This window comes from Coffea arabica, chromosome 11e (assembly GCF_036785885.1).
Source record: "Coffea arabica cultivar ET-39 chromosome 11e, Coffea Arabica ET-39 HiFi, whole genome shotgun sequence".
Taxonomy (NCBI): domain Eukaryota; kingdom Viridiplantae; phylum Streptophyta; class Magnoliopsida; order Gentianales; family Rubiaceae; genus Coffea; species Coffea arabica.
Genome location: NC_092331.1, coordinates 58035664 through 58106794, shown reverse-complemented (window position 1 = coordinate 58106794; position 71131 = coordinate 58035664). Strand labels below are relative to the sequence as shown.

The following is a 71131-nucleotide window of genomic DNA, read 5'->3' as shown; positions in this document are numbered from 1 at the left end:
TTCACAAATCATACCTCAAACTGTCTAATCATCATTTTTCTTCCAAAAATCTATAAAAAGAAATATAGATTTGCATCATTAACCTTAAATACTCAAAGTTTAATCTATAAAGATTAAATATTTTTGAATATATTATTATTAGGAAGAGGCACAAAAGTAGCATTATGGCCTTTTTCTTTTAGGGCTTCAAAAGTAGCTAGTGATGATGCCCTTTTTGCGCCAATATTTGCTAAGTGATTGTTGATAAGTTCATCATCTTCACAGATACACTCATCAACAATTTCCTCTTGTTCGATAAGATGTCCAAGTCCCTTCTCTCTCTTCCTGTCAACATACTAGTAAATCTCTTCAGTTACTATGGTTCTACTTAACCCATCAAAAAGGATCATCAAGAAATCACCCACGTTGTGCACCATGGATTTGGCAGGGGTCCGGTTCGTGTTAGACCAAGGAGTCAAAGGTTTGCAGACATTCAGAATTGAGTTTGGATATTGTAAAAGAGTGGTGCCATATTTAGGAAAAAATTTGACATTAGGTGATAAAATGAGTTTGCGTTGAGTATTAAAATGGGCCCGAAAAAGGACTTGTAAATTTGGGTTTATTGTAGAGGTTACTCATGAATGGTGAAATTTGTTAGTTTGTGAGTAAAGGGTTATTTCCCACATTGGTTCCAGAAATAGAGAAAAAGCGGCAAATATATAAATAAGAGTCCGAAACTTAATATTTTAAACTTTTGGATCAGAATTGGATTCTTGAATTACATATTGGATTTTTTAGTAGACTCTTGCGAGACGTTTCCCCCTATAATACACAATGGTAATTCCTTTGCCAATAATCAACATCTCTCTAACCATAAATTAATCACAAGAGTAGTTTTACCACTATAAGTCAGACATTGCAAGATATAATCATATAAATACGTTGCAGCATGCTAGGACTGATCCACATCTATGCCATTTTCAAGCGATGGAAGATTTGCTGAACCAGATCATCCACATGCCAGAGAACTCATTGTTTATGATATGCCTACACTGGTATGCTATTAGAAAAAACAATGAAAGAACAAGTAACTCTGAGAATCTTCTAACAGATGATCCACCATTATACGTTGAAGCAAAAATTCTGCGCAAACATAAATATGAGGATATTTTATAGCATTTTTTGATGTAGTTTCATTTTTTAAACTATCATCTATGCCAAGGATTAACAACAGACCCATAAAAATTAATTGAACAATTAGAGTAGTGATTAGTCACAACCAATTATGTTTGTATTCTGAAAATTACCGAATCCAAGGGTAAAGAAATATCCATGTAGTTAAAAGAGATTTTCTTCTTACTTGAAACTAAGAAATGTTGATTTTGCCAAATATTAGATCCGGATGCAATTTTTTCACATTTATTGGCAATTAAAGGGTAAAAAATCTTTTTAACTTTCGACAGCATTAATCCAAAACCATGCATAAGTTTTGTTGTCTCAGTAAATAAATATTTTCAAATCTAGGCTAATAAACAATAAAAAATTAAAAATTGATTACATTTCAAGATACAACATCAGCCCCAAGAGCACTTTAACAGATCTTTCACAAATCATACCTCAGACTATCTAATCATCATTTTTCTTCCAATAATCTATAAAAAGAAATATAGATTTGCAACATTAATCTTAAATACTCTAAGTTTAATCTATAAAGATTAAATCTTTTTTAATATATTATTATTAGGAGGAGGCAGAAAAGTAACGTTATTGTCTTTTTGTTTTAGGGCTTCAAAAGCAGCCAGTGATGATGCCCTTTTTGAACCAATTTTTGCTAAGTGGTTGTTGATAAGTTCATCATCTTCACAGATTCACTCATCAACAATTTCCTCTTGTTCGATGAGATGTCCATGTCCCTTCTCTCTCTTCCTATCAACATACCAGCAAATCTCTTCAGTTACTTTGGTTCCAATTAACTCACCCAAAAGGATCATCAAGAAATCAACCACGTTGTGCGCCATAGATTTGGCAAGGGTCCGGTTGATTTTAAACTAAGGAGTCAAAGGTTGGCAGACGTCCAGAATGCAGTTTCGATGTTGCGAAAGAGTTGGGCCATATTTGGGAAAAAAATGTGACCTTAGGTGATGAAATGAGTTTGCGTTAAGTATTAAAATGGGTCCGAAAAAGGCCTTTTAAATTTAGATCTAATGTAGAGATTGCTCATGATGGGGGAGATTTATTAGATTTGTGAGTAAAAGGTTATTTCCAACGTTGGTCCGAGAGATAGATAAAAAACGGTTAATATGTAAGTAAGGGTCTGAAACCTAATAGTTTAAATATTTGGATCGTAATTGATTTCTTGAATTACATATTGGATTTTTTAGTAGACTCTTTCGTGACGTTTCCCCTATTATACACAATGGTAATTCCTTTGTCAATAATCAACATCTCCCTAACCATAAATTAATTACAAGAGTAGCTTTACCACTATGTGTCAGACATTGCAAGATATAATCATATAAATATGTATGCAGCATGCTGGGACTGATCCACATCTATACCATTTTTAAGCAATGGAAGATTTGCTGAACTAGATCATCCGTATGCCAGAGAACTCATTGTTTACGATATACCTATACTAGTATGCTACTAGAAAAAATAATGAAAAGAACAAGTAACTCTGGGAATCTTCTAACAGATGATCCATCATTATCCGTTGATGCAAAAATTCTGCGCAAACATAAATATGAGGACATTTGATAGCATTTTTTGATGTAGTTTCATTTTTTAAACTATCATCTATGCCAGGGATTAACAACTGACCCATCAAAACTAATTAAACAATTAGAACAGTGATTAGTCATAACCAATTATGTTCGTATTCTGAAAATTACCGAATCCAAGGGTGAAAAAATATCCATTTAGTTAAAAGAAACTTTCTTCTTACCTGAAATTGAGAAATGTTGATTTTGACAAATATTAGATCCGGATGCAATTTTTTCACATTTATTAGCAGTTAAAGGGGAAAAAAATCTTTTTAACTTTTGACAGCATTAATCAAAAAGCATGCATAAGTTTTGTTGTATCAATATTTAAACATTTTCAAATCTAGGCTAATAAACAAAAAGAAATTAAAAATTGATTACATTTCAAGATACAACATCAGCCCCAAGAGCAATTTAACAGATCTTTCATAAATCATAACTCAAACTGTCTAATCATCATTTTTCTTCCAATAATCTATAAAAAGAAATATAGATTTGCATCATTAACCTTAAATACTCTAAGTTTAATCTATAAAGATCAAATCTTTTTGAATATATTATCATTAGGAGGAGGCAGAAAAGTAGCATTATTGCCTTTTTCTTTTAGGGGTTCATAAGCAGACAGTGATGATGCCCTTTTTGAACCAATATTTGCTAAGTGATTGTTGATAAGTTCATCATTTTCACATATTCACTCATCAACAATTTACTCTTGTTCGATAAGATGTCCAAGTCCCTTCTCTCTCTTCCTATCAACATACCAGCAAATCTCTTCAGTTACGATGATTCCACTTAACCCACCAAAATGGTTCATCAAGAAATCAACCTTGTTGTGCGCCATGGATTTGGCAGGGGTCCAGTTGGTGTTAAATCACGAAATCAAAGGTTGGCAGACGTCGAGAATGCAGTTTAGATGTTGTAAAAAAGTGTGTCCATATTTGAGAAAAAATGTGACATTAGGTGATAAAATGAGTTTGCGTTGAATTTTAAAATGGGTCCGAAAAAGGACTTGTAAATTTGGGTTTAATGTGGAGGTTACTCATGAAAGAAAAAATTTGTTAGATTTGTGAGTAAAGGGTTATTTCCCACATTGGTTCCAGAGATAGAGAAAAAACGGCTAATATGTAACTAAGAATCCGAAACTTAGTAGTTTAAACTTTTGGATCTGAATTCGATTCTTAAATTACATCTTGCGTTTTTTAGTAGACTTTTTCGAGACGTTCCCCCATATCATACACAATAATAATTCCTTTGCCAATAATCAACATCTCCCTAACCATAAATTAATCACAAGAGTAGCTTTACCACTATAAGTCAGACATTGCAAGATATAATCATATAAATATATATGCAGCATGCTGGGACTAATCCACATCTATGTCATTTTCAAGCAATGGAAGATTTGCTGAATCAGATCATCCATATGCCAGAGAACTCATTGTTTATGATATCCCTACACTGGTATGCTATTATAAAAAACAATGAAAGAACAAGTAACTTTGAGAATCTTCTAACAGATGATCACCATTATCCGTTGATCCAAAAAATCTGCGCAAACATAAATACGAGGATATTTGATAGCATTTTTCGATGTAGTTTCATTTTTTAAACTATCATCTATGCCAAGGATTAACAACTGACCCATCAAAACTAATTGAAAAATTAGAGCAGTGATTAGTCATAACCAATTATGTTCGTAGTCTGAAAATTACCGAATCCAAGGGTGAAAAAATATCCATTTAGTTAAAAGAGACTTCTTCTTACCTGAAACTAAGAAATGTTGATTTTGCCAAATATTAGATCCGGATGCAATTTTTTCACATTTATTGGCAGTTAAAGGGGGAAAAAATTTTTTAACTTTTGACAGCATTAATCCAAAAGCATGCATAAGTTTTGCTGTCTCAATAAATAAACATTTTCAAATCTAGGCTAATGAACAAAAAAAATTAAAAATTGATTACATTTCGAGATACAACATCAGCCCCAAGAACACTTTAACAGATTTTTCACAAATCATACCTCAAACTGTCTAATCATCATTTTTCTTCCAATAATCTATAAAAAGAAATATAGATTAGCATCATTAACCTTAAATACTCTGAGTTTAATCTATAAATTTTAAATCATTTTGAATATATTATTATTAGGAGTAGGCACAAAAGTAGCATTATTGCCTTTTTCTTTCAGGGCTTCAAAAGCAGCCAGTGATGATGCCCTTTTTGAACCAATATTTGCTAAGTGATTGTTGATAAGTTCATCATTTTCACAGATTCACTCATCAACAATTTCCTCTTGTTCGATAAGATGTCCAAGTCCCTTCTATCTCTTCCTATCAACATACCAGCAAATCTCTTCAGTTACGATGGTTCTACTTAACCCACCAAAAAGGATCATCAAGAAATCAACCATGTTGTGCGCCATGGATTTGGCAGGGGTCCGGTTGGTGTTAGACCACGAAATCAAAGGTTGGCAGACGTCCAGAATGCAGTTTAGATGTTGTAAAAAATGGGTCCATATTTGAGAAAAAATGTGACATTAGGTGATAAAATGAGTTTGCGTTGAGTATTAAAATGGGTCCGAAAAAGGACTTGTAAATTTGGGTTAATTTAGAGGTTATTCATGAATGGAAAAATTTGTTAGGTCTGTGAGTAAAGAGTTATTTCCCACATTGGTTTTTGAGATAGAGAAAAAGCGGTTAATCTATAAGTAAGGGTCCGAAACCTAATAGTTTAAACTTTTGGATCGGAATTGGATTCTTGAATTACATATTGAATTTTTTAGTAGACTCTTACGATACGTTTCCCCCTATCATATACAATAGTAATTCCTTTGCCAATAATCAATATCTCCCTAACCATAAATTAATCACAAGTGTAGCTTTACCACTATAAGTCAGACATTGCAAGATATAATCATATAAATATGTATATAGCATGCTGGGACTGATTCACATCTATGCCATTTTCAAGCAATGGAAGATTTGCTGAACCAGATCATCCATATGCCAGAGAACTCATTGTTTATGATATGTCTACACTGGTATGCTATTAGAAAAAAAAATTGAAAAGAATAAGTAACTCTGAGAATTTTCTAACAGATGATCCACCTTAATCCGTTGATGTAAAAATTATCCACAAACCTAAATATGAGGACATTTGATAGCATTTTTGGATATAGTTTCATTTTTTAAACTATCATCTATGCCAGGGATTAACAACTGACCCATCCAAACTAATTGAACAATTAGAGCAATGATTAGTCACAACCAATTATGTTCGTATTATGAAAATTATCGAATCCATGGGTGAAGAAATATCCATGTAGTTGAAAGAGACTTTCTTCTTACTCGAAACTAAGAAATGTTGATTTCGCCAAATATTAGATTCGGATACGATTTTTCGACATTTATTGGCAATTAAAGGGGAAAACATCTAACTTAACTTTTGACAACATTAATCCAAAAGCATGCATAAGTTTTGTTGTCTCAATAAATAAACACTTTTAAATCTAGGCAAATAAAAAAAAGTAAAAATTTATTACATTTCAAGAAACAATTTCAACCCCAAGAGCACTTTAGCAGATCTATCACAAATCATATCTCAAATTGTCTAATCATCATTTTTCCTCCAAAAATCTATAAAAAGAAATATAGATTTGCATCATTAACCTTAAATACTCTAAATTTAATCTATAAAGATTAAATCTTTTTTAATATATTATTATCAGGAGGAGGCACAAAAGTAGCATTATGGCCTTTTTTTTTAAGGCTTCAAAAGCAGCCAGTGAAGATGCCCTTTTTGCGCCAATATTTGCTAAGTTATTGTTGATAAGTTCATCATCTTCACAGATTCACTAATCAACAATTTTCTTTTGTTCGATAAGATGTTCAAGTCCCTTCTCTCTCTTCCTATCAACATACCAGCAAATCTCTTCAGTTACTATAGTTCCACTTAACCCACCAAATAGGATCATCAAGAAATCAACCCTGTTGTGCGTCATAGATTTGGCAGGGATCCGGTTGATTTAGACCAAGGAGTCAATGGTTAGCAGACGTCCAAAATGCAGTTTGGATGTTGAAAAATAGTGGATCCATATTTGGGAGAAAATGTGACAATAGCTGATAAATTGAGTTGGCGTTGAGTATTAAAATAGTTCCGAAATAGGACTTGTAAATTTGGATTTAATGTGGAGGTTACTCATGAAGAGGGAAATTTGTTAGCTTTGTGCGTAAAGGGTTATTTCCCACATTGGTTCCAGAGAAAGAGAAAATGCGGTTAATATTTAAGTAAGGGTTCGAAACCTAATTGTTTAAACTTTTGGATCGCAATTGGATTCTTGAATTACATATTGGGTTTTTTAGTAGACTCTTTCGAGACGTTTCCCCCTATCATACACAATGGTAATTCCTTTGCCAATAATCAAAATCTCCCTAACCATAAATTAATCACAAGAGTAGCTTTACCACTATAAGTCAAACATTGCAAGATATAATCATATAAATATGTATGCAACATGCTGGGACTGATCCACATCTATACCATTTTCAAGCAATGGAAGATTTGCTGAACCAGATCATCCGTATGCCAGAGAACTCATTGTTTATGGTATGCCTACACTAGTATGCTATTAGAAAAAACAATGAAAAGAACAAGTAACTCTGAGAATCTTCTAACAGATGATCCACCATTATCCGTTGATGCAAAAATTCTGCGCAAACATAAATATGAGGACATTTGATAGTATTTTTGAATGTAGTTTCATTTTTTAAACTATCATCTATGCCAGGGATTAACAACTAACCCATCAAAACTAATTGAGTAATTAGAGCAATGATTAGTCACAACCAATTATGTTCGTATTCTGAAAATTATCGAATCAAAGGGTGAAGAAATATCCATGACTTTCTTCTTACCTGAAACTAAGAAATGTTGATTTTGCCAAATATTAGATCCGGATGCAATTTTTCAACATTTATTGGCAGTTAAAGGGGAAAAAATCTTTTTAGCTTTTGACAGCATTAATCCAAAAGCATGCATAAGTTTTGTTGTCTCAATAAATAAACACTTTCAAATCTAGGCTAATAAACAAAAAAAAAATTAAAAATTGAATACATTTCAAGGTACAACATCAGCCCCATGAGCACTTTAACAGATCTATCACAAATCATACCTCAAACTGTCTAATCATCATTTTTCTTCCAAAAATCTATAAAAAGAAATATAGATTTGCATCATTAACCTTAAATACTCTAAGTTTAATCTATAAAGATTAAATATTTTTGAATATATTATTATCAGGAGGAGGCACAAAAGTAGCATTATGGCCTTTTTTCTTTTAGGGTTTCAAAAGCAGCCAGTGATGATGCCTTTTTTGCGTCAACAATTTCCTCTTATTCGATAAGATGTCCAAGTCCCTTTTCTCTCTTCCTATCAACATACCAGCAAATCTCTTCAGTTACTATGGTTCCACTTAACCCACCAAGAAGGATTATCAAGAAATCAACCATGTTGTTGTTGTTGCTGCTGCCATTCTTGTGGGCATTTCCCCTCTTAACTACTGAGGCCGTGGAGGAAAAGAATGTTCAGGAATGAGTTCTCATAATTGTGTGTATTATGCGTGAAGAGGAAATGAGGCTGACGGTGAGCTTTAATGGAAAAGTAGCAGACGGGATCCTCTTTCCATTATGTTTGTTTACTTTTATGTTCAATGCAAAACTACGTAATTCCACTTACTAACACTGCTTATATGGCACATAATAAAACTTCAGACATTTGGCTGACATACGCTTCTTCTTCTTCTTCTTTGTTTTTTTTTTTTCCAAAAACACTATTTAACTTAGGTTACTACAATGACAGTTTTCTATTTTTATCCCAATCCTTGTAAAAGTTGTCTCACCATCTGTTTGATATTATGTCTCTAAGAAATTCTCATAACTTGCCTTATTCTTTTCCATGAAGTTTTTTTTTTCTGAACATACTCATAAAGAAATGTTCAATCTCAAGACAAAATAAAGACAATTGATATATTATCAAATCTTAGTTTATAACTCATAATATAACAACTAGTTTGACGAGTTAGGTTGAATATGAACATTTGTTTAAGTGGTTATTATAAACAATAAAAAGAAAAATATTTAAGGGATAAGAAGCAATTGTATAGATGAACATTATTTTTTCTTACCATCGACAAAAGAAGTCGCAAATCTTCTTGACACTCAAGTCTCTTGCTTAATAATAACGTTCCCAAAATTGTTTGGTTTCACTTACACTAGAAAGAAAAATAATTATTTTGTTGAAGAACTTCCTTCATCTTCTAGGCTGAAAACGATAGCAAAAGGTTTTGGAAATTGTAACGGTAGCAATAGAGTTTTGAAAATTGTAACTAAGTTGTGTAAATAGAGAAAACCAAAAAAAATGAAGAAGAAGCATAAAGCAGCCAAACGTTTATGTGCCACATCAACAATATTAAGAAGTGGAATAATGTAGTTTTGCATTGGACAGGAAAGTGGATAGACATAATGGATAGAGGATCTGTCTACTGTCCCATTGCTAATTGAAGTAGTGAAAAGCAAAAAATTTGTTACATCGTTTGAACTTAGATCACAGAACAAATCACCAATCAAGGAACTTCCTATATTCTGTGATTCAGTTTGCTCTATCATTGTTTCAAGAACTCAACAAGAAGAAATAATAAAATATTAAAATATGAGGAAATAATAAAAAGTTAAGATATGGAGAAACAAGTAAGAAGGATCATTGCTCTAATATCATGTCAAAAAGTGGCATTTTATTTTTTTGATTCCCGAGTGTCATGTACAATAGGGAATATATACAAAGGCAAATTACAGACTTCTAGTCTAACGTACTAGAATATATACAAAGGCAAATTACAGACTTTTAGCCTAACGTACTAGAATACTATGTTAATTCTATTTTTACCATACAACTAACTAGTTCTATCTTTGAATACAAAAACTAATTCTATCCTAATCATACAGCAGTTACAGGAGATAACAAAACAATAGGAGAGACATAGATGATAAAAGTAATATACGCTAACAAGTTCCATTCATAAGAATGCAGAACACGATTAGCAATTTTTATATTTTACAAATAACTATGTCATAAATCATCCGTTTCTTAAACAAAATAGTGCAGCTGACGCACCAGCTATGCTGGTCACGACAATCTTAGATGTTGATCAACTAGCCACAAGCTGTAACAAAACTAAATTAATTACAATAAGTATTTCTACACTAAACTGAACTACAGTTAATAATTTTGTAAAAAATGAGGAAGGAGAAAGCAAAAAGAGGAAAGTGGAAGTATCAAATGTGTGACGCCCGAAAGAAGAAGAAAAGGAAAAAATTCTAGTGAACAGTGATTTTTGGAGAATCAGGCCGGACACCTGGCCGGATTGGCTTGAGGTTTTGAAAAAAATTGGATTTTGCCACTGCCTTGAATCCGGCTAGATTTTGGCTGGATTGTGACGTGGCACCTCAGCAGCCAGGTTTGACCGGTTGTTTTCCAACACTCTTATCTTGCTTTTGGCAGATATTTTCCCTCATTTCCTTCCTTGGCTTGGCCGACTGTTTTGAGAGAGAAAACAAGAGAGACTTTTTCATTTTTTCTAGCTTCCAATCTTGATCAAATCTTGAGATTTCACCAATGGTCTTGCAAAATACTCCATAGAAGTTGTTGTCTAAGGAAGTTGGAAGGAGTTGGTGGAGTGATTTTGGAAGGGCAAGCTCTAAGCTACCATTTTCTTGAGGTTTCAAGGTAATCTTTGCTAGAAATCCCTCTCTACTAGTAATACTAGCATATTTGTGATTTAGAGTTGTAAATAGGTAGCTTTATTAGAATATTTCAGGGGTTGAAGTAGTTCTATGATGAATTTCAATTTTATGATGAAATTTCTGCTCTCATGTGACGTTTTGAGGATTGTCCATGTTTTGATAGTTTTATTATGAGAAATATTCAAGGTTGATAGGCTAGCATATTTTGCCTAAAGAGATTCCAGCTTTTGTGCATCAATTTCAGTTCTAGGGTTTCCAATTTGGGGCTTAAATGTGATTAGTTTTGGAGCTATCAACTGGCTCAAATTGAAGGGGTATTGTGGCCTAATTAGATGTGTGGTATATCTTATGATTCGTATGTGTAATTGTGGTTATTTGCAAAGGTTAGTTAGAAGTGTAATTTCAGTTTTACCTTGTTCTTGGACTCAACTTGGACTACAAAATTCTCCATGTTTTAGACTGAACCAGCTGTTGGACAAAACATGAAAGTTGTAGATATGTGAGTTATCTATCTACCTGCAAAATTTCAGATCGATTGGAGTACTGTATCTTGTAAAATGACCGAAATACCCCTGACTGCCCTTAAGCCCTGTTTCACGGACAGTTTCCATTTTTCTCTAAGATTTTGATTTTTGACTAGAAAATGTATGATTTGGCTTTGGAGGTCTTCATAAGAAATGTTGGTATATGTCTTAGCTTCGTAACGCCATAAGATTCGTTTCAATTGGATAAGTGTAGCTTCAATTGTGATTAAAATGGCAAAAGGTGATAGGAACTTGATGCTTTTAGAATTGCTTTTGTTTGACATGATATTTGTAATCTAGGGCTTGGATTTAATCAAGGCAATGATCTATGATGGATGGATCATGAGCTGTGGTTGGTGAGTGATCCCCAAACTATTTCCAAAGTTACTTATGAACTGTTTCTTGCACTGTTTACTCACTTGCATATCATGAGTGCTTGTATGTGGACCATGACATTTTGGCTCAAATGAGTACTTGGAATTCGTGTGCTAAGAACCAACGTCTCCACCACTGTTTACCAGAAGCATTGATGACTCCCTATTACTATTTGATTGTTCATTGATCTGTTTGAGTGTTGGAGTTCGAAGTACGAGAATTTCACTGGCTCACAAGAGCAATAAACTTTCATTTGATCACTGAGTCATGCCATCATCTAAATGCATTGCTGTGAAATATACTTGATTCTTGATTTTTACTGGTCACTCGCTGAGTTTCTAACTCATCCCAAAAATAATTTTCTCCCCACAGGGCTCGAGGCAAAAGGAAGTACTGGTGTTATGTTATTCGTGTGATTGGATGGAATATCTCTTGTACAGTTTGAATTTAGTTGTTCTTGTGTAATAGTTGGGATTGTTTGAATGTTTGGAATTGAACGAATGTATGTGTATATTCTACATTTGAAAATTAGTATTTGCTTCATTATGATATGTAAATTCATGGAGATTTTGATGTAATATTTGAGATGTGCATTGTAATTTAATTAAGGACTGTAGTAAGTGAGTGAGTCCTGACGAGAGTTGGGCAGGCGGTCCGCCGAACCTTTGGTTCGCCTTAGGGGGAGGTGAGACTGTTACAAAATGTGCTAAGACAATGCTAAGGTCATCTTTGTCCTAGATAAGTACTGGCTTATTTACTAAACTGCAAGCTCCATAGTCCATATTATACCATCCAAAGCAACTAGGTGGCATGGAATGTCATCTTGAGCATAATTCTACTACTACTCAAGAGTATTTTTGCTGACGGTGTAAATGGAGAGATGTAAACTAGATGAAGCTATGGGTGTCAAATTGGAGTTGAGGCTGACTGTGTCAAGTTGAGGAAGGATAAGTGGGTCAAGCGACAACAAGAGGAGTAGTGAATGGCGAAAATATAAGGATTTAGGGTTCCCTCGTAGTACCTCCTTTTTCATTTAAAGGTCAGTTAAAATGTTTTTAAAAAAATGGAAAAAACGGTTATAACCGATTTTGCATTGACAATTTAAAGCGGTTTTCTGACTGGGTTTGAAAGATATATTTGAACAAAAAAAAAAAGAATTCTCACCGGTTTAACACAGTTTTTTATGGAGTTGACCAAGATTGAATTAGTAAGTTTTTTAAGGAAAATCAGACCGAATACCTAATTGGTTCTGGATTCAATGGTCGAACCTGCCAGAATTGAAAAAACTACTTGTTCCCTGAACTTTTGGTGCACTTCAAAAATAAAAATAATAAGGTTTTGAGAAAATTAAATATTTTAGATGAATATCCAGTCATTTCCACTTCTTTTACAAAACCATACCTTTTATTTATTGACATCCTATACATATATTAAAAGCACTTTGCAGCTGACTTTTAGGAAAACTTCATCTGACGTCTAGAGAGGTAAATATGCAAGAAGAAAAGTGTAATGCAAATGGTTAAGCACAAAGTACAACATGGTCATGCATGCTTCAATATGTTGTTACGATAGTGCTCTTTTAAATGTGGGTGTGGTAGATTGTTGGAAATTTGTCGGAAGAGAGTGTAATTAGTGCAAATAGAAATATGTCATCAATTAAAATCAATGATTGAGACATGTTTGAGACGGTACTAATATGTGAGAACTTTCAAGTATTATTATCTTATGGAACTTGCTCCATTGTCCATAAAGTTGCCATTTCAAAAGGTCAATTTCTATGGTATTTCACGCTAATTAAGCATGTAGGAATAGTTAAGACACCTTTTGTTTTGCTTTCTTCCACTGTCTTCTTAGAAATTTGTTAATTGCTACCTCAATAACTCTTTCACCACACAGGTACTAACTTCACAGGTATTAAGAGTGTGCGGGATCTCCCCTAGTTATAAGAAACAAAAAAAGGAAATCAGCTACTACTGCTTTTTTATGAGTTTATCTACTATTTGATGATTTCATCTGTATTTCCTTACACATTAACAACCAAAAATAATGTAGAAATGCAATAATACATCGCTCTACAACTAAAAATTTCTAAATTTAGAAATGCAATTTAGAAGTACAACCAAAATTTTAGAAATGTTCAACTATGAATAAAATATCGATCGCTCTACTACTAACGCCAATTGATTTATTTATTTTTTCTTTTTTTGGGGACAATTGAACAGCCAACATAACAATAAAACATTCATCTCTGCAGCCGAGTGTCCCAAGATGGCAATGCAATTGAATTACATTCCTAGAGCCGCCAATTTTTTCATCATAATTGGTGGGAACTCAAATTATCAACACAACTAACTGGATCGAGAGCTACTCAAAAAATTCAAAATTCCCCACTCAGTAAGCTAGGAAATCATTTCAAAATTCAGTAAGCATCTAATCTCTAAGAGCCCCGCGGGATAGCTCGGCCGGTCGTGTAGTCCTTTTTTAAGGCATTGATCAGTGTTCGAGTCCCATGATTATCATGCTCGGAGTGGATTGAGGCGTCCTCTCCCGGACTGCAGTGGATTCGGCCAAGATACCCCCATGTCGTCAAAAAAAATAATAATAATAATCTCCAAGATCAAGACGCAGCAACGAGTTGACCACGCCATTTCCTTCCAATTCATTACTCTTTTATTCAACTCTCTAATTTATACAACACAGATATACCGTGACACAGTCGTGCATGTAAACGTTTTAAGAGCAGTGACACAAATTTGCCTCACCATTTATAGTTACTGGGGACATTTGTTTCGCAGTTTACCTTCAGCTAATTTCTCTGAAATTATTAAATCTATGAGAATTCACATTGGTTCATGCTTTTTTTTTTTTTTTGAGAAAAATACTTTATAGGTAGAATAGATAGTGAGGCAAAAGCCAAATCAATGTAAAGTATCTAGTCTTTTGCATAATGTTGTAAAAAGAGTGAGAAAATATTCAATCTGGTGTTAGTTCCAAAATTTCATTTTACATTACGTATATTTTAACTTAGACTTCAATCTTCATATCCTTTGTGCGACTTAATTGAGAATAGATCTTCTCCAAAGCAAACAAGAATAGTGGAAAAAAAAATAAACATGAAGAGTAAATAAGCATTGCCATAAAACGTGAACTTTTAATGAAAAGTATATTATCTCAAGGCACAAAAATCTTGCAGTAAATAAATACAAGTTTTAACATTCTAGAAAAGAATAGATCGAGAGAACTTGATCTATCAAATAGTTCCTTTAGACCTTCCTTCCACATATGGTCTTTAATGTCTTGCATATGAAGTGTTTAAAACTTCGAAGTTTACGAAGGGATGCAATGAAAGAAGCCACATATATATCTTACATCTTACAAGATATAAAAGTACCAAGCTCAAGTTACTGTAGCAATTGTGGTCCGGTTATTGCGGTAATTGACACCAATTTGAGGGGCCTTTGGTTAGGGTGTCTTAGTGGGTTGTGCTCTGAGGGCTTTTTGGTTACGGTGGTGCTTGCAGTAATTTACAGCAATTTTAAGGCCTTTTGCTTATGGTGGTGGCAGTAACTATTCTGCGGTCGGTGCGCTTAATGCTATTAGTGCATTGTGCTCTTAGTCTTCTTGGTGGGTCCTGCTATTGGTGCTGCCGTGGCGCTATATTGCATATGCTGCTTTCGGTCATTGTTGAGCTGGCTCGACGTAGTGGATGTTGGCTTGCATCCATCTAAATGGACGTTGGCTTGTATCCATCTAAAATTGCAGTCATTTTTGTTGTTTCCTTTTGTTCTGCTTTGATCCTGGTCTTCTTAGTGGGTCCTGCTATTGGTGCTTCCGTGGCGCTATATTGCATATGCTGCTTTCGGTCATTGTTGAGCTGGCTCGACGTAGTGGATGTTGGCTTGCTTCCATCTAAATGAACGTAGTGGACGTTGGCTTGTATCCATCTAAAATTGCAGTCGTTTTTGTTGTTTCCTTTTGTTCTGCTTTGTTCCTGCTCTGTTTCCTTCCTACTCAGAGTTGGTTTTGTTCTTCCCTTTTGCTCTGGTTGGTCTGTGAGCTCTATCTAAAATTGCAGTCTCTTTTGTTGTTTCCTTTTATTCTGCTTTGTTTCTGTTTCCTTGCTACTCAGAGTTGCTTTTGTTGTTCCCTGTTGCTCTGGTTGCTCTCTGCTCAGACTCTGGGTCATTTGTATTTTTCTTCTTTTTCTCAGATGACTTTGGCTTATTTCTATTGTGCTCTTCTTTCTGAAACGCTGGATTGATGCGAGTTGGCTGTGTTAGTGTGGTGTCAGTTTTAGTTTTGTTGTCTTTCGTTTTCGCTTAGGTTGTAGGAAGCTTTCTTTTCTTCTTTCTTTTAAGTTCTCTTCTACTTCTATATATTATTTTTGCATGCATGGGGATTATTTTTGCTTTTTACCATATCAGCCAGTATCTTTTTGGATAATGGACAGATTTTTGCAAACTTAGTATTGCGCGAGCTTTGATATATCTTGATTTGTTGTAAACTTGCTATTGCATGAACCTTGATGCGCTTTCCTTTGTTTTCGATTTATTTGGTATTGGTTTGTGTTATACACAACCTTTATATATTGTTGCATGTTAGTCTGCTATTTTTTGTTCTATATCTGTTGCATGCATGGGGATAGGTTTTTTTTTTTCATATTAGTCACTATTTTTTTTTATCATTGAGAGAATCTTCCTAAATTCTTCCGTGCAATCGATTTTTTCTTTAATGGCTGTTCCATATGATTCTTTTCTGATATCTTTGTTCATGCAAATTGGCTAGCTACGCGTGATCTTAAAATTGAATTTTTTACTAATTTATAACTTGCTTTTAGTTTTTCCAAGCCTTGTTCCCTGTTTTCATTGCCGTTCTATTGTCTATATTGGTTTATAGCAATGCTTATTGTTGGTATTAATTTTGTATTAACTCCTTTTCAGTTTCAGGAAGAAAAGCAGATACGGCAGCGTGCTATTAGGTTTACAGGTTGCTGCTTCAGGTCATGGATGCTATAAGGTGCGCATATAAATCTTTATAATTGATAATTATAAATAGATTTAGGTATTATATAACTTTCATCAAATTTGAGTCTATTTGTTCTTCTTGCGATCTGTGTTATTGTTATTTTCGTTGCTTTGATCTTATTTTCGTATGTTGCATGTTACTCTGCTTGTCAATATAGTATTTTTTTTTGTCCAATTTGTTGTCCTTTGCCATATCTATATTATCTTCCTCAATAATGGGGCGAGCCAAAAAATATGGAACTCTTGAAGACTTATATATTGAGAAAAATAGAAGGCGTCGGCAACAGCGACGTGCTGCAACAGGCAAAAATAAAAATCAGCTTTGTAGTGGTGTATGTGCGGTTGCAGTTACAGGATTTAGTGTCGCTGAAAATATGATTCCACAAGAAAATGTTGGGTCTGCTGATGGTCAGCACAGACGGTCTGTTCCATCTGCTAATTTTTGTTATGAACATTTTATTGGCGCTAATGATCGTGAAATTTCTAGCACTGTAATGAACCAGTCCATTGTAGTTGATCAAATCTCTGGAAATGATCAACGTAAATGCAATCAACAAGTGGCTGAGATATCTTTAACAGACGAGATTTCTCAATCAATGCTCTTTGATGTACCAATTTCTGGTGAAAGATCTGATGATGAGTTACGACACACATTACATAATCTTGCTGTTACTGTTGATGGTAGTTTAGCTGAAATGACAACTTTACCCAATACAAGCAAAGAGCAAGGCCAATCATTATCAATGGTCGATGGTATGACCAAAAAAGGTAAAAGACAGAAATCTACAGAGAAAGCATCAGATTGATTTGGTTCCTACCAATCTATAGATGGTTCTTTCCATGATCCTTCTCGTGATGATAATGTCCCAACAACTGAATCTTTACTGGCCACAAGTAATATCTTCCAGGGTAATCAAAAGAGGAATCAGCAAAAGAAAAAACAGAAGAATCCATTAGATGCTATTGCAACTGAGCCTAGCTTGTTACCAGCAGTTGCTAACTGTCAGTATTGCAATGCAAAACGTTTTCATCTCGAACCTCCAGGATTTTGTTGTTCTTCTGGAGAGATTCAATTAGTGCCAACTGAGATGCCAAGAGAACTTATGCTACTTTATCTTGATAATAGTGAAGATGCCATAGAGTTTCGTCGATGTGTTAGAAGCTATAATAACGTATTTGCCTTTACATCCATTGGAGTCCACACAGATCAATCTCTTGGCAAAGCATACAATGGAATTTATACTTTTCGAATCCAAGGACAGATGTATCACTATATGAATCAGCTCATTCCTACTGATGGTGAACAACCAAAAAATCTTCAATTATATTTCATTGACACTGATTATCAGACAACCAATATACTTTCATTATCTAACAGGTTTGCTGAATCACTCATTAGTAAGCTAGAAAGCATCTTGAAAGTCAATCCTTATTCTGCCTTCTTTCGAGGACTTCAAACATTGTCCAATCTTGATGATTATAAAATTGTTCTGGAAGCAAATCCATCCGTTGATCAGCGAACTTTTAATAAACCAACAGTTTCACAGGTGGGAGGTGTTTGGCCTGAAACAAGTGATTCTGAGCAACTAATGTCAAAGCATATTGAAGTATATGGCAAAAATGGAAAAACACAAATCGTCAAGCATTACTATGGCTGTTATGATTCTCTACAATATCCCTTGATATTTGCAAATGGTGAACCAGGTTGGCATCCAGGAATTGAAAGAGTTGTGCACAACGATGATCCATCATGTCAACAAAGAACATGCCAGGGAGAGCAACTGTTATTCTCTGGCTCAACTTTAACAGCAGATGATGTTATCCATGCTGAAAATCAGGGTAATTATCTTACTTGCAAAAGTTTTTGTGTTATCTTTTTATACGATGATCAAAAAACAAGATTATATGTCCTTACACTTCTTATTTCCCCATATGCAGCAATCAGAAAAATGAAACGAAAGAGAAAAACTGTTTCATGTCGAGAGTATTACTGCTACAAGCTACAGATCAGAGAAAATGATCGATCAATGTTGCTTCACATAGGCCGACTTCTACAACAGTACGTGGTTGATATGTATGTCAAAATTGAGTCCACAAGACTTGATTTTCATCGAAACACTGACAAACGAAACCAGATGCACACAGAATTATACCAAGGCATAGTTGACAGCATCTCTCAAGGAGAAGCTTCATCTTCAAATATTGGAAAAAGAATTTTATTGCCACGATCATTTATTGGAGGACCACGTGATATGAAACGTAGATATATGGATTCAATGGCTTTGGTGCAGCGATATGGCAAGCCAGATATTTTTGACAATGACATGCAATCAGAATTGGCCAGAGATTAAGAATGAGTTACTACAAACTGATCAAGTTGAGAATCATCCAGATCTGATCTCACGAGTCTTTAGAGCCAAATTAGAAATGTTGAAAAAGGAGCTATTGAAGAGGCATATTTTTGGAAAGGTTGCAGCATATACGTATATTATTGAATTTCAAAAACGAGGCCTTCCACACGCTCATTTTCTTATCATTCTTAAACAAGGAAGCAAGATGTACTCCCCTCAAGCATATGATCGAATTGTGTGTGCTGAACTTCCTGATTCTCATCATCAGCCATACTTACATAGTCTTGTTGTGAAGCATATGATGCATGGACCATGTGGGGCAATGAATCCAAAATGTCCATGTATGAGAAAAAATATAGGTTGTAAGGACAAGTATCCGAAAGAATTCAATGAATCCACACGTCACAGTAGCAACTCATATCCTATATACAAACGTGCCGATGACAAGAAAACAGTCAAAGTTCGTGCTCATCATCTGGATAACAGGTGGGTAGTCCCCTATAATCCTTATCTATTATCAAAGTTTAACTGTCATCTTAATGTAGAAGTTTGCTCAACTGTTCGAGCTGTCAAGTATATTTACAAATATATATATAAAGGTCATGACAAAATCTTGTATCAGCTCAATAAAACTCAGGTCGACCACTCATTTGATGAAATTAAAAGCTTTGTAGCTGCTAGATGGATATCTGCTCCTGAAGCTATGTGGCGCATATTTGCATTTGATCTGAATGAAATACATCCATCAGTGACTTTGCTCCAAGTACATCTTGAAAATAAACACCCTTTAGCATTTCCTGAAAATAGACCGCTTGAAAGTCTATTGCAAAATCCTACTTCTTCAACAACAATGTTAACCGAATTTTTTGCAATGAACAGGCAGGATGATCATGCAAAGTCTTAAACTGTTTGTATGCAGAATTTCCAGAACATTTCGTTTGGAACAGGACAACGAAGCAATGGGATCACCGAAAAAACAAACAAGTTATTGGCAGGTTAGCTCCTGCTCACCCATCTAAAGGAGAACGCTATTATTTACGCATGTTATTAATGCATGTCCGGAAACCAACCTCTTTCCATGCATTGAAAACAATCGATGGGATTACATATGCTACGTTTCAACAAGCAGCAGATAAACTTGGTTTGCTACAATCAGATGATGCTGTTGAATTGTGCCTTCAGGAAGCCACTCTATATCAAATGCCATCGTCCTTAAGACATCTATTTGCTGCTCTTTTAGCTTACTGCACACCAACAAATCCAGAAAAAATCTGGCTCAAGTATCAAGATTTCTTGTCTGAGGATATTCATCAAGATAAATCTATTGACCAAGCTAATGTTGAAAAGATAGTCCTACAGATTATTCACAATTACTTACAATTTATGGGAAAATCTTTGAAAGATTACGGATTCAGTAGCTTTGTTCCACAAAGAAATATCAAACAACTCATCGCAAAAGAGATAGAAAGTGAAAAGAGCATTGCTGTCTCAGATGCTGATCTTGCCGCATTGCATCAGCTAAACAGTGACCAGAGAATGGCCTATGACAGAATTATGAATGCAGTATTAAACAAAAAATCAGAAGCTTTTTTTGTTGATGGCCGTGGAGGTACTGGTAAGACTTTTCTATACAAGACTCTTCTTGCAACAATCAGATCAAAAGGTTGGATTGCCCTTGCTACTGCAACATCTGGTGTGGCAGCATCTATCTTACCTGGAGGTCGAACTGCTCACTCCAGATTTAAAATTCCTTTATATGATGATGATGCTACAACTTGCAGTGTTGGAAAACAAAGTGCCATTGCACATCTTATTCAGAATGCACGGCTGATCATTTGGGATGAAGCTTCTATGGCAAAGTGAAAATCAATTGAAAAATTCAATGAGATGCTACAAGATCTGATGCAAACAAATTTAGCATTTGGTGGAAAAATTATTGTCTTCGGTGGTGATTTCCGTCAGACTCTACCAGTGGTGTCAAAAGGCCACAAGCAAGATATCATCAATGCAAGTTTGTTAACTCTCCTCTTTGGCGACAACTGACAAAATTAAGGCTTCAACAAAACATGAGAGCACGCAAAGATCCTGATTTTTGCAGATTCCTTCTCAGCATTGGTAATGGAACTCAACAAATCAATAATTCTGGTGAAGTTGATATACCAGCATCAATGAACATACCATTCGTTGATGATGATTCGTCGCTCGAAACACTTATAAATGAAGTTTTTCCTTCCATGGAAAGCTTCAGTATAAATCCAGCTGCAGTTGTTAATCGAGCAATCTTGATGACGCGTAATGATTTTGTTTATGAGATCAATGACAGATTGATTGAAAAATTTCCAGGGAAGAAAAAAACATATCTTAGTTTTGATCAGCCTATTGATTGTCGAGACCAAAGAGATACTCAAGATTTTCTGAATTCATTAACACCAAAAGGGATGCCTCCGCATGAGCTCAAGCTGAAAAGGAACTGTCCTATAATGCTGATCAGAAACATAAATCCAACAGAAGACTTATCGAATGGGACTCGATTAATATGCAAACAGTTCAATAACAATGTTATCCATGCTGAGATTGCATCTGGATCGTTCCAAGGAAAATCTATCTTTATTCCACGGATTCCATTGGAGTGCTCAGATGATGAATTCACATCTGTCCCATTTAAAAGAACACAATTTCCTTTAAGGCTGTGTTTTGCAATGACGATCAACAAGGCTCAAGGACAAACACTTGACTTTGTAGGATTGTATTTGAAAGAACCAATATTTTCCCATGGTCAGCTCTACGTGGCGCTATCACGAGCAACGAGAATGTCAAATACCAAAATCCTTATCAGGCCTCTCTCTCTATTCCAGGAAGCTACAAATTGCACCAAGAATATATTATATAAAGAAATTTTTACTTTAGCTGAAAGCAGTTAGACTTATTCCTGCCTCAAATTTTTTCTCCATCTTACATACCTGATGAATACATTTTATAGCCACAATTTTTACTCATTCCATATCCTAAATCTTATCTTCTAACCTGCCTATCATTATTTTCTTCATGACTGCATATTTGATTGATCAGTGATATCAAGCAAAGATGTGTCCTGGTTCCCGAGCTCACTGATACTATTACTGATTGGTTTGCAAAATTGCTGATCATAGAGAAGACACCAACACGATTCAGCAAAAGTGGCGGATCTCCTTATATAAGATTGGTACTCGCAGATCATAAGGTAATTCCTTTTGAACAACATCTACTGACTAATATGATCCAATTTACGTTTTAACATATCCTTCACTTAACAGATTCTCCTAAATTTTCTTTCCATTCTCTCTATTGCAGAGTAATACTATCCAAGCTACTATCTATGAAAGAGACATCTATGATGTCGATCCGCTACTCCAACTTCATTCTACTTATTATCTTGGCAATGCTTGGATCACGAAAATAACATTGCCATTCTACCTTGCATCATCCAACTACCAGCTGACAATTTCAAAAAGAACCTTCATAGAACCCGTCCCAAGCGAAAGAGCATTACCATACGATAACTGCTACAGATTCACTTCATTTCAAGATCTGCATACTTTCATGAATGATGCAAATGCAAAAGTTAGTGAGTATACTATTATTCTGCTTTATTTTGCCACTGTAATAAATCCTATCACCTGACCATTAGTTAACTTAACAAAATTTTTTCTCTTCTATATATCATAGATATCTTATGTACAGCAATACATACACTCCCATCTCGATCAGTTCCAAGAGGCCAAGGATACGCAACAATTCAAGAGTTTATTGTCGTCAATCATGAGTAAGCATAAAAAATTTTCTTCCAGTTCCATTTCGTAGCATCATTAATACTACAAACTAAAGCTATGACATCTTATACAGAAAAAAACCAATGATATTCACCATGTGGGATGAATTTCTGGCTGTTGAAGGTGCTATTCTAAGATCAATGATGTCACAGCAACCAATCATTATCATTGCAAGGCCTAGAATCAATTCTCACCACAGTAAGTAAAAAAAAATTTTTGACACTCTGACAATTACTAAAACAATAACTATATATAAGATACTAATTTTCTGAGACTTATATGCACTTAGCTATATCAATTGGAACACAAGCAACAACCGTACTCTTGTACAACCCACAGATCACAGCAGCAACAACACTAAACAACTAGTAAAATACATTACTATCCCGTTCTATTTTCTGTATATTTCTAAGTCTAACTCTGTTATATTATAGGCTGAAAGAAAATACAGCTTATACTCGAGCAGTTATTCAAGAAAAATTGTATGATAAAGCTCACCAGATTGTACATGCACCAACCACTACCCAACTGCATGACATTGCCACCATTACCTCCAGCACTTATCAGGTAAAAAAAAATCTACATTTTTTTACTTTCTTATAATATTAGAGCCATTACATTTCTGTGCAACACGCTTTACTTCTACCAAAAAGCTAGCCATGACGGCCTATGCTTTAAAGATCTTTATAAAACATTACTTCCGCTCAAACTACTTCTATTAGATATAAATTCTCACAATGTAAAAATCTTGCCTCACTATTCCATTCTTTCATCTATGTAGAACAAATCTTTTTGGATACAAGCAGAAATTCGAATTCCAACCACTGCACAGCGCTTTTATTTTCTCAGTTGTCCTAATACTACATGTATGAGGCCTACTGGTGCAGCCATGAAAAGACATTTCACCTGTAATTTCTGCCATATTGCATACCCTGAACCACTACCAAGGTATAGCAGTAAATACTCCTTTTACTTTCCTGCTTATATATAACTATAAACAAATCAAAATATCATCATTTTATCAATCCATCTTTAAATATAGACAACTTATAGCTATCTTGTTGATAACTTCAAATTATACAGACTACGCTTTGAAACACAGCTATTTGATGGAGCGTCAATCCTAACCGCAACAATTGAGGATGAATATGCCCAATCACTACTTGGAAGCTCTGCACAGACTATAATTGACATGCAAAAAGAGGTACAATTCTTTCATAAACTATCCTCGCTTTAACTTCATAAGCATCAACTAACTTGTTCGATTCAAACCTAATATATTTCACAGCAACGATCTATTGATCTACATGCCATCAACAAAAGACTCCAAAACCAGCAATATTACATTCACGTTCGAAATACTGCTAGGCAATCAGACATTCCACAAGCACCACGATACATCATCCTTGCCCACCTGCCTATCCCAGCACAGAGAACAACAGATCCGCATCTGCTGCTAGACTCTTCTATATCTACAACCTCATCATCACACAATCACCCTTCAACAGATGAATGCACATCATCCTCGGTCAAACCAGACAACATTATAAAGCATTTTGAATCGTCATCAGATGCAGAAGAAACTCACATGCACCAGCTTGAAAAACGCCAGATAATCCAGCCTGCTGATACTACAGCCAAGCGACAAAAAAATAAGTAACATGTCACCAATGCAGTAAACAAACACAAGGATAACCCAGGTTTTGCTCTACAAAAACTTATATAAACAAAATCTCTTTTGCATGCTACTTCGGCCAGTTATCTAAATATTACCTTTAAATCCAATCAAATGCTATTAAGAAGCATAACTTAGTAACTTTATGTCCTTCCTCAATGACTTGTCTTCTACTTCCAGCCATGAGTTTCTCTCACTGTTTTGTATTAACTATTTTCATATCAAGAGACAAATGCTATCATTAGTTCTACGAAACGTATGTCAGATCTATTATCCTTTCCTCCTCTTATATCGCATTTATTCATCCTTTCCAATATCTTTCCTAAGATTCACACTTTAGTAATCAAATATGCTCGCTAACTGACTTGCATCCTGCTGGAAGCTATTAACGCCCTTCGTGACTATACACATTATTGTTTTACCCTCCTTTCATAGCCGTTAAATGCTCAATAAAAAAAACTAAACTAATTTCATATTATTCTGTAATATATATACTAATATACCATTAATTTTTTAACCAACAAATCATTTTACAAGACAAAACAAAATTGACCAAAAAACATACATCCCAACAAATTACATCATTAAAACAAAACAAAATAGTACAACTCTCCTTCATCATCACACCTAAACTTTCTTCCCACCAGAAACAAATCAATACATAACTAAAACCATAAACAAAGAAAAACCACTTTATATACAATCTTCGCCTCCAAGGACAATTCGAAATCAACGTAACCAATTTAAAACCTATTTTACAATCCGCCACAAAACTCATTGCCATGCACAGACAACATACTAAACCAACAACATTTTAACCTACAAAAAATAAACATAAACACTAAAATCATCACAATCCATCAATTTGGTCCATCCCCTGCGAGTCCCTCATACCAGCTCCTCAATTCATCTGCCTCAGGAATGGCAACATCATACATAATAATAGTTCTCCTTTCTGTAGCCAAAGAAAGACCTAAAAAAAAAATTCTATCAAACACAAGATAAGAACGATAATTCTACTATTGAACAAATGATTTTAAAAATCTATTACCATGAAAATGGCTAATTTTAGGCCTGCAAATCAGTACAATGGGATGCTCATGTGCAATCTGCGCAAGATGTGCTCCATCCGTATCAACAAATTCTTCCCAGATCGCAAATACCACTGGCATCATTCTATTAAAAAATATTATCAAGAACCAACACATAACATATTCAAATATTATTCAAAAAAAAAACCCATACTCTTCATTCATCAACAAAAACTCCTGAACTCGCATATATCTGCTTCCGAAAAGAAAAACATGCAATGGAAACACCTCGATCACGACACCAAGAATAGCTACAAAAAAACAATAACCTTTAATAAATAAATATAAATTTACCTCGCAAGTAATTACATATAAATCAACAAAAAAAAATTATAAATCATACTAATTATAGCATCGCGAGAATGCCTCAATGACTGCAGATGTCCAAATGGAGTAAAATTATAAAGATTATGAATCGGCAATTGAACTAAACCATGAACACGCTCGATTAAAGTATACTGTGTCAATGTTACTTCAAACGAAACAGAACCAAGCATTATTGAATCATCCATTAACCGACGAACAATCCCATTTCCAATATAATACGTTGAAAACAGTTGCAAAATCTCATCCAAGACATTCAGATCAGCAAAATACGCAATAGCTTGAACTCGATCACCCTACCAAAAAAATTAACTCGTAAGCAAAATTACAACATATCAAAAGAATAACAAAAAATAAAAAAATTAATCATTACCAATTGATCAGCAAAAACATATCGTTGATAACGCCGACCCATATTAACACTACCACGAACAAAACTTTTCTCAATAAGAACAACCCGAACAACCCAGCTTTGAACGCCAACATTCAACTGACTAACAGAGATTATATTTTGTTCCATAACAATAAACCGCAAAACAAAACCAAAAGAACCAAAGCAAAAACTGACTTCAAAATCTAGAAGTACACCTCTACAAACAAACTACTCTCCCTTTACACTCCCAAAAGCTCCAAATCAAACACACACATTTATAACACTCAAAATAATGCTACAAAACACAAATGCTCACATGCTATCCCCATGCAAGCATGCTACAACTGACACCTATAAACATACAAGTGTCGTAAACTAAAAATACTTGGCAACCATGCAAATATCACAGCCACCGTCAGTTGACACATCATACATTTCAAATCACTGCATATCTACAGAAACAACTGGCATTTAATTCAATTCTCCCAATAAACATTACAATAACTATTACTAAATAACATTTTCCCTATAATAACTAAGCCCTGCCACACCATTCCATCAAATATTACCACGCATTGCTCCCCTTGTAAATAACGCCAAAATCATACATATCAAACACAAGCCTGGGCAGTGCCACGCCATTGCGTGGCACACCAAAACTAGTATATATATATATATATATATACTCGTTTGGAGTGCATGCAACTTAATTCGGATCTAACCATCGGTTCAGGCGCAGAAGTAATATACAATAATTTCTAGTGCCTTAGAATCTGTCCTTTCTAGTTTATTTTTCCATTGCAGGATTAGAAGCAATAGGGTAAAGCCTGTCGGTGCACATTATTGCATGTGATGTGATTGCATGGGAATAATAGTTGAAGGGTTTATTGTAAAGATTAAGGGTCATACGTAGGTGTAGATTAGCTGCGAAGCAATGAACATACAAGTTTGGAAAGCCTTCGTGCAAGCCTCATTTTAGTCACTACCATTCAGTCTATTATTCGTGGAACGGAAATTTGCTGTCAAACCGCGTTGTTGTTAGTCCATTCATTCTAGTGTTGAAATATGCAATTGCAAGAAGACCCAAGTATCTGTATTTTAGTTCAACTCTTTGCCTAACAAAACAAGTAAAGTAAAAAATCACCTTCGCCCATGACCAAAAGTTTATATACTTGGTCAATCAACTTTTGAATACATCAGTACTAGCTAGTACCAGTTTCAAGTTCTTTTTTATCTACCAAAGTTGTACTGTACATCATCATTGTTGTGTTGGGCAATGAACAACAGGTGGAATTACAGCTAACGTAGACTTCTTCTAATTGTCCTTTGCCGGCTACTAAGTTCACACTCACCCCACTTGGGCTGCTGTGATACATATGATATGATATTCAAAAGATTAAAGTTATGGGTGCTAAGCATTTATAAAGCACTTAAAGTGTAGGCTGTGCTCTTTATTTATTTATTTTTTTTTTTTTGGTTGTACACTTTTGTTATACTATGTTATTTGCTCCATGTTAGCTAGTCTGGCCAGAACTAATACCTGCCTACATTTGAATTTTGAGAAATTAAGCCCAGAAAAATGTTCAACTTAATTACTAATTAATTCCTAGATGTCATAACAAATTAAATTGTCTATAAATGACTAAGCTGTTAAAAATTGGACCCCCAAACAAATTTACAGTGGACACGGATACTGGAAATAACATGCATCACAAAAGAATTCTAGAAGCATATAATGTTTGGATTAATAGTAGAATGCTTTGTCAAAACAGATGGTTTAGATTGTGTTTGGATTGCATTTTCGAGGATTTTTATAGAAAGATTACTGTAGCGATTTGATGTATGTGAGAAAAAACGGTAATAGAAAAATGTGATTACGGAAAACGATACAATTTTTCAGCGAAAAATGACTGTCCAAACAAGGCGGGCTATTTAATAGTATTTATTATTGCATACCACCGACTGAAACTTGCACGTGCTTAGAGATGCGCCGAAATTAGCGGATATAACCCTTACCAGAATATGACTAATAACAGTAATTTGCTAAGGAAAACTAAATAAGCTATCTAAAACAATTACATAGTAATACCTGACCCTACAACCAATGGCGCTTTGGACTTCGCTTTTTACGCTGTAATTATTTGCCAATAAAGAAAAATACACACCAAAAATAAAAATAAGTTTTTCTGAATTTCTATTCGAAAAAGAAAATGATACAAGACAACCTTAGGTTTTGTTTGGATTATTTTGTAAAAAAATTATTCTAATAATTTGATATATTTGAGGTAAAAATGTGATTGAACAATATATCTACGGAAAACGTAACAATTTTTCTTTGCAATCCAAACACATCCAAATGTTTTTTGACAAAACTATTTTTCAACAAATAATTTCTCTATTCAGCTTTTAAAAATAAAAAATGAAAATAAAAGAACTAGTACTGACCGTTTCTTCCCAACCCTCCTTGAAACACCCAATCAAGACGCGACACAATCTAATTCTGACCAATGACTACTTCTATTCCTATTCCCATTCTGGTCATAAATCAATCAATTTTTTCCCTAACGTTTTATTAACAGTCTATAAAAGAGACCAAGACCCTTATTTTTCTGACCTAGACCTGAAACGCTCCAAAATCCCTGCCTTCAAGTTCGAAGTTCTAATTCTATTCTTTCCCCCAGCGTCGATAGAGTTTAGAGCTACCAACAATGGCAGGAGTCAGCCCAACTCCATTGCTGAAAGATGAGCTTGATATAGTCATCCCAACAATCCGGAATTTGGATTTCTTGGAGATGTGGAGGCCATTTTTTCAGCCATACCATCTCATCATCGTTCAAGATGGAGACCCTTCAAAAACCATCAAGGTCCCAGAAGGCTTTGATTATGAGCTCTATAATAGGAATGATATCAACAGAATTCTGGGTCCTAAGGCCTCTTGCATCTCCTTTAAGGACTCTGCTTGTAGGTGCTTTGGGTACATGGTGTCTAAGAAGAAGTACATCTATACAATTGATGATGACTGCTTCGTAAGTCAATTTTCTTTTTGTACCTTTTTTCTGTATTTTGATGATTTTTACAAGTGCCCTTTTGTTGTTGCGGTGTAAAGATCGGAGCTTGATTTGTTTTGAGGCGTCAATTTTTTTTCTTTTTTGATTTAAAATCCCGCTGAATTTTCAGGATTTAGATGGGTGGAATAGCCTTTTTCTATACTTTTTTTAATTTAATTTTTTGTTTTTGGATCGTGGACAATTGAGATTTTGTATGCTGTATATTCAGATTGGTTTGTCAACAAAATTCAAGTTTGAATTTTTATGACGAATTTGCTATGATCTTGCTCATTGATAGGTTTTCGTGTTGTTTTTGTTGCAAATTTGAATTTTCCGTGCTTGCAAGTCAATTTTTAGGAAAATTAAAATGTAAGTTTCTGTGTGTGTCCGTGGTGTTTTATTTTCTGTGTCATCTTCGCTGATCCGCGTGACTTGTGTACGAAAGGATCCTGCAATTGAAAATGTTGCTTCTCCCTGCAAGTTAGAAAGAAGTTCAGAGATTCTGTTGTTTCCTGATTACAAGTATAAATTTGTGATCGATCTGCTTGATGCTATCTTCCTGCGGGAGAATGGTTTTTGCCGATATTTATTGCTAAAAACGGAACAGTTTTTTATGGATCTGCTATATGGATATTTTGTCCGCCAGATCTAATAAAGGACTTGGATATTTTCTAATTGTAATTTTGCTACTTAGATTCCTAAAGAAGAGTATAACCACCAGATAATTATTTTGAGCAGCTTTTGACGGTTGGGTGAGCGAATAACAAAGGCCCAGAGATCTAATCTGTGATTTGCTATCATATGGTCCCATTATGCAATGATGAAACTCCTTTTCAATGGCCTTGTCATAGGCCCTTCAAAAAGGCTCCTTTCAAGTTGGACTGCAAAATGTCATATTATGAGAATAGCAGTTTGTCAGTTTTCCTTCCTACCATGTTTAGTTTTTGAAGTTCTTGTCAGTTGCATCTATTAATTCGAGTTTTGCTTTTTGCTGTTGTTTTCCTGTTTTTTGAATGGAGAATGTTACACAATGTCATCATTGTTTCGGATATGATATCTTGAAAGTGAAATGCTTAGTTTCAAGTTGTGTTGGCCGATCATTTACCTTTTCAGCATTTACAGTTGTTGAAGCATGCCCGATCATTGTAATTTTCTAAAACCTTCTTCCATCACAATGAACAGGTTGCTAAAGACCCATCTGGCAAGGATATCAATGCCCTTGAGCAGCACATAAAAAATATTTTGAGTCCTGCTACTCCATATTTTTTCAATACTCTTTATGATCCATACAGAGATGGCGCAGACTTTGTGCGTGGCTACCCTTTCAGTCTTCGTGAGGGTGTTCCAACAGCTGTTTCTCATGGCCTTTGGCTTAATATTCCTGATTATGATGCACCCACACAGCTTGTTAAGCCACGTGAGAGGAATACCAGGTATGTGAATCATTTATGTGGCTCATGAAAAGCTTGCATCCAAACTTCTTGTTTCACGCCTAATGAGCGTTCACCTTTGCAGATATGTGGATGCAGTCATGACAATTCCGAAGGGTACTTTATTCCCCATGTGTGGTATGAATTTGGCATTCAATCGTGAGCTGATTGGACCTGCAATGTACTTTGGGCTCATGGGTGATGGCCAACCCATTGGTCGCTACGACGATATGTGGGCTGGCTGGTGTACTAAGGTACAAAGGAGCCCTGTACCTTAATTTATTTTGAGGATCATTTTTTTTTCCTTTCTTCTATTATAACACGCCATCCGAGTTGACATTTTGATATCAAGAGCTTATACAATTTTGGAAAGCTGGTCAGGAGATGTTTCATTCAGTTTTGATCAGATGTCACACATTCTGTTGCTACATTTAGGGATTAGAACTAAATTATTATCCAATGACACCTTTAATGCTCAGAGGAAGCATCATCTTCTTTGTTTAACCACTTGTTTTCTGAGTCCTATAGCTTGGACTAGCATGCATCTGGGTATTTACTTCCTGGGCACATTTGAACTATGTTGTTTCCTTTTGGACATCTTAAACCACCACGAAACTTAATGTGCACTACAATATTAAGCGGGGAGAATAGAATGAACTGTATTCTGATAGATATCTCTCGTGATCCTAGTTTTTGCTTTTGCTTGAACACAGTAACTTCAATAAATCAGCACCCTCAAAGTCATAATATTTGGACAATTTTTTTTTAGAAAAAATGTAATTGCCTTGTGATTGCTAGTGAAATTATCTTTGACATTCTTAATAAAGCATGACCGTAATAATGCATTGTCAAATTGCAGGTTATATGTGACCATCTGGGTCTGGGGATCAAGACTGGTCTGCCCTACATATGGCACAGCAAGGCAAGCAATCCTTTTGTTAATCTGAAGAAAGAGTACAAGGGTATCTACTGGCAGGAAGAGATAATCCCCTTTTTCCAGGCTGTCTCCCTGCCTAAGGAATGCACAACTGTCCAGCAGTGCTACACTGAACTTGCCAAGCAGGTCAAGGCTAAGCTTGCCAATGTCGACCCCTACTTCACCAAGTTGGCAGATGCCATGGTGACATGGATTGAAGCCTGGGATGAGCTCAACCCTTCAGGCGAAGCTCCAGCCAAGACATCCAATGTCAAAGCTAAATAATTTCCATTTAGCCAACCTACTAGTTACTTTAATATTTTTGTGGCCTTCTCTCTTTTAGTTGACTTTTAACGATGAGTTGGCCCCCATTTAGTTCCTTTCCCTCCTTTGATAGTTTGGAGTTTCAATTTCGTTGAGATTGTATTCAACATTGCGGAATGGTATACTTTATTTATAGCCCTCGCTTTCTTTCCGTAATTCATTATGTAACCTTTATTATTTATTAGTGGTAATATTCAAATTAAGGTTTCAGAGGTTATTTATTACGTTAACCAACCGGCCTTTGTTTTCTTTCCATAGAATGAATCGTCAGTCTAGGCTGCAGTGAATTCGGTTGATTAGGAAAACGATTTGCATATTTGAAGTGACCTTTATAACGGCTTCTTCGATCATGTTCATTCTTTCGCTAATGAAAATATTTGATCTAATTTGCTCTTCCAAATAAAAACAAAAGGAGTTTGTTTAATTCCAAATGTGTCAAACCTGGCGCTTCTTTTCTATATTATTAATTTGTTACAGTGGACTATAAACATCGACAAGGTGCTTTTTAAGTCTGCTTGACTCACCTTTCCGTAAACAGTTGCTAAATGCCACCAGATTTTATTGCTAGATCATAAATCATACGATCTGGTCTTTTTCCGTGAAAAAGCTACCACTGGGTCTGACTTACCTTCATCGTGACTCTATGAATAACCTGTTCGTATTATAACAAGGAACAAGAACAAAAGAAAGAGCAAATCATCAATGGGAAACATGGTGGGACATTGGAGGATAAGAAGAAAAATTCTGAACTTCCAAATTTGCTACACTTATTTCATGTATACTTCTAGACTGAGTTCAGGCTTCAGACATCATAATTTCTGATTGATTTTGTTTCTAAGATGATAAAGATTAAATCTGGAGCAGGAAAGGTTAATGACTGGCTCTTCATTTTAAAGCTGCATCCGCCAATCGGCAGAAGCCCTTCACAGGTACACATATACTAGCAATTCACCTCCATCGCTTGCAACAGCCAAAGCTCCAGGTTTTGACATATCAGTTGCTATACATGACACTCCGCTACCTAAATGAAGAATTTAGAACATTTAGTGCATAATCAAACTGGGAATAGTAACCTAAATGAAGAATTAGCAAAGTTCTTTGTCAAACAAACACATAAAAACACGAGTTGAAACGGTTAGCAAGAAAAGATGGCAGGCATTAGACAAAAAGTCTGCCAATTTTGAGAAATATTTGTTACTCACAATGTGAGATTACCTTTGAACTGATGTAGATTACCAACTTTAATTCCTGTAGAAAGTTCCCACATGTAAACTAGCCCATCAGATCTACCAATAATTCCATGACCAAGTGATGCACCAGCTGCAACACCCCTGCAGGAAGGACTTCTGTTATTTAACCTCTAAAGCAAAAGCAAACAAAATATGAACTGCTCAAAAATAAAGCACAATGTGGATCAGAAGAAGGATTAGAAGTCCAAGTTCATATATTCTGGAGCTCACATGGATGCATCATTACTAGTATGACGGCACGAATCAAGCTTATGGTTTGCATGTTGCACTTTAGAAAGTTCAAACGTCAACTCTGCAGAGCTGCTTATTACGGACACTATCTTGTACCTTTCACCCTCAGTAAGTTTGCTTGCCCTTTGGCTGGTCAAATAGTGGAGCCCAAACTAGGAAAATGACTATACTATCCTGAACATAATCCAACTTAAAAACACTTTCATGGCTTCATCAAATAAACCATTGCAGTCTTTGATCAAATTGCAAGGCTGTAATAATTTAGGAAACGTGTGAACTTTAGGTCAAGAAGTTGACTATTAAATTGCTGTTTCCACCAAATACCAGAAAAAGGTTGGCATGAGGCATATATTGACTCTGAAATTGATTCCTTCATTAGGCATTCCAGAATGGATATTCTTTAAAATCCGAGGAACTCAGTGTAATGTGCTACAAGTATTTTGATCCTACGGGAAAGTCAACACCATAAGAAATGGGGAACTTTAAATCCTTTATCCACTATTTGCAAAGCAAACAAGTAGCACTAACACAGAATAGTACTATAATATGTCTCTCTAATAGTATTCATCTAATTTATTTGGGTAGTACCTAAGATCCAATGCACTTCCCATCACCACTGTGTTTTTAACCAGGAGAGCAAGCTTCCAAGATCCAACTGAGTCCATCTGCCAATCACCTGATTTATAGCTAGGTTGGAAGTCAAGACATGACACAGTTGAGACAAGAAGCCAGATGGCCAGATCTTCAGCCTCTATTGGTCGGACCAGTTCGCTATCTTCTCCAGAGAACCACATTTCTGTTGCATTTAGAACCTCGTTGATAAGCTCTTCCTGGTTGTAGTAAGGGGGAACATTGCCTTTTCTTTGCCACTGAAAGAAGCTAATTGGAATGCATTTAGAGATTGTAGTGCTCGGACCAGAAAACTTCAATACGAGAATCTGTTTTTTAATATCCCTGCAAAAGTTGAAGTCTAATTAGAGTATCAATAAGGAGAAACTATGAACATTCTTATCAATGTGGCTATATCTTTTAGGCTTGTTTTAGCATTCAGCAGCCTAGCCAACTTTATTCTGAACACATTTAGTAATGACACAGAACTGGATCAAACAAGAACCAAAAATTTTGTTTCGCAATATTATTTACCATTCATTAGGTAAAATTAAATCAATGACAACATAGAGCTGGTTAATTACCATGTTTATTGCATCAACCAAAATATAAAAGGGACATTGAGATAGAACCAGTAAACTTCACAAAGGTCAGCAGAACTAACCTAGATGATAAAGTTTTTGCAGTTCCATGAATTGTTTGGTGAAACAGAATGAGAAGTTCATCCAACATAGAACTCTCTTAGCATGGCTTGTCATTTTAGAGACCAAGGACAAATATGCATGGTAACAGATTACTATAAAAACATGTAAAAGTAAGCACATTTGATTGCATTTGTGATCAAAGCTAGCATACCATATGCTAAACTCGCCAAATCCGTTATGACCAATAATTAAAGAAGCAGATTTTGGAAGTTTCTTCAGTTCAACAGGAGAAGGCGGCCAGTTATCTGCCACAGGTAAATGACATTCCTCCAACTGCGAACTGCAAATAAAGAACCAGATTTAGTGATGCTTCAGACACTGCTGGAGCAAGCAATTATCCCAAACAATATTAGAGTAGAAACACAAAACCTTGGCAGCCGTAAGATGTGAGCCACTGAACAAGTAATGTAGCAAAGAAAGTTACAATACCACTCATGATTGTCGGAACATTTTGGCAGTTACTAATATTCGTTAACCAGAAAGTTCTCATTCACCAAATAATTAATCTTGTGTGAAGCTCAACTATTATGGAGTTGAAGCAAAATTGAAACGATGCCATGAACTTGCTAGTACACAGTATTCAGTTCTTCCTAATCCATAGACAATCCAATGAAGGAATAAAACCACATAATGCAGCACTTCATCAGTAATCTTTTAACCAGGCAGTATAAGGAAGAAGATGTTTTTGCCCATTAATACACTAAGACGTCAATCGAGGAGAATATCAATGTTTAAATATCCATGATGCCTTAATGAATAAGGAACATATAGACAAGAAGAAGAAAGGAAAAGTAACCCCTTTGAAGAATTTACCTCCATGTTGAGTCCATGACCCAAAGGCAGAGCTTCCCACTCTCTTCAGCAGCAACAAGATGATTAGGCTCACAAACTAGTATACAGCATACAGTTTGAGCAGTTTTAAGTTTGTTGATCACTGAGACATAGCCAACTCTTATATGCACAATTTTTACTGCATTCTTTTCAAAACAATCTGAAGTACATAACTGGCAAGGACAATGAATGTTACCCTCCCTGAGAGCACATAAAATCTACATTTTAGAACTACAAGAATTTCATAAACCATGGGTAAGTATATATGCAGGAAAAATAAAGTAGAAACCTGCAGCAGGGCACTTTTATGCTATTCAGTAGAACAAGAGATTGTCCATCTGGAGTGAAATGCAAACAAGAATTATCCACAGCAATCTGCTGAAAGAAAGCATGTCTATAATGTACAGCTAGCAACTCCAGCACTACTGCAGTAAAAGAAAGAAAGAGTTATAGGAAAGTTTATCTTACATTTCTCCCAAAGGCATCATCCAAGATAACTGATGCATGACCAACAAAAGAAGGGGATCCTGTCTTTTCTCCAGTAACTGGAGTACTGTAGACAAAGAGAATCTTGTCCTCTTGTGCAAGGGAGCCACAAAGCGCACATATATAGATTTCCTTCCCTACCATTCTCAATAGCACAGATAAAACTGGCATCGGGTGGATATAGCAGCCAACAAGCTTGAGAACCTCTTCCAGCTTGGCATTAAGGAGGGAAGTTGCATTATTATTCATTTTTGAACAATCTTTGGCTTCATGCTTTTGTGCCACATTATCAGAATTCACCCTCTGGATCAGCGAATTCGATGTGGGAATATCAAGATCAGCAAGTTCTTGGTCTAAAAATGACGTAGTTAAATCAAGAATGTCTGAAACACAAAAATATCATCTGAAGTCAGAAACAAGGATTTCTTGTCCGATAAGTCATCGTAAAAGGTTCTCCATCAGCACTTACAAAGCCTTTTAACAGTCATAGATCTAGGTTCTTCTTTCTCAACCCTAGTTCCAGTACCAATGATCAACTTTTTAGGGCTTTGGGTGTCAACTGCAAGAACTTCTAGGCAGGAGACCAATATTACAATCAGACATTGTTCTACATCATAAACACCACTAGCATCGTTTACATCCAATTTTAACAAAGAAATAGGGTACACTTTTGATTCAGCAGCTCAAATGAAGTTTCAGTTAAGGACAAGCTGCCTTGCTCGTGATATTGATTCTTTAGTGAACGTGAACATTTTTCTTTGGACGCACTAAATTAGTGTCATATTTCACTTGTGTATGTTGAAACAAGTGTACCATAAACAGTGATAAAAAAGGAGATTCTCTGCAGGCAATCTTTTATTAGTACCTTCACTATAATCAGGACAAGTCTTGGTGTCGTCCTTCATAGTCTGTTTTTGAATACACAAAGACTTCTCACTGAAGCTTGTGAAGGCATCATTTTTACTGGGAAATGTGGATCCTAAAGAAGCTTTAGATGTTGAGTCATTGCAGATATCAATCCCATGATTCAAAGCCAATTCTCTGTTGCAGTGAGGACTTGTTTTCCTATCTGCAGTCTCAAGAAGGCGCAGATTATCTATCAGAAGATCTCCACTTCCACTGTCATCGAAGCTATCAGGAACAACAGATTTCATACGACCATCATATTCTAGATTCCTAGAAGAAATTTGGTCCTCCTTATTCTGGTCCAATTCTGCAGTTTCTGGAAGCTCTCTGACTGCAAGTTTGACATAGAGAAAAAACAAGAAAAAAGGGGTCACAGTAGAAGAAAATGTTGTTACAGCACCTTTGCATAGAGTAGCAAAGGTACAAGGACAACTGAGGCATAACTAGCAACACTAGATCAGCTAAACTGTAACATTCAAGGGAGTTATACATCGATGCTTTACCAGGAATAGCTATTCTGTCAATCTTTTCATTTTCAGACGTGGTTACAATGGCAGACATTTCTGAAGGCTTAAGATTTTTCTTTTTCTTTCTTGAAAATGTGTTGAGCAGAGGAAGGGCTCGAGGAAGCAGGACTGTCATCATTGATTTGGCAATATCCTGACCAACTGAATCTAAATCACCTTTCCCGGAACTGACATTTGAATTAGATGTGCTAATCTCATCTTCTCGAAGTGACTCAGACTCTGTTGCTAAATCCTCAAGAATGGCCTTGTCAGTGGCAATTGCATTGTCCAACTTGGGGGAATATTTTGTCGGTACTTCTTTTTTAACTTGATGGGCAAAAGAATTAGACAAATCATCTGAGGAAACAACCATAACCATCCACAAATAAGTGGCAGATATTGACTGATGTCTCAGCAATCAAATTCTTGTTAGTAACAATGGATAATTAGTTAATGGTACCTGGCGGGTGATCTAATGTATTAGGCACACAAAGTTCAGCATCATGGATTGTTTTAGGACATATTCTCTCCCTTTCTTCATCTTCTCCTATGGAGCAATTAAACTGGAGTCCAGCTGAAACTTTTGATCTGTCAAGCTGGGACATTGTAAGGATAACACCAGGTAAGCTGACTGACAAACCAATTCCAGGACATCTGAGTTCACAAAAAGTTATGGAATAGCAAAACTTGAAATGATTCGTATTTTAATCATGTTTTTAATCTAACAGGTACAAAGCCACATGAAGTGAATAAAAACCAACAACTTCAAGACCATGGTGCAAGCAAAACTTCAATTGCATGAAGATGGCCTTTAGTAACATAAGCTGAATCTGCTTACATGTTCTTTGTCTTCAGGCAAGTTGCCCTCTTCTCCAATGGTTGTAGAAATTCCAGAGCTAATAGGCTTGCTTTGTTCAAGTGGAATGTGACCATCAACTTTCAGATCATCAGATAAATCAAAAGAATTCAACAGTCGATGATCTTGTACTGAAGCTACAAGTTCTTCCTCAATCACGGGGTCCAAGTTTGTTGATCTCTGGAAATCTCTTGCACTCTTGCTCAGATGATGTTCTTTCAAAGTAGGAATTATCAAGTGAAGCCTGTCACTACAATCCTCTTGACCCGTCAGCCCATTACTTGAAGCAACAACATCATGTTCCCCATTTTGAGGTCGAATTCTTTTAAGATCTGTCACACTCTGCGATGTAGCTTTGATCATTTTCTCTTTCCTGCTTCTCTTCCCCGTGACCTGTGGTTTTCCCAATAGCATATCATGATCCAAACTGAAATGAGTTAGCTGAATTGGAATTCTTGTCTCAGAAGCCTCAGAGCAAAATTCAGATGGAAGCAAATTTTGTTCTACAATGCCTCCAGCATTTGCCATTAATTCCCTCAGTAACCTTTGGACGGATGCATTCTTGAACCCAAAAAACTGCCAATTATACAGGGGACAATGGCACCAAATCAGGAATGAGCTTAGATCTTGGTAAAGTACTACTACTACAATACTCTGCAGGAAGTGTAAGAGATACTAAAAAGCTCATAATACTCAAGACTGCAACAGGATTAATTCCAACAACACACTACATTGTACATGTGAAGCAATGTAAATGCAAAAATAGGACAAGATAGACAAAAACACAGCACCTCCATGCCATCAATCTTGCATGAGAATCTCTTCCCATGCAAAAACTTTACACGAGAGCTTCTTTTTTTCTGAAAACTCTCCCATGCAATATCTGGAGTTTGACCGGAGCATGACAGTCCATCAGTAGAACCAATCTGCAAACAAAGGGTGGTTCCATTGTAGTTATGACAATAACTTTCACAGAATGGACTGGGAAATGTAGCCTTAGATCAGCAGTGTTTAGCAAATCAACACACCTTAAATAGCGGCCCTTTGACACCTTCACAAATTTCCATCCTGTATTTGATCCCATTTTGTGTCCGAACAGCTTTAAATCCAACTGGATAAGGATAACGATCTTTACCCTGTAAAGAAAGACAAGTTATGCCGATTGTGGTGTTTCCCAAGCTGAAGTATACTTTTAGCAGGTTAATCTTTCCCATCTCTTTTTGTATTCCTTCGTACAATTGTTTCATTGTTCATATCTTACAGCGTTCATATGAACCTACTCATCACTAGTAAATCCGACTTGCTCCCCTTCTCTTTTCTATTCCCTATATTCTACACTCAGCAATTTTTAGTATGCAGGTGTGGTTTATGAGAAGTTCTGTTCTTCACTGATGATACATTTTGGTTTTAGCTGTATTCATCTCCTTTTATCCTTATAAAAAAGTTTGACAAATAACATTCATGTGAATCATCCAAAATTAATCCGAAAAAGTTCCTACTTTATAAGTAGGTCAAACCTTTGACAAACACAAATAGCAGCCAAACACATCTCCTGACCAAAAAAATGCAAGAAAACAAGACATGAAAATCCCAGGTTCAACAAGACCATCCAATTATCTTTCATAATACTTAATTAAACATGCGTGGTGACTATATGAAATGCACAATTGTAACCTGAACTTTCTGATCTCTTAGCTTCTTTTCTACATCGCTTCCATTACAGGTGTCCGTTCTCTAAAACGGTATATTTTTCCGATTTCATCACCATAATTCTCATACTGAAAAGCCCTAACTTGACTAAATTGTAGTATTCTGATAGTTAACCCAGGCTCGAATGACAAATGTATCCTTTGCATAATCTGTTCTTATGTTGAATAAAAGGAAAGAAAAGAAAAATAAAATATATGTTTTCGCCTCACATAATTCCATTACATTACATGAAAACTAAACAAATAGTCAAAACAAACAAATCGAGTTGCTAATTACTTCAATTATACCGTAATTATGCAAAGTCATCCACTTTCGACCAATCTATATCATCAATTTTCAAAATTAACAACCAAAAAAGAAAATTCACATTAATTCTAACTATAGATCAAGCATATCGCAACACGCAGAAAACCAGCTGAGCATAATATCAAACTGAAAAACGTCGAGAGAAAATATACAATAGTTAAAAATGGAATATCGAACCCTAGAGCAGCTCCAGTACTTCTTTTCCCAAGAACCACTATAAAGCTTGCCGATTGATATGATCTCCAGACCGTCCGATTTCTCCTCTCCGGCTTCTGACATTGTTGACGGCGTAATTGATCGTCGTCTATTCTATTCTACTTCTACTTCACTGTACTCAGTGTGTGTACTGTGAGAGATAGAAAGAGGAAGGGTGGGAGACCGGGGGAAGAGACGCAGCTGAAAATGAAGATGGCGGGAACGAAAATTCACGAGATATAAATATGCGCGGACGGGAATTTTAGTGGGTCCGATTGTATTTTATTGTTTTGAAAGAAAAACAAATAGGAAAAAGATGTTATAAAAATGAATCTAACAAAAGAGAGAAGACGCCGTTGCCGGGGATCGAACCCGGGTCTCCCGCGTGACAGGCGGGGATACTCACCACTATACTACAACGACTTGGTGATAAGAGTCTCAATATTTAATTTATTTAACATAAATATATTTTTTCTGTTTAAAATATTTTTTAAAAGGGACCCTTCTTTAAAGTTTTTTAATGGGATCCTGACTTTCTCTTTTTAATCTTTTTTAATGGCATCCTGATTTATTAAGTGTGAGATAATAAGAAAAGTGGACGTTATAGCCAATACATAAGGAACTTTAACAAGTTCAATAAAAAGTTGAATTGGAAAATCCTGATAATTCAAACTGAATGTCATTAGTTTTTAATTCCTTTGAAACGAATGTACCATTAAAGACCTCTAAAAGCCTGGCTTTTGCCCTTTGTTGTATGAAAAGCTACTAGAAGATGATCTATTCTGTTTTTCCGTGAATAAGCAAGCACTTAATATTCTAAAGCATGCGCCTCTATATACTTCTTGACGTTCATAAACAAAGGAAATAAGCTATTGGATATTCCATCATATTCCAATTTTGGGTGTTACACTAGACTTATTTTACACACAACTTCGCAAATCATTGATTCTTTGTTAACCATATCAAGCAAACAACATCAAGCTTTCATTTGATTTCTATTTTCAATTGTTACCTTCCGCTGCAACAATAGATTAAACACACGGCAACTAAAGAGCCCGTATTGGATCGTATATTGGAGATTTTTGTGAAATTTTTACAGAAAAATGACAGTGTAGTATTTTCTTGAATATACTTGAGTTGAAAAAGTTGTTCAGAATTAAGTTGAGAGAATATTTCTAAAAAATCTAAAAATATTTTTGTAGAAAAATAGCAATTCAAATAAGGCATAACATCACACACACACACACACACATAATATAAAATGATGATTATTTCGATTTTGGTAGGTTACTTAGTTGGGTATTCTAATCTTCTACTAAATAGACGATCTATCTTCTCGCCATGTGGCAAATTATATTGTAAGAAATTTTGTATTTTTTTTTAATTTTGTTCTTTTTTTTTGTAACAATTGATTTACAGCCCTTTTTATGGTTTTTTATTTATAGTTAATTTTAACAAATCTATACAGGACCTACCTTATATAAATTTGTATTAATTGTACTTTTTTTTTGTCAATCAACTTATGCCTTTCCTTTTCTAATAATTTTTTATCACATTCTCTATTCCTATTATTGGTTTGATTATCTATTGCTATTACTAAGATTTGGACAAAGAATGACCTTCACCTTCAAAGATTCATATATATATATACCAAATCCATTTAAATTGTATAAATAGTTATTCTTTCCTAAAATTTTCTATTAATTTTTATGCTCTTTCCATTCAAATTTGATTTAGGCCAAAGTAGTATCATGTAAATACAAGGTTGTAAAAGTTCTTCGAAATTCTTTGTCTTTTATTAGTTTTAATAATTTGAGAAAATAATAAGCTCATCATCTAGTTTGCTTTCTAAAGTTCGTTTTAGTAGTGAAAGAATCAAATATTTAGTTTATCTTCTTTGCTCATGAATTGTCTTGCCACCATTAAGTAGAATAAACACAACTATATTACGGGATAAGATTCAATTGATACTAATTATTAAGTTTTTTTTAAAAAAAAATATCCTCCCACCCTTCTCCACACCTTTCCTACCCATAACTGCGAGACATAAGTTTTGACCCCGAAACCTAATAGCAAGAAAGAAAAAACTAATTATTAAGTTGTTATAAATTCGTTATTTTTAGTCTATTTAATTTCAATGTTTGTCTTATAATTAGCATGTTAAATTTTATAAACTAGCATTTTTAGTCCTTTTATAACACTTTTTGTTCAAAAAAAATAAAAATTCGAGATTATAAAAAGGTACCCGTGCAAATGCACGTGTGAATAACTAGTTTATGGATATATTAGAACCACGTACGAATGCGATAGGAAGAAAGGAACAAATGAAACGCTCAACAATCAATTCATTACCAGACATTGCATCTAATACAACTTCAAAGTATCTGAGAGATAGGGGCAGGGGAGACGCGTCCAATCAAAGTTTCTACATATGGATATGAAAGAGGGGATAGCTTAGATCAAATGATTATGTCCAAATCCGTATATAATCAAAGTCACTCTCGCCTGTGAATGTGTACGCGGTTTATTGCTTGTTGACATAGCAAACTTCGAGGTAGAAAACGGGAATCTCGTGGCCATGGCTATGAATATATCGACCTTCACCTAGCTAGCCACCCTCCAATAAATATAAACGAAATGAAGGAGTTAAAATAGCTGCGGTTGTTGTATTTTTTTTTAAAAAAATTATGTATAATAATAGATGTAACTATATTCTTACATCGAATTGGTGTATATAAACAAAGTTTACATGTACGACAAAGTAATTCTAACTGCATCAGAATCATGTATAATGTACAATAATTGGACAACCTCATTAAAAACTCAATTGTAAAACGCTAATATTTGTAAGGTGAAAACAAGTAACAAACTAATGACTGGTCTGGCACGTATGGAAAAAAAAGAACCTAGGGAAAGTCGTTTATACCAGCAAAGAAAGTTGTGGAAATCAAAAGCAAAAATAGCTAGTTTCCATGTTTAGCAATCTAGAGGAATAGTCCCATCATCAGCTAAAGACAGAAAACAAACCCTACCTTACTGGCTTTCTCCCCTCCTTAAATTTCAGTCTGTGACTGTGACATGTGATTTCAGGTTCTTGTCTTTTTCAGTTTTCTTTCTTTTACATCCCACCCGTAAATTTCTAAGTGTAGTGTAAGCAGTAGATGACAGGAAGCTTCAAGCTTTGATTCTTTGTTGCTGTATACTTTTGCTTTACGTTCATCAACATTCTGAAGATATCTGTACCTTCCAGATTTGTATGTTGTCAAGGCATCTACCCAGGCAGGTAGTTGCTTTTCAATTCAGATAACATCTATATATATAGATAAATTCTATTAAGGGATGAAGGCATGCATGCAAATGTAGGGCAGAATGTAGTTTTCAGGTGGCGTATTAATTTTAATCTTTTCTTATCAGGCAATTGATTAGGAATATGAACTCATCCACAGTCGTATCATTTGGGTTCGGTTTTGATATTTACTCAAATCTATGGAAAACAGGAAAAGTTGCAAAATTACATGCTTAAAAGTACTCTGTATGAGATCAGAAGATATGCGATGGCTAATTGGAAAGAGATGTTTGAAGCTGCAGGGATGCTTAGACGAATTTAGGGGTGTACCTGAACAATTATTATGAATTCTAGGTATTGTCTTCTCATGTGTAACTTCAGACTGCAAACTGCAGAGTGCAGACTGGATCAATTTGAGTTATGGCACTTCATTTTTTCATTTCTTTTTATTGCTGAATGTCATAAACTGGCTCCTTAATTTATTCGAAAACCTTGGAACTAGTAGCATTTGAGAACCTTGACTATTTGCCAAACGACACGCTTCATTGCTGACAAAATTAAGTCATGCCCCTATGTGAGAGAACAGTTCGTTTTCTTGGAAACAGAAAAACGCTATAACATAAAATGTTTTTATCTTAAGGAATAATTTCAAAAATCTACCCTGAGGTTTCTAACAGTTTTAACTTGGCACCCTCAAATTTTGAAAAATCTCATTTGCCTCCCTTATTTTAAACATTTTTTTATTATTTACTACCCATTTTAAAATTTTCATTTTGAGAGGGTAGATATAATCTCATTTCAAATTTGCCCTTTTATTGTCTTACTTTTTATTATCAAAATAGTGAGTATATTAATAAACAAATGAAAAATAAAAACAAAGCTATGAAGGTTTATTCCGATTGGACAAAATATAGTGTATTTTTTCAAATACCAAGAGTTAATATTTGAAAAGCTTACTTGAAATTTTTGCAGGTTACAAAGATAGTATTTTTCTTTATTGTAAAGTGTTTTGAGTTAATTTAAGAAGTTTTATATATAAATCATTTACATGTTTTTGAATTTTCTAATTTTTTTCCCAAATAGATGGCTTGAAAAGTAAAACGATACAGTATGCTAAAAATTATATATATACTTATTTGTATTGTTTTTAAGCTGGTGTGCAAAAAGGTATTCTCGTAGTTGTGAAGTATTGCAAGTTATTTTTAAGAATATTGTAAATCATTCATAATTTTGAGTAATTTAAAATTTCTTGTTCGAACCAATAATACAAAAACTATTAAAGAGTTTTTTTTTCATCTTGTTATCAATTTTTATAAAAGAACTATATCGATCAATTTATAAAAATTGTGAGATAAATTTGGTGCGTTATGATAACTAAGAAATCACAAGAAAAGAGCAAATTTGAAATGAAATTGTACTCTTTCTTCTAAAATGATTTTTTTAATATTATATTTTGAAATGGGTTTCAAATGTTACAAAAAGTTTAAAATAGGAGAGTCAAGTGAAATTTTTTAAAATTTGAGAGCAACATGTGAGACTGTCAGAAACCTCAGGGGAGGTTTTTGAAAATTTCCTTATCTTAATCAATGCTATGACGTAAAGAAGGACCCCTATTTTTTGTTTTGTATGGATTTGTTCCATTACAATAGTTCAAGTACAAAACCCTAGTTTACATTGCATAATTGGAAAACTAGTGAGTGTACCATTGTTTCTCTCTATACAATATGTGAAATAGCCAAAGTTTCCTACGCCTGTACATTTTAATCACGAATAGCGAGGATATATAAGAAAACCAATATTACAGCGGAACACAAACTCAATAAATTGTTTTCGGATATATAAGAAAACCAATATTATAGCTGAACACAAACTCAGTAAATTGTTTTCTTACAAGACAAAGTACATAACGTTAATTGTTACTATACATTTTCGTAGTATTGTTTGCCTTTGGCACCAAAACCAAAGAAAATATTGCCTGGCGACTCAATCCCCCCCTTTTTTTTTTAGCATGGTCGGAGTCATTCACATCAAGAAGAATGAAGACATGGTTTTTTGCTGTAACAAAAAAAGGGCAAGATATCACTAGAAATAATAGTATCTTTTTTCCCCCTTTGAGCAATCATTGCTTACTTATCTGACAGTAGAGAAGCACATTATGCAAAACGATACTTGAGTTGCCAAATCTTTGGAAATTAATTAAAGTGCATCCAGCAACTTCATCACTCCCATGTAGAAATTTGGAATCATGCAATACAAGTTTGATCATTTTAGTTAGAACCAGTCGGCAACGACTATTTCGCAAATGAATAATGCTGGAATTTCAAGTAATTAGTACGTTCTTTGAATCTCGTTAGACAACTTGTGGAAAATGCTGCCAAAGTTAGGAAAGAACCTTTTTAGTCAACTGATGACTTTTCTCTGTATGTTTAAACTGCTAGCAGGACATGAGATTATGATAGAAGAAGAAAATTTGATGAGCTATAATAAGAAGTGTTTTCTTTTATCCATCGATATTTCATTGGCATATAAATCATATATAGGAGCCACAAAAAAAAAAAGGGAGAAAGCTTTGCTATACCACTTAACATAAAATGAAAGCTTTAGAAAAAGTAAGTCATTGGAAGGGTGCATAATTGCGTATAATCCAAAGATAGATAGATACTTTTCAAACGCCAAAATTGGACTTAGCTTGTATGATGAAAATAACTAATACAACAAAGTCTTCATTTCGTACGTTTTACCATTGTAGATTACAGGTTTTTGGTTTTTTTTTTTTTTTTTTTTTTACCCGTAGATCTCGGAGGTAGAAACTCTTAGAAGAGTATTCACCAGCCATGCATTAAATTTGTCTGCTTCTGAGATTGTTGGTACAATATGACCAGTAATGTAGTAACCCTAAATTTTTTTGAAAGCTATAGGAATACTTGAGCCCTATATATCCAGCTATTCTAGACCTGAAACCCTAGATTCTACTTTCATCTTTAAAAAAAGAGACCCTCTTCATCAAACTTGATACTGGCTATGTCTTCTCATTCTTCCTCTTCATCTTCACTGAATTTGGAGGACAAAGCCACCATGGATTTGGTCCAACAATCTGAGCATCTTTGCTATGTCCGGTGCAACTTCTGCAACACTGTTCTTGCGGTAAACTAAAGTTTCATGCAAGATTTGTACAGTTTTTCCCTCCCTTGATTATCATAGGAAACTAGTACAAACCTAGTCCAACTGTCCTAGGTAGATTTTGCTATAATCTCTATGTGTTTTGGCAGCTGTTACATATATTATATCTGTCTCCATCAGTGTTATTACTTGTCCCTATCAAGTCATGAACAACAATTGTTTTCCAATCTATCAGCTTCTGAACTTCCATGGAAGGGTAGGAAATGGAATGTGAGGAAACTTCAATGATTGCAAATACTCCTATTTGATTGCATGTTATCTAGTAGTAGTATTCTCCACAAGCTTAGGTTGAAGTCGAACCCTATTTTCTTCAATAATTGCATGTGAGAAAACAGTTTTCTTCTTCTTTTGCCATAACTGCTGATCTAAAGCTCGTGAAACAGGAGTTGTTCTTGCTTATTCTTCCTCGAATCCGAGACTAAATACTTACATGATCCATGTACTTCTTACACACGGATCAAAAAGTTCTCTAATACCTAATAATATCATCTTTCTACCCTAGAACAGATATCATTTTTCTGAAATGAATAAGAGCTAAGTTTCAAATTCTAAAAGCCAAAACTGTTGAGTTTTTATCTCATTTTCCACTTTTTTGAGTATACAATACAGCAGGGTGTCTACGCTTTGAAAAATCTTGAGACACAATAACACTACCCCGGACAAAATATGCCGATAAATATGCAAAATAAGTAGTACTACTAACGTTCAAGCTTATTAGACTCCTCTTGAATATCACTAGGTTGGAATTCCATGCAAAAGGTTGTTAGATGCTGTGACAGTGAAATGCGGGCACTGTGGCAACCTCTCCTTTCTTAGCACCAGGCCTCCCCCTCCACTGCAAGGTCAATGTTTTGAACATCAGCCAACCATTCAGGTTATCTTCTAAACTGCTTCTTTAGTTTCTCTATCCCACAAATACAAAGCCTGATCACATACTAGTACTTTTGGCTTGTGGTCATCACATAGCTTCTCATTTTACCATAAGGGTTAGTGGATATATAGATTGCTAAGTGTATTAATTGCATATTTTGTAACAGACTTTCTTCAGTGATATGAAAAAAGGTCAATCTTCTTCATCATCCTCATCAACCTCCGGTGAACCATCATCCCCCAAAGCACCCTTTGTTGTGAAACGTAAGCCAAACTCTCGTTCATTTTTGTTTTAATCTTTTCTTTTTCCCGCATATAGAAAAAGCCTTGTGAATACCACAGTGTACATGTTGCAATTAGACACTACACCTTTCGTTACATGTATTTTGTTGTGTTGCAGCCCCTGAGAAGAAGCATAGGCTTCCATCTGCCTACAATAGGTTCATGAAGTGAGAACATTTCTTTTCATTTTCACTTCTAATACAGTTTGCATTTTCTACTGCATATTTCAAGGCTGATAATTCTATAACCTAAAAAATCTAGTAAACCATTTTTCTCTTTTGTGTGTGTGTGAAAGGGAGGAGATCCAACGTATTAAAGCTGCGAATCCAGAAATACCACATCGAGAGGCTTTCAGTGCAGCAGCAAAAAATGTAAGATTTTTGTTGTCTTTTTAAGATTTTCTACCCCCAAAAAATGGTAGATTTGATTGAAAATCTCACTGGTTGGAAAATAGTGGGCTAGGTACATTCCTACTGCACCAACCGGGTCCATTGCCGAGAGCAGCAATAGCAACCATGTAAGATTTCGTAGTGGAACAAAATTATGAACTGTACTTTTAATCTTGATTTTACCAGAATTGAGTTTTGGCTTGCGCGTACAGGCTTAGAAGTTGCAGCTGCGGCAATGGCATGGGATCTATTTGAAGATTGGATGATCGGAGGCCCGTCGAGGACTGGCCAACGGATGCAATGCAACAGGGGTGTTTAGCTTAAGTACTTTCTTTGTCAAAGTAATTTTCTGATTATGATGGTTTTGCTGGTTTACAATATGTTTATCAACTACTGCACTAGTGAAAACTCCTGAATGCTGCTGTAGTATTATTTCAAATTCTTGGTGCTGTGGAACAAGTACTGTTGCATGTAATTTAAGCCACCTATTTGGTATCCACTGCTCTTCCTTGAATTCTCTCTCAGTTTGAATTTATGATTTTCAAAAAGAAGAAGTGAACAAAGTATATCTGTTATATGCCAAAAGAGGGTTCGAGAGACTTATCAAGTAATCCAAGTTTTCTCGTGTGTGGAATACATCTTTCCTGCGTCCTTTATTCCCATTAGATGATCCTTTTTCTTGGGCGTTATTTGGCAAGTTTAGAATCTTACAGGTTTAAATCATAATTTCATTATAGTATTTCCGGTAACTTTTAAGGCTATTGATGATGAATTCCTCTTATATGACTAAGAAAATTCAATGAAATAAATATTATATAAAAGCTCGTAGTTTATTCAAGAACTACATAGTCATCGATCAATATTATGAGCAGATGTGTCAAAATGAGTGACTTGAGTGGGTTTGAATTGGTTAAAATAGGTAATGGGTATAAATAAGCCAATTCATTTATACTCATTTAATTAGATGAGTATAAATAAATAAATCAAAAAATGAATTGGGTAACCCAATTATCCATTTATAACCCATTTATTTTAATTTTTTGTAAACTCATTTAAATTCATTTTTGCAAACTAAGTTATCAATTTATACCATCCTTTGCATCCATCATTAGTTTTAAATATTTACTTATAATGCTCAATAAGCCTAATTATCAATTTTTTTCCATCCGTACTCTATGTTGCAAAATTACATACTATTTAATAATTGAACAATAAGAATATAAAAATTTGAACTAAATACTATAAAAGTTAACATAAAAATTTAATTCAAAAATTTTGAACCCCTAGCATTTTTTTCATGTGTAAATTTAAAATTTCATTTTGGAAAGGTAGGGAAAGAGGCTAAAACTTGTCATAAATTGGTAATGCTGAAAAATGAACAAGTTAACAAACTAAGAGAAAATAAAATGATAAGATAAAACAAACAAATAATAATAATAATAAAACAAAAGTAGTTAACATTATGACAAAATGAATAATTTGAAAAAAAATGGGTGGGGGAAGAGAGGAGGGTTGGAGGATAACAATTCTAAATGGGTTAATTATGTTTGATGAGTTACCTAATACTACCTATTATTGGGTAATCTATTTATACCCATATGCAAAAATTAAGATATTCATATCCATCTATTTATGGGCGGGTATGGATAAATTTAGTTAAATGGGTTTATTTGACACCTATAATTATGATGTATGGCGATATAATAAAACTACTAGTGTATGATATATGGTGATGCAAGTAATTTATTATGGCAATTGAATAGACCGTATAATGTACAAGTACATTTGTAAATTATGACAGAATTCCTTACTCAAAAATTACATGAAAAAAGCATTTAAAAAGAAATTAAAGAAAGATCAAATGAGTAATATTTTGCAACGACTTAGGGACTGTTTCGAAGTAAAATGTTTTTCTGCGAATGCAATTTTCCATTTCAAATATTTTGTTGTTGTTCATGATTTTTTGATGATGTTTGTTTAACCTTTAAAAGTACCTTAAAAATCATGCTTTTCCAAAACAACCAATGAACTGAAAAGCAATTTTCCTTGCAAGAATATGCTGCCAAAGTTGATTCAAAGATTTGAGCAATTACGAGGATTCAAACCAGTGAAGCAAAAATTAGCAATTCCTCTGTTCATCACCATGTAGATTATTGTCTGGTCTGCATTCCTCTATTCATCGCGATGTAGATTATTGTCTGGTCTGCTCAAAATTGTAGGTATCTAATTGATGGAACATCATTTTCTCTCTCCTCCTCTCTCTTTTTTTTTTTTTTTTTATCAGCAACGATACATTTATATAACCTGTTCTATCCTAATTTAGGGGAGAGGGGGAGCCTAAGGAGGCTGTGGTAAGGGGCTAGTAGGTATACAGACCCAACTAGACCAAGGGAGTGCTCTGGCACAATCCTTAAATTTTTTTCGCTACAGGTAAGGTTTGAACCCTCACCTACAGTCCAAGGAGGGACTTAAGCCCCTCTCTAGTAGCCACTGAGCCATTGGCCCAGTGGTTTTCTCTCTCCTCCTCTCCTCCCCAAGTCCCAACCAATTTTCCTCCACTATGATTCCTAATCTCCTTCAGCCCTCTCTCCACATGCAAGTGTGTGTATGGTGTGAAAGAGATAGACGTGGAATTACTGAGTAATCTTCTGCAGCCATGTAAGGCGTGTGAGAGAAAGAGATCGGTGGAGTTGGGTGGTGGGGCTGCCGGAGGAAAGGGTTATTTCTCTGATGAAAAAAATGGATGGATGTGCAGTTGGCGATCGTAGTTGGTTCTAATTCGCGTTGCAATATGGGAGAAAATTTCCGGAGGGGGAAGGACAGGTTGCGTGGTCAGGGAGAGAGTATAAATGAAAGATTTCGAATTCATTCCACTTATACTATAATTTAAAAAAAAACAAAAAACAAAAAACTTGCCCTCTTGGCAGCAAAGACATTATTATACATTACCATTAACAACAAATTTGCAATGATGACAACATATTCAAGAACTACTATGAACTAATCCTAAAATCGCACATCCTATGAACTAAGCTGAACATACTTAAATGCACAGAAATTTTGAGACAGTTCAATGGTTTTTGAAGGCCATGAAAATTTGAGCTGAACTTGCCCCTTTGCTCCTTTTCCCCTATCTTGATATCCCCTATCACATTTTAATCATTTCTTTTAGCAACTAGGAAACTGGTAGAAGTTCAATATTCAGGTCATCACCTTCTCTTCTTTACAACCAAATGCAGAGACACACACATGCAGATCATCCACTACACATACATATTCACAGCTTGAGTAAGCAATACCCTTTACAAATTAGAAGAGCAGCAGAAAGTCTCGTTTTCCTCCTCCACTTGCAAAAAATTCCTCTGCTGCTCCACTCTTTTCAAATGTGTAGACAATTGTAGCAGATCAAGAGTCCCAACTTCAAGAGAAGGACTACAGTTGGCATGCCTATAATCTGATACTTGAAAAGTTCCTTCTCTCTGGACTCTGAAGGAAACAGGCATGCTGCCATCACGAACCCTTACCATTCCTTCCTCATCGATCGTCCCACATGAATAGCCACTACTTGCAGAGCCTTTTGCAGTATTAATTCCTAGATTCTTCGCAGAATTTTGCTTTGTTGACTCGTAAGCATGGTGTCTTACTCCATTTACTGGAGGTAGAGCCATAGAAATGCCTGCTGCACCACTAGATGTATTCTGTGATTGAGTTGACAGAAGAGAGAGAGCACTACTGGAGTCTCGGATCACAGACAATTCAACTGCTACTGCTGTATCAATACATGTTCCAGGAGACTGTTGTTTCTGGATGATGTGTGGATCTGCAATTGGTACACGACCAGACTGACCATTCATCAGGGCAACAGCTGACTGAGAGTTGTCAATTGGTAACTCTACATATTTGAAGTGCCTGCCATGATTATCTTTCTCGAATCTTTCCTGATAAAAGAAGCCAGCAGGAAATGTCTCTGGAGAAAGGAATGATGTTCTCTTAAGTAAAGTCATCTCCAAGAACTCAGAACCTGTCAAATGCAAAAATGATCTTCATTGAATGCCAGAAGTTCAGTTGACAATCAATTCAAATGGTACATAAAACTGCTTGACATGAAAGAGCTAAATAATTGACAAATATGACATAAATCCCGCTCAACTATAACACAAAAATTGAAGTCGTTCCTAGACAAAATTTTTCTCAGAAAACTTTAGGCACTTCCATTCTACTAGCATAGTTGTGATTTATACACTTTCCACTGTTCATTATATTAAGGTTAAAACCTTGCACCTAAATGCATGGAAAATGGGCATGGTGGAGAATATGTTGTCCTATCCCCTACTCTCTCTCACCCTCCATGTTCTGAGATACACTTACTGTTGAGAAAGGGAAACCTGGACCCCTTGCTTACAGAAACAGGACTAAGGAAAGGCATATTATTTACGAACATCATGGTGCTTTCTTACCTGTATGAAGATTTGACAAGCTACAGATAATCAAAAATCAACCTCTTTGATACCCCACCTCGCTTGCATTGCCCCCCCAACCCCGGGGTCTCCTCTATCTCAATGAAAATTATAAGCAGAAATCATTCTCCACATTACTCTTACAGACTTTTCTCATTTTTCAACACATGAGACCTTAAGTGTCACCAAGCATTAATGAATTTTTTCCCTAAAAGATGTCCTTGAGATATTCTTCTTAGAAACTCTCCAGATGGGGCATTGATACTTGGTATCAAAGATTCAGCATCCCAATGAGCTCTAAGTATCCAAACAGTGTTAATAATGCATAAATGTAGCCAATATAGTTTGGCAAAGAGAGAAAAGAACCAATTAATTTTTTAAGAAAATGATAGGAGTATGAAATGAACTTCCAATCATTAACGTATCGGAGAGGAGAGAATAAATAAGATTCACTGTTACTCAAGAATTATCAGTGGATTACCTAAGTGAGCACCCAGTTGAGGCTTTCTTCTTCTTTCATTGTGGCCTGCCAGACGTTTCCGACAACTACGTTTACCATCATCAAATTCTGTAAGCAAATGGAACCTGGACAACCAAAAGGTTACTATGAGCCTAATCAGCTATATAGCCAAAACTATAGTCAACTACAATAAAAGCATACTAGCCATGAAACTGCCAATAGGTTAATCAACAAAGTAAGAATAAGAGCAATTTCTTCAATCTACATTAGCATGCCATATCTTTTTCAATCATGTATCTGCTATTATTTTTTGTCATTAAAGACTGAATTTTAGAACACGGGACAACAAAGTCAAATGTTTGGGGCAACTCTGACTACGCTGCATTTGCCCCATCATCAGGATGGTCAGAATGGAAGACGTGATCATCATAAACTACTAACTTAAAACCATATATTCACTAAAATCAATTGGAAATGCAACAGTTCTCTAGCTAATTATCTAATAATCCCAGAAATGAAAGGACAAGTATCAGGTTTAATGCAATTTAATTCATCAAGAATAGCAACAACATGAACAAGACAAAGGCCAGAGGCTTCAATGTTACCTACTGCATTGCTGACAGAATCTTTTTTCAATGCCATTTATAATAACTTTAGCAGTCTTTGTGTGAACATCGCATACTCGATGCCTTTTGTGGTAGTCCTTTGAGGAACTGAGGTCCTTGTTACAGCCATGCACTTGGCATACAGGAAACTGAGAATGCAAATTAGTGGTCCGAGCTCTTTTAGCTGGCAACGAATCTTCCACCAATGATGAAACCAAATTTTCTTTTGAACAAGATAAACTATCAGCTTCTCTGGAATCTGTTTGTCTCTCCAACTTTGGATCAAATTTTGACTCTTTCTGAGTACGAGGCACAGCAGCAGCTGCAGAAATTTTTGAAGCACATCCCTCCCAAAGGAATGGATCAAAATTAACCATAGAGGTAGATGCTATCACATTGGTAGAGTCATCATTAGTTTTATCAGTAGAAGATCCCAGACCAGGATTAGCAAAAAGCAATTTTTCTGTTCTATTAGAGAAGTCTGTCTCCAAAACTTCCATGTTGTCAACTGTTTCTCTATCAAAACTCGGCATGTTCTTATAAAAATCAGAAAGTGCTTTATGATCCCAATCCTTTACATGATTCTTATTCCTTGCAAGAAGATCAACCGGTAACCCAATATCTTCTGAAATAGGAGGACCCCTAGGTTCCAAATAATAGCTTAAAGACTCCATCTTGGTAATAGACCAAATGCCCTACACACCAAACCATATCAAATTTATCAACACACTAATAGAAAGCAAAGTCCAGCCTTGGTTTCTTAAGACCAAAATAAAAGGAACAAAAAGCAAGATTTTTGCAACCACCATTGAACACAGGCAAATTACACGACAAGAATTGAGTTTACCAAAGAGAACAGTATTAAACTCTGTTCGCAGTCCATAATCACAAACTAATATGCCCAGTAAACAATCTAAAATTCCAAATTTAGAGAACCTTTTTGCTCAATTAGCCTACTAAAAGAATCCCAGAACAAGTGAAACATTTTGCTCAATTAGATTACCGGAAATCGCAGGAGGAGCAGCAGAAATTACAAAACCATCCCACATAATCAACCACAAGTTCTTCCACTATTAGACATAGCCGTAACCAATCAATCAGCAGAAACTACAGAAAAATCAAGAATCAAGCAAGAAAAGGTGGGGAAAAACAAAAAGAAAGAAAGCCCAGTTGACAAAATTAGGTAAAACACAAGCAAAATTAATATCATAAAGATAGCAGCTTTAGTGATGGAGAATTTAAGTATTGTACCTCGTCGAGTAGCAGCAAAGATAGCAAGAAAATAGAAGAAAAATAATTGGGAAATGGATGATCAGAGCTGTATTCTACGGAGTAGTGCTGCTAGTATCGGGGTTTCCGGAAGAAACAGTAGCGATGCGAGTCAACTTCAGTAATCATTCCCACTGCCTTCCCCTTTTGGACGACAAAAGGAACATCAACTATCGATATCTCATTCCAAATTTCCAATACATATATTTTTTTTAATATATCACACTTTTTTTTGTTTTTCTTTTTTCTTGCAATAGTTAATGACTCAATGGGTGTGTTTGAATAAGTGGTTAAAAAATATTATTCAAAATAATATTATAATATTTTTTATGATGTGATGCATAATACGAGATAAGGTTGAAACTTGATAGTGCAAAAACATGTGTATTATGTGTCTACGGTGCAAGCAATTTTTTTCTTATCAAATAAAACTTGTATCCAAACAAGCATTATGGTTGGCTGGTGCCAAAAAAAAAAAAAAATGTTAAGTAGATAGCATTTGGTTTGAGAGATCTGACATAGATTTTGAAATTCTCTCAAATTTCTTTTGTTGTTTGTATTTGAATTTGTAAATTATTAATTATTTTAGCATTTAAATATATTTTAATAATTGATGTATTACAAACCCAAATGCATATTAAGGAATTCAAATAAGTAGACGATTTAAGTGAATTTCAAATTTTTTTTGTCAAATTCCTCAATCAAAACGAAGTAAAGCCATAGAATTTAAGTGCTTTTCACATTTTTTAAAAGACAAAAGTTGATTGACATCATACAAATGTGTAAAATTTGTGGTCAACATTGAAAGATGTGGGGAGGGTAAAGAACAACTCTTCTAATTTGTTATTTTTATTTTTATCCTTTTTTTTTTTTTTTTGGGTTTGTGTTGGTCTATTTGGTCCCTCTATATTGTGGGGAAATGAAGGATTTGGTAGTTGAAACTGCACATCATCTCTCTTTCAATTTCTTGATTCCCCTTTTTTGATTACTAAAGGTCTAAAGCGTGAAACTAGATGGTCAACGATCAACCACAATTAGGCATACTACTTTTTCATGTTTCTGAAGGAATTATGAACCATGCAATAGGCGAAACAAATGGCCCATTTTTAATCCTAAGAGACCAAGAGAAGGTGGCATTGGTGCAAATAAGCAATTGTTGTGAACTGAACCCTCCATTTACATTTGCATAACAAAAGACTAGTGGGCACTAAGCCGCTACCAAACCCAAGAAGTTTTTGTTTATGCAGGGTTAAGTGTAACAAATTGCTAGTAATTAGGTGTATCTAATCCTCAAACAACTCAAACTTAGTCGTCTATGAAGTTTTTTTTTTTTTTTGATGAATTCTAAGTTGAAATATTCCTTTCGTAAATTCTAAAATTCCTCCTCCTTCTCCTTCTCTTTCGTCTCCTTCTTCTTCTTCTTTTTCTTGTTTATGCAGGGTTAAGTGTAACAAATTGCTAAAACCTAGTAATTAGGTGTATCTAATCCCCAAACAACTCAAACTTACTTGTCTATGAAGTTTTTATTTTTTTTTCCTTTGATGAATTCTATGATGATTCTGAATCTAAGTTGATATATTCCTTTTGTAAATTCTAAAATTCATACTCCTCCTTCTCCTTCTTTTTCTTATTCTTCTTTGGGACCTACTAATTCAAAAGAACAATTTTGAACCAAAAAAAAAATATAGATTTGAAACGCTGCTTCCGCAACACAGTTTAGTGCAAAAATCATGTATATTCTCTCATCTAAGAAGGCAACATTTTAAATAACTACTAAGAACACAAATAAATTGTAAGTTCTTCTTGAATATTTCTAGTTCCACCCTCCCCTTCTCCCTCTTCCTGGGGAACTTTGAATTAGCCTAAAGTTCATCTAAGTTACCCAAAACGATTACAAAATCCATGTTTATATTAATCAACATCATGGGCCAAAATATGGCGTTGGTCTCCATATGCTTACCTGTCAATATTATGGGCCAAAAAATGGTGGTCAAAACTTGTCATGTCCATCCAACATGGCTGCCAGATCTGACCAACATGGACACTGATCATTTCAATCCACAACAGCCAGCCTCATGGACTTTGCAGCTAGACTTATCGCCCTCCAAAAAAAAAAAAAGAAGTTAAATTTCTAATTGCACAGAATTTAGCAATAGTTTAACTTAGCTGTCGGTGCCAGCCAGCCCAAACAATCTTAAATGTTCCTGGGGTTTTTTTTTAAAAAAAATTCTTTTATTTCTGGGTTGGGTTACATTTGTCTCTCGTGTCCGATGTGCGTGTGTGTGTGTGGAATTTTCTCTTTTGAACTTGAACTTGAAACACGCTTGGACCCTCCACCCACTCGGGTGGTTCCAAAGCTGATTTGCATGCTCATCCCGCCCCCATTTTGGTGCCCCCCATCACTCAATTATTTTCATTATCAAGTCCTCCAACTCCAAGATTGCTACGGAAAAGGGCGCATCACTAGACTTTATTTGGTAACTTTCTTTGTCATGCCAATATGCTTATGTAGCCATATAAATGCCTTCTACAAGTATTGTTATACTCTTCATTTCCATTGTTACAAGTAGTTCTATTGTAGAACTTCTTAGGTTCAAATCTCTTCACGTGCAGTTAAATTCAAAATGTGTGCAATAATACATCCCTTTAGTCTAAGATGGGATCCTCTCCCTCTAATCCTCTTGGTCCAATTGAATCATCCCCTAATATAAGTTAGAGTAGGAGTAGGAGTAAAATATAATGATTGATTAAAAAAAAATTATACGATGTCAATGTATGTTATAGGGCTACAAACGAATCAAGTCGAGTCGAGTTTTGACATAATCGAGCCCAGCCTTAAATTATTTTTATTGAGCTCGAGCTCGACGAGCTGATAATTTAAAGCTCGAACTCGAGCTCAATTAAAAAATAGAAAATAATTATTTTATTTTTTAAAAAATAAATAAAATAATATTTTTTCTTAATAAATAATAAAATATTAAGGATATATATGTAATTTTAATATTAAAATATAAATATAAATATATACTAAAAATATATATATATATATACTCGAACTCGCGAGCCGAACTTAATATTTCGAGCTCGAGTTTGACTCAAGTCAACTCGACCTTGATATTGATCGAGCTCGAGTCGAGCTTGACTCAAACCGTTCGCGAGCGGTTTGGTTCATTTGTAGCCCTAGTATGCTACAAAGAGGTTGGAAAAGATTCATGTCAAGACTCGAAGAGTGAAGATGTTGATAAAAGTAAGAGAATAGATCAGCATGTATGATAGAGAATTTCTTCTCATTGAGAACTTGTGATCATTATGTAGTTTTGCATCTAGTGCATCATACTCTCTTAAGCAGATACCACTCTTTACAATGAAAATAGAATGACATGGTTTAAATATTTGTGCCTTGGAATAGACCATCAAATGATGAATTTTTAGAAATCAGATGTGTATACAAATGTTCATAACTAGAAACTACCTGTCAATCTCACGCTTCATTGGTTGATCAATAAAGGTACAGAACTTGCCACCAAAAAAAAAAAAAAACTGTCAATCTCATTCCAACCTTTGAAACATAGAAGTGTCCTTTGAAATCTGTCTGGGTACACATTAGTGTTTTAGATCCTCTTGACATTGATAATGATTACCTTAGATTTACCTTTTTGTTACCACCACAAATATACCTGTCATTAGATTTGGACCTCACTTAACAGTAAATTAACTCTAATTAATATTAGGATTAGGTACTTTGGCTCTAATGTTAAGCCACTCTAATTACGTAACACTTGCATTCTTTAGTTGTTTTGTTAGACTAAAGTATGTCTTAGTAAACCAAACACCTAATTATATATTTTGGATTTTCTCTGGATAAGCATAATCACTAAGGCTCTGTTTGGTAGGAAGTAAAGTATTTTCCTTAAGAAAAAATTTTCCACGGAAGTTCTTTTCCGGGAAATATTCATCTTTTTCAATGTTTTTTGATGTTTGGTTGAAATTTTTAACTGTATTCTTATTATCAAAATTCAACTCCTTCCGCCACCCATTTTTCTTTTCCACCACTGGAACCGATCTTCCTAGTTCCTATCAATAAACATAGTAGAACCACTCAAAATGAAAGAATCCAGGTCAAGCATAAGGACAATTCATTGACTCATAACTATTGGCGCCATAAAAGACATTACCAAGCTAGACATATCAAGACCATGAAATGGCTGGTGATTAAGGTCAATCAATAAAAGTGGAAGAGCAGGCATCAATATCTTCTCAAGTTGAAGAAATAGGCTCGATTCTTTTTCATATGATTATTGCTCTTATTGACTCATATATGAAATCTGGTTTAAAGATCATATACCAGTGATCAAAATCACACTCTCAAAGGCATTAAAATGAAGGCAAGTTTGAGCTAAAGATGCGTAATTTTGATTAAGAAAACATTGCAAAGAAAATTAAAATGATTGAAGAAAGACAATGAGAATTGATAATAATCCAAATCGTTAACAAATTCGTAGTGTCGGCGTCACCAACAAATTCGTCAGCATCAAAGGCGAACTCATCGATGTCAATGAGATCGGAGTGAGTAGGGTAAGGCCTTTTTTTATTATTATATATTTTGAACATGTTACAAGTTTTGAAAGTTTGACAGATACCTTTAGTAGGCGTGATGTGCGCATTTAGGAAAACAACTTCAGTAAGTTTGGAAAAGAAGTTGTTTTCCATAGGATGAGTAAAAATCTTTTACACAATAAAATATTTTCATTAACTTTTGTGCAACCAAACACGGGAAATTAGGAAAATATTTTCCTGGAAAGATTTTCACCCGAAACAAACGGACCCTAAAGATTAGAAGAGAAATAAAAATCAATTCCTCCGTACAATGGACCTTTCTCTTTTTGGACCACCACTCAAGGATACATGAGTCCCGGGCATGCTTAAACCCGACGAATTATTAAGAACGACAGAACAAGATGCAAGTCAATAATGCTAATGCAAAAAAGCCGTAATCATTTCCATCTCATGCTGCTGGATTATCTTTTGTATTCTTGAAGGATTTTCTCTGATGGGTTTGAAAGATTTCATACTTTAGTCCTTAAAACTCAACATTATACAGTTTAGTCATTAAAAATTAAGCAATATTTGGTGTTAGTTCTGGAATAGAATCCAACCTTATCCTTCAACAGGATCACATATTTAGTTGAATTTAAGCGTCAAAAAGGGGAAAGAAAAAAAAAGGCTAAATGTTCAAACCACTTTCAATATATATGCATTATAACCTTCAACCAAGCTAGGATCACGAGTAGGAAATAACAAAACTTAATCATACTTCTTTTCTCTTGATTTCTTTGGAAACGCACTTGAATGGTATGGCAGATATTATCCAAGCCAATCATGTTCAAGACTGAAAAACTCTGGGAATGCGCTCTTTTGGCTATGCAAGACTATAATCTAACTAGGGACGTTATGACTTTTAAGGGAAAGAATGGGGTCGAAATTTCTAGTTTGTTTGGATAGAGTATTGTTTGAAATATTATTTAGAATAATTAGTGTAATACTTTTTGTGATGTGATGGATGAGAGATAAAAAGGTGATTGAAAACATAAAAAGGTGGATTGACAAATATATTTATGATACAAGCGAAATATTGTTTGAAAAAATTTGATAGCCAAACAATTTTTGGCCCTTCAGACAAAGGCCAGTGAATTGCGGAGGCTTTGTTTTTGGCTGAAGAATAAGACCTCAGTATATATGTTGCAAAAGCAACATTATGTATGAAAAGTTTTCGAATTCATACTTGGCTGACTGCTAGTAGATGAATTCCTAAAAAATCAAGGGACTTGATAGGCAATTTCCACTTTCCTAGTACTAGTGACTACTGTTAATCAATCATATGATGGCATGCTAGATTTTATGCATTACATATTAGGTACACAGATCATGTGATAAATCTATTCTTTGCTTATGTCCAAAGTCAAAAGATAAAAAAGGATAGCTATCACATGGTGTGATGATTCTTTGTTCTTCCACTAGTGGAAGTGGAGCTGTGGAAGAGGATCTCTAGTAGTGCACGAGTACACACCAAGCTGAATAGCATTATAGTGGTGGAGGGCTACTATGTTGTTGTTTTTGCACTATATATGACTTTACTTGAAAACTAGTAGGGAAAAAAGTTGAGACCAACCAACATTCCAAACTGTACATACAGAAAAAAGTTGTGCAGAACATTCAAAGAACGTAAAAGGGAGAATCTTAAACCATATCTGGATCTCAACCCCCCCAAAAGAAGGGTTTAATTAATCTTCTCTTCATCACCAATTTCTAAGTTCAACATCGACAATAATGAAGTACTTGTGATGAATTAAGAGAGAGAAGTGGAGATAAAATTATCTTGCTGCTGCACTAGATATAGGTGCACATCTCTTGATGCTGTCCATATTTGTTGTCTCATAAACCGGTAAACCACTGGAATAGAAATCCAAATCATAATTTGGCAATTCGAATAGATCAGAACTTGAATCACTATCTGCACCATCATCAGCATCGTTGAACTTCATGAATCCCTTTTCCTCGGACAAGTACCGATCAGCCCAATTATTCGCTTCAATTTTCTGTGGATATCCCACGTTAGCATTCTTGAAACTCTGCAGATTGTGATCAACCAGCTTGTATTTATCATCCAACCAGGCATAGTCCATGCTGTACTGGGATTGTTTCTTTTCAGCATGAACACCATTTTGTACCGCAATATTATTGGACTTGACATGATTTCCTGGTTGTTTGGAGAAGGAGATAACTTGCTGATGATCTGAATAGCTTCTGAGATCCTTATACGTCTTTGTGGGAGTATGGGCATAAGGGGGAGGTGTTCTAAAACCTGAACTTGAAGTTGAATACAGAGACCTTGAATCGACTGAATTTGTCGCGCTTCCAAAATGGCTAATGCTGCTCCTCCTTTTCCTTCTCCAACCGGGGCTCTGATCATCTTGATCGTCCTTTTTAGATTGTGTAGTGGTGGTGGATTTGGATTTCTTCTTTCTCGAAGATGTTTGGCTGAAAAGCGAATTCAAGAAGTTAGCAAGTTTACCACCAGGGGAGCTTGGTTGCTTGTGTTTTTTTTCTTTGATCATCATTTGCTTTTCCATGACAGTAGTTTGTGAAGGGATTGAATTTGAATTCCTCATTGGCACGTCTAAGCTAAATCTTCCAGCCTTTGAAGCCTGCCTTTCCTGATGATGGTGATCTCTGACGCCCTTTTGTGCAAAAGTTGCACCATTTTCGTAGGCGTAAATTTCATTGGCAGCAGAGAAGTACTTGGCAGCCTCAAAGACATCAAGCTCGCCGGAATCATTTTTCCTGTGAACGGATTTCGTGAGCATCTTATCAGGGGCTGGATGTCCTACGATGGACATATCTCAAAACATATACTGCAAGTGAAATGGAAAGTTGTTTGAAATGCAAGGAAACAAATGTAAAGTGAGTTGTATACTTATAGGAAGAGATGTGTATAAGAAGCTGCAAAAGAGGGAGAATTGTGAGGTTTTAGGAAACAAGTAGGAAAGAAAGAAGGGATGTTGTAAGTGTTTGAAATGATGGAGAGTGGTGGTAGATAGGGTCGCTCGCTCTTATAGCAGCCCATAACAATTTGAAGTGTTTTACAATAATAAAGAATGATGGCAAATCATAAATATTTTTCTAGTAACAATTTTGATGTTGTGTTTTGAGGATAATTGAATGGGGGGTCTTTTGTGCTTTGATTTTATCTAAAGGAAGTGGGGTCGGATGAAACAAGAACTCTTTATCCTTCTCACGCTTTGAAATTTAGAGGTCGGAGTTGTGCATTACATTATGGGGGGCAGAGAAGATATATCTTTCCTTGGATTCTCAAATTCTATGTTGGGCATCAGCTTTCGAGTGGTTTTAGCCACTCGATATGAAGATATATCTTTCCTTAACATGGATCGCAATGAAGACGATGGGAAAGGACTAGAGAGTAGGCTTGATTCGGATCTGTCTAATTAAGAATATGTCAACAAGGTACCCTTGAACTTTAACATTTTTATAGGCTATATATATAGTAATTCTGGGGTTTGTCGGGAAAAAAAAGAAGAAGAAGAAGTTCTTGTTAATATAACAGCGCCAGCTAATTATACCTTCCAAACTAGTACTAAATAAACTGCTATCTATGCATGGTAACTTAAGTTGGTACTCAAGCATCAAATCCCAGATTGTCATGCCTCATGGAATTTTGGTTAATGCTCAGACATCGCTTCACTGAATAAAAACAAAGGACTACGTGAAGATTTCTCCCAACTCCCTGGAATTCGAAAAAGGATTTTGTGACTAGTTAGCTTGGATCTTCAAACGGGACACGACTCTGTCTTTTGGTTTATTACGTGTATCGTTTATCTTGAAAGGACAGACTAATCATGCACTTAGGGAAATTAACGATTCAAAAAAAGACAAAAAGATTTTGGTGCTCCATTGACGAATTAGAAATTAGGAATTCGTATTAAAAACGATCTCAAGATTGGGTTTTCAAGGGAAAAAAAAAAATTGGTAATGGAAATTTTGGATGCTTTGGACTACTACTGAATAGGGCAAACGTTGCTATGGTCTACAACTTTATTAAATGTACTAATATTCTAGTCCTTTATTTGATGTTACACAATTTGGTTGCAGAAGTTAGGGTTCCAAACAAGTCGAACCGCTAGGGAGTTGATTGTGAGCAGTTCGAGTCGAGTTTGGTCAAAACCGAACTTGAGTCAAGTTCGGTTTTGACCAAACTCGACTCGAACTGCTCACAATCAACTCCCTAGCGGTTCGACTTGTTTGGAACCCTAACTTCGTCAAGTTCAAACTGACCAAGTCGAGTTCGAGTTTAAATATACTCAACTTGTTAGCTCGTGAACCGATTCGATTATATATATATATGTATAATTTTTTATTTTAATAGATAAATTACTATTTATTTATTTTTTAAAAAATAAAAATATTTTGTAAATTTTTTTAAGCTCGAACTCAAACTCAACTTGACTCGAAATTGAGATCTAGTTCAAGTTCGAATTTTACATTAAGAGCTTGTCGAGATCGAGCTCGAATTCAAATTTGATAAAATTAAGTGAAAGTTCGACTCAACTAGATCAAGACTCGATTCGGATTGTTTGTAGTTCAAATTAAAAGTGGATTGTTTAGGTTTCCAAAAGAACCAAATTTCATTCTCCCACAAAGATAAGCACAAGCGACTAAGACAAGGAAACCGCTTACCAATTGATCAGAAAGGAAAAACTGACACATCTCATTATCATAAATTTCAAGTACTTGATATATAGATTATTCATGGGACTTTTGATTTGCCCTTGCACGAGATAAAATTTAACATTGTAGGACAACAAGTGTGGCATTCCAAATTTTACCCCTATGAAGAGCGGAGGCTAGGCCAAACCAAAAGTCAGTGTTTTACCCCACTTGTGAGATTTCTAGTGCTACGTGCAGGACTAATGTGATGCATCCACAATCTTCGTTGTTCAACCTCAAAATGAGATCTCTAGTCATTACTGAATACTACTATTCAACATCTGCTTTTTAATTTTCTTTTAAGAAAGAGCGAATTGCCAATCAACAGCTTTGGCCCATCAGGAATCAAAGTTCGATCATTGATGCTGCGCAAGTGGCTGTATTTGTAGATAGAAATCTTGCCAGTGGCCACACGTGTAGTGGCATATGCCAATTGATACATGTGTCATGGATTATGGATATGATGTAAACTCTAAGCTTACTTTCGCTGCATATTATCATGAAGATTGTGAATGCTGTGCTAACAGTTATATGATGAGGACAGTGCATTTTGTGATTGCTGCATTGTCAATTTTTGGACCAGACCAAAATGCTATAGTATGAAGGTTTGATTGTCCCTTTCTCAAGTTCCCAAATTTCTGCCCTCTTATATGACCAACTTGTGCAAGGTTTGATCGTCTTGCATCATGGCAGCTTCTGGCTTCCATTTGGAGGTGTCACAATCGTCTGACGAAAATTTGTTACCATCTTGGTATTATCCCCCAGTACCAAATTCTACCATTGTGGACTTTTATTTCTAGGACTATGGTCCCAAACGTTTACTTCTGAGTCAGTTCTGTGATAAATTTTGGTAATAATCTGACATGTTTTCCACAGGGTTTGTCCTTAGCATTGTCGGCCAACTGAGGGCTCAAGTCACTTAACATATTTGGCTAATTATTGCTTTGAAGAGTTATTGTGTGTCTGTTTGCAAAAGAAAATTATGAAATAGTAGTTGGGTGATGAATTGTAGTACAACGAACGGATAGGAGATTAGCCAATAGCCCATTACTTGGCTTTGTATGGTGGTTTTTACATGATAAACAAAATGAAATATGGATAAATCTTGATATCTTTTGTTGTTTAATTAATAGAAGAGTGACATTACAACTTATGCTATCCTTTCCTCTCTCGCCTCGCCTCGCCTCATTGACTCATGAGGGCTAAATATCAAAATTAGATAGGGAAAAGAAAATATAGGTGCATGCATCATTTCCTGTTTGGTCTTGAAAACTAATGATTGTGAGACACAAGTACGCTATACCTTACGTAAAAATTTCTTGAAAAATTCTTTGACCTATACAAATCATATTTGTTATATACAAAATGATGTATAGGTATAATAAAGGCTAGGAAAAGCCAGTTACAGAGAAGAGTCTGAAAATTTTGCAGATGAAAAATCCAAGTGTGAAACTTGTTACCAATCAAAAGGAAACAGCAGAATCATATCCACTTTAAGTGATGATTGACAGGTTGATCTTGTAATCATAAGAGCACTTGGCTTTAGTAGAGATAACGATGAGGGAGAAGTACATCTCGAACGATTGGAGGATATTGGCAATTCCAAATAGAAGAAGAGAAGAAGAAGCTGGATTTTAACCAGGTAATAAATCCATTTGCCTCATGTCTGAGCTTCTTGAAAGCCCACTTCGAATAAGCCAGTTCATCAAAACATGTCCTTTGTTTTTTATTCGGGCCAGATGAATTTGGCCTACTCTAAGATGAAACTTGTCTTCCCCATGGGTGTTAAAACATCAGATGGTTCCCACTTGTCGTCTCTCCTGCAACTGTCTTCGTCCAATCTTAGCTGATGACTAGCCAATTCTAATAGCGATCCATGTTAACATGTTTTGTTGCTTTCTTTTACTATGCACCATACAAATAAAGGCTCAACCTATGGTCATGGATGTCCAATCAGTCCCATCTGCACACTAAAGTTTCAGGTCCTAAAAGCCCTTTTCACCGCAACTTCCATGGAAAGCTGTTAGAGTTGTGGGATTATTAGAATCCATTTTAGATCACAAAATAATGAACCACATCAAGGGAAGTATAGCCGCGCTGGGATGAGCAGATTTCATCAAATTGATTCTTTCCCATTGGATACTACCGCTGTAGAAACCAAACACTTACTGTATCTTCTGTACTGCATGCGTTAATGTACATGTGAATGTACACAATCATTTAGGATGAATTAGATCGTTTACCTTATATAGAATGCTGTTTAGATTCATTATATTGTCATTCTTCGTTGTCTAGATGCATTATACTATAAAATTTGTAAATATAGACCTCATTTTCTAAGTCTTCTAACAGCATGGTTTATGTAACTGTTGTAATTTGGCCGACACTATAAAGCCACGATTGTTTGTGTTTCGAATCCTATATTTTATACTGTTAGCGACTTATTCAGATTTGTTGTGTTTTATGGTTTTCAGATCTCTATCCATCTGTGATACGTTGATGTATTTGTTGCTACTAATGCAAATTCATGACAATATAAAAAACATAGTTTCATTGTCATGAATTTGCATTTGCAAATGTTAGAATCTATTCTCAGAATGAATAGATTATCTCAAATCTTGTCAAAATTATTTTGGATCAGATCAGGGGCGGAGGGAAGGGGGGGGGGGGGGGGGGGCCAGGGGGGCAACCGCCCCCCTCCAATTGTTAAAAAAAAAAATTCTAAGTAAAAAAAATTTTATTATTATGTTTTGCCCCCCCAAAAATTGATCAAAAAATTCACTTTGTCCCCCCCTCCCAAAGGGCCTAAACAATAATGTTTGAAAGTTATTTGGACTAGAGAATTGCACTATTTTCTTAACGGAGAATAACAGATTTGGTCCAAATAACTTACCTACTATTTTTTGAACTTCACAATTGTCCTTTTTCACCAATTCACCTCTCATTTCCTTCTTACAGAAAAGTCTCAACTCTCAACTCCCAACTTCAATTCCCTCTTCAATCTCCAGTTTTTTTTTTTTTTTTCATTTCAAAATACAAGCTAATACTCTATGGCAGAGAATTGTAACTCCTCAGTTCTCACCCGAATTTTTCTGCAAAAGTTGAAATGCGTGGCTTTGAAACTGGATGTACCAAAAGCTTTGAAATTTCAAGCTATTATCATTTACCAGGTTAGTTTGACATTGCATTTATTTAGTGAAATGTGGGTGTAAAAAGTTCGCCCGCCAGTTGTTTGATGAATTGCTCGAGAGGGACTTGTATTGTTTTTCATACTTGGCCTTCTGAATTCAGGTGATAAACATTTATTTTAGTTGATTCTGAGACTGGTTTCCTTTTCCAATTTTCATACTAATTTTATTTTGAGGATCCTGTTGGCTTCCTTGGGTGATGGCCGGGCTTTTCAGTCAGGCTGAATGGCTGAAATTTGTAAGGGAATTAGGGAAACCAGTATTTTGCATTGGTCAAATTCCCATCTCTATAGGCCATAACCAGCATTTCTCAATCAATTTTATTTCGATTACAGGTTGTTGTTTTTGTTGCAAATATAGTGGTAATGACCAACAGGACAATTGATTCTTTTTTCAAGAAAAGACGTCTAGAACCAAGTGGAAGTGGTGAAACTCCTTGTCCTCTTTGTGATTCTTCTCCTAAGCATCAAACAAAGAAATTTTGTAGAGCTGAATCATTAGAGTTTGATATTTCATTCATAGAACGTGATCCTGGAAAACGAAAATCCATTTGGGAATATCTAGAGCATCAAAGGGATGAGGTACGGAGATAATGGATCGACTTCAAAGTTACAGAGATAATGGATGGAATGAATTGTTCACCAATGTAAAGACATTTTGTGATGCACGAAATATAGAGATGCCTGATATGAATGTCATTTATAAAGCAGGTCGAGTAAGAATTCGAAAACAAAATGATTCAATTACCATGGAGCATCACTACAGGATTGATGTGTTTTTGGCAACGGTTGATTCTCAAATACTTGAAATGAAGAATATGTTTAAGGAAGATGTAATAGAGTTGCTTATTCTTAGTTCAGCATTGCACCCCAAAGATAATTTCAGGCTTTTAATATTGAACAAATTTGTCAACTTGCAAACAAGTTTTATTCAGCTGACTTCACATATCAAGAGAAGTTACACTTAAGAACTCAATTAGAGCTTTTCCAGATTGAGTTTTCCCGTAATTCTCAGTTTCAAAATTTGTCATCACTTCAGGAGTTGTGCCAAGTGTTAACAAAGACAAGAAAATCAATGTGCTATACTCTTATTGATAGATTGATTCGTCTTATTTTGACTCTTCCTGTTTCAACAGCTACAACAGAGCGTGCATTTTCTGCTATGAAAATCATCAAGACTTGTTTGCGTTCTAGAATGGAGGAAGACTTTCTTGCTAACTTTATGATAATGTATATTGAGAAAGAAATTGCTAGAACTTTTGATATAAATTCAATCATTGATGACTTTGATAAAATTAAAAGTCGTCGTGCACAATTTCATATGTCCCACACAGTCAAATAGATTTGTAAATATAATGATATTTTTGTATATGTGAAGCGTATGAGTAATTTTCATTCTATATAAGGTTGTTTCTAATCTTGTGGTATATATGTTCACGTTATTTTTTTTGTAAATATATTTTACTTTCATTGCTATGGACTCGCCCCTCCCAAAGTTAATTCCTAGCTCCGCCACTGGATCAGATCCTTTGTGCGTTTACTCGTAGACCTAGCTAGCACTTTTCCAGTATCTGTTCTTTAATTCTTTTGCCTATTATTAACTTTTTTCCAGCAAAAAAATTTCCAAAGTAAAAGAAAAACTAAAGTTTCAAAACAGATTTTGACAATAGAGGATGGACGACAGGTTTGGTCCCCAGTGTTCCAATTGACGAAGCACACATTGGACACTAATCTTAGATCTGTCTCCCATCCTCACTCTGTGTCGCAAAATTCCATTAATGGTGCGAGACCTGAGGGCTTATCAGAACTGATCCAATGATCCCCTAGGAAGAAGACAGGACTGCTACTATGAATGCATAGTGCATGGACAAACAAATGCATGAACGAGAGACTGCAATCACAATCACACAATAGAAAAATCAGAAGCGTCGGACACCTCCGTGGGGATGTGCCTCTCTGGACTTGCAAAATCAAAGCAAAAAGGTGACACCAAAAAGAGTGATTTTATTTGTGATAAGATCAGTCTTTTTGGCCATTAAAACTACATCAAGCAAGTTCCTCACGACGTGGCCATATAAGCTTCATACATAGTGCTTCATCCCACGAGAGAATTTTCTCATCCCATCATGGACTAGTCCCTAGTGAGTTCCAATGAAGGTCCATTGATTAGAAAACACAATAATGTTTTATCTCCTGCTATTGACGTTATATATCATTCTAGACCAGCAAGAAAGGAAGCAAAAATAAAAAAGGGAGAAAGGAAAACGCCCCGACCTTATCTGTAGAAAGGACATTGCTTGTCTCTTAGCTTTCTGAGAACACTGCATTTAGAGAATAGAAGAGGCTATCATGACGGTCTATTCTTTGCTTTAACATGGACAAAACCAGCCCCTTAGCCTGTTCTGCATGGACATTAAAATCAACTGCAAAGCAGACACCAACTTTCCTGAATTGTGAGCTCTTTTTTTTTATTTTTATTTTTATTTTTTCTCGGAAACAAATATTCATTCCCTTTGATCTAGTCTTTAGCGCTAGGCTGGAGTCTTGTTTGAAGATAGGATAGCAAAAGATTAATTTAGATATTTTTTTCAAAGTCAGTGCCATGACTGTCATTATCTGATCAAAAACCAAAACCAAAATTTGCCAGGTAGAAAGGATATGTACTTCATGAATTTTTTAACACTTCCCAACGTATCTAACACTGGTCATTTCTTTTGCTTTTTAATTTTTTTTAACATTCTTTTTAATTCGAATCCCAGATACATCTCACTTACGCTCCCTTCTCCCCGTACACCCAATCCATCCCTCCCCCTTTCTTGTTAGTTAAGAGTATGTCAGGGAACAATCAAAGCACCAATGTTACTGCAAGACTAATCTGTTCCACAAGTTATGAACTTATGGCAAAATGTCTGTAAATTAAGGAGTCATGCATATGGTAACTTTATTCTACTGACTGACTTACTGTACTAATTAAAGAAAAAGTACAGTAACAAGTTCTTGCTTTTTTTTATGCTACTTTCCAATTAAAATTACTGCTATCATAGCTTTTATCCCTTGATTACAATTTTGATCATCAACATTGAACTTGGAGTCTCAATGCATCCTGGATATTTATTCAAGAAAGACGTCTAGTTCCAATGGATAGTTAATACTAGTTATTTAGGTTTCATTTAGCTAGACAGAATTTGCATTCTCAATTTCTGTGGCTGCTTTTTTTTTTTTTTTTTTATAATCCCACAATTTTTTCTTTTTACTAACATCACGCAAGTGACACCAAAATAGCAAAGACTGAAATTAAAAACTTTTAACTTGCCACATTCAAGAATAAGAATGGAATAGCATCTACTAATTAACTCCTATTTGTTGAGGATGTTCAGTGGAAGTGTGCATGAAATTATCATTGGTAGCCCAGAGTGGCTAAGTCCAAACTCGGTCGAGATGATTAAAAACAAGTCTGGGTTTTGAAAAAACGACT

General features: G+C 35.2%; 7 protein-coding genes and 1 non-coding gene across 10 annotated transcripts; 3 read left to right on the top strand and 5 right to left on the bottom strand.

Annotated features, from left to right (window-relative positions):
• The first annotated feature begins 18886 nt into the window (after positions 1-18886).
• On the top strand, positions 18887-19714 carry LOC113718611 (uncharacterized). Its single transcript, XM_027243503.1, has one exon. It carries the CDS (start codon positions 18887-18889, stop codon positions 19712-19714), a length of 828 nt encoding a protein of 275 aa, XP_027099304.1.
• Positions 19715-24972: 5258 nt separating this feature from the next.
• Positions 24973-26331, bottom strand: LOC113719080 (replication protein A 70 kDa DNA-binding subunit B-like). Its single transcript, XM_027244101.1, has 5 exons — positions 26083-26331; positions 25729-26005; positions 25540-25636; positions 25346-25470; positions 24973-25267 (listed from the first exon to the last, which is right to left on the bottom strand). The coding sequence occupies exons 1-5, from the start codon at positions 26227-26229 to the stop codon at positions 25155-25157; spliced, it is 759 nt and encodes a 252-aa protein (XP_027099902.1). The 5' UTR covers positions 26230-26331; the 3' UTR covers positions 24973-25154.
• A 2327-nt stretch (positions 26332-28658) lies between these two features.
• Positions 28659-31955, top strand: LOC113716660 (probable UDP-arabinopyranose mutase 2). Its single transcript, XM_027241054.2, has 4 exons — positions 28659-29108; positions 30312-30562; positions 30645-30813; positions 31419-31955. Exons 1-4 carry the CDS (start codon positions 28791-28793, stop codon positions 31758-31760), a joined length of 1080 nt encoding a protein of 359 aa, XP_027096855.2. The 5' UTR covers positions 28659-28790; the 3' UTR covers positions 31761-31955.
• Positions 31956-32488: 533 nt separating this feature from the next.
• LOC113715791 (uncharacterized) lies at positions 32489-40734 on the bottom strand. Of its 2 annotated transcripts, none has more exons than XM_027240095.2 (14): positions 40372-40734; positions 39207-39314; positions 38970-39104; positions 38161-38754; positions 37783-37918; positions 37320-37679; positions 36776-37147; positions 35893-36293; positions 35714-35802; positions 35407-35625; positions 34745-34873; positions 33869-34234; positions 33015-33130; positions 32489-32820 (listed from the first exon to the last, which is right to left on the bottom strand). In XM_027240095.2, exons 1-14 carry the CDS (start codon positions 40471-40473, stop codon positions 32723-32725), a joined length of 3225 nt encoding a protein of 1074 aa, XP_027095896.2. In that variant the 5' UTR covers positions 40474-40734; the 3' UTR covers positions 32489-32722. The 2 variants fall into 2 exon arrangements, with proteins under 2 accessions (XP_027095896.2, XP_071929163.1); XM_072073062.1 differs by having other exon boundaries at positions 35714-35799.
• A 6-nt stretch (positions 40735-40740) lies between these two features.
• TRNAD-GUC (transfer RNA aspartic acid (anticodon GUC)) lies at positions 40741-40812 on the bottom strand. Its single transcript has one exon. It is a non-coding gene; the product is annotated as a tRNA-Asp (tRNA).
• Positions 40813-46596: 5784 nt separating this feature from the next.
• LOC140021621 (protein DROOPING LEAF-like) lies at positions 46597-48910 on the top strand. The gene is made up of 7 exons (XM_072072889.1): positions 46597-46819; positions 47595-47729; positions 47893-47989; positions 48126-48174; positions 48303-48378; positions 48462-48524; positions 48609-48910. The coding sequence occupies exons 1-7, from the start codon at positions 46697-46699 to the stop codon at positions 48612-48614; spliced, it is 549 nt and encodes a 182-aa protein (XP_071928990.1). The 5' UTR covers positions 46597-46696; the 3' UTR covers positions 48615-48910.
• Positions 48911-51298: 2388 nt separating this feature from the next.
• LOC140004018 (squamosa promoter-binding-like protein 6) lies at positions 51299-55360 on the bottom strand. Of its 2 annotated transcripts, XM_072072831.1 has the most exons (5): positions 55170-55360; positions 54922-55025; positions 53919-54613; positions 53335-53438; positions 51299-52417 (listed from the first exon to the last, which is right to left on the bottom strand). In XM_072072831.1, exons 3-5 carry the CDS (start codon positions 54590-54592, stop codon positions 51699-51701), a joined length of 1497 nt encoding a protein of 498 aa, XP_071928932.1. In that variant the 5' UTR covers positions 54593-54613; positions 54922-55025; positions 55170-55360; the 3' UTR covers positions 51299-51698. The 2 variants fall into 2 exon arrangements, with proteins under 2 accessions (XP_071928932.1, XP_071928931.1); XM_072072830.1 differs by lacking the exon at positions 54922-55025.
• A 5985-nt stretch (positions 55361-61345) lies between these two features.
• LOC140021711 (protein BIG GRAIN 1-like E) lies at positions 61346-63217 on the bottom strand. Its single transcript, XM_072073014.1, has one exon. It carries the CDS (start codon positions 62582-62584, stop codon positions 61559-61561), a length of 1026 nt encoding a protein of 341 aa, XP_071929115.1. The 5' UTR covers positions 62585-63217; the 3' UTR covers positions 61346-61558.
• Positions 63218-71131: the final 7914 nt, after the last annotated feature.

Bases quoted from the DNA above. Each gene is read 5' to 3' on its own strand.
- LOC113716660 (XM_027241054.2), top strand. From the start codon at position 28,791: ATGGCAGGAGTCAGCCCAACTCCATTGCTGAAAGATGAGCTTGATATA. The intron at 29,109-30,311 runs GTAAGTCAATTT...CACAATGAACAG, and splicing joins CAATTGATGATGACTGCTTC to GTTGCTAAAGACCCATCTGG. The intron at 30,563-30,644 runs GTATGTGAATCA...TCACCTTTGCAG, and splicing joins CCACGTGAGAGGAATACCAG to ATATGTGGATGCAGTCATGA.
- LOC140021711 (XM_072073014.1), bottom strand. From the start codon at position 62,584: ATGTCCATCGTAGGACATCCAGCCCCTGATAAGATGCTCACGAAATCC.
- LOC113719080 (XM_027244101.1), bottom strand. From the start codon at position 26,229: ATGGAACAAAATATAATCTCTGTTAGTCAGTTGAATGTTGGCGTTCAA. The intron at 26,006-26,082 runs GTAATGATTAAT...TTTTTTTGGTAG, and splicing joins ATGTTTTTGCTGATCAATTG to GGTGATCGAGTTCAAGCTAT. The intron at 25,471-25,539 runs GTATGGGTTTTT...ATTTTTTAATAG, and splicing joins TTTTTGTTGATGAATGAAGA to AATGATGCCAGTGGTATTTG.
- LOC113715791 (XM_027240095.2), bottom strand. From the start codon at position 40,473: ATGTCAGAAGCCGGAGAGGAGAAATCGGACGGTCTGGAGATCATATCA. The intron at 39,105-39,206 runs GTGTGTTGATTT...CTTTGTTTGCAG, and splicing joins TCAAAGGGCCGCTATTTAAG to ATTGGTTCTACTGATGGACT. The intron at 38,755-38,969 runs GTGCTGTGTTTT...TATAATTGGCAG, and splicing joins GCAAGATTGATGGCATGGAG to TTTTTTGGGTTCAAGAATGC.
- LOC140004018 (XM_072072831.1), bottom strand. From the start codon at position 54,592: ATGGAGTCTTTAAGCTATTATTTGGAACCTAGGGGTCCTCCTATTTCA. The intron at 53,439-53,918 runs GTAACATTGAAG...TTGGTTGTCCAG, and splicing joins TTCTGTCAGCAATGCAGTAG to GTTCCATTTGCTTACAGAAT. The intron at 52,418-53,334 runs GTAATCCACTGA...TGCATTTGACAG, and splicing joins TCAACTGGGTGCTCACTTAG to GTTCTGAGTTCTTGGAGATG.
- LOC113718611 (XM_027243503.1), top strand. From the start codon at position 18,887: ATGTTGAAAAAGGAGCTATTGAAGAGGCATATTTTTGGAAAGGTTGCA.
- LOC140021621 (XM_072072889.1), top strand. From the start codon at position 46,697: ATGTCTTCTCATTCTTCCTCTTCATCTTCACTGAATTTGGAGGACAAA. The intron at 47,990-48,125 runs GTAAGCCAAACT...GTTGTGTTGCAG, and splicing joins AGCACCCTTTGTTGTGAAAC to CCCCTGAGAAGAAGCATAGG. The intron at 48,175-48,302 runs GTGAGAACATTT...TGTGTGTGAAAG, and splicing joins GCCTACAATAGGTTCATGAA to GGAGGAGATCCAACGTATTA.